Consider the following 72089-nt stretch of genomic DNA (forward strand, 5'->3'; position numbering starts at 1 on the left):
TCCATGAATGCACCAAACACATTGACATAGACTGTCATTTCACACGTGACAAGGTCCTAGAAGGTCTCCTTCAACTCTCCTACTTGCCCACTACTTCTCAACTGACAGATGTTTTCACCAAGTCCCTTTCTTCTCCACAATTCAGGTTGTTACTGTCCAAGTTGGGTTTGGTTGATCATTCTTCTCCACCTCCTCCCAACTTGAGGGGGAGGGGGTATTGGAGTATACACTCTTCCAGCTCAGCTATCCAGCTCAACATCTAAATAACTAATTCTGTTAGTTTGTTATACAGATAGTTTTGAGTAACCCTCGCTTACAACACACTGTATATATACTTCTCTTCCCTCAACCATGTAAATTAATTGATTCTACTGAAATAATAAACTGAAATTCCATGAGTTCTTTCTCTCTTTCTCTCTCTATATTTCAATCAAATGTGATCTGAAGTTCACAAATTATCAAGAACTGGCTATTATATAACCAAAACTGTCCATATAGAAATTCTAAGATGTGTTACTTTTCATTGGTCTCTTTATCGTTGATGAGACCATGAATACATTTACCTATTAGAATTACCATTAGTCCCCTTAAATAATCACGTATAAGCTATTTAAAACATAACCATTATGTGGAAATTGGAATGCAATTCATATGCGAGGTTGGATGAATAGGAGCTGAGTAACAAATGTAATATACCATAAAAATGGAAGAGAGAGAAAGAGCGAGAAAGGGAGGGGGAAACTCCTCCACCTGCTGGCTTTGTGCAAGCCAATGGATTAATCTCTATACCAGCGACCTCCCATTAACCACCTCACCCTTCTCCTTCATCTTTTGCAAAAATAGTGAAGCTTTCCTCTGAACCCTCACAAATCTCCACAGCCGTCCTCCCACCATTAACAACCCCCTTCGCCTCTGAACCACCCCAAAATCCATCTCCCTCCACCCCTTTCATCCCTATTTCGAAAGAAGAATATGATGCAGTATGTGGCCCTTGGAAACTGTGTATTATCATCAAGGTAATTGGCAAATCTTTTGCGAGGGAATTTCTAGACAAAGAACTTGCAAAAATCTGGGGTTGGAAGCATCAAGCCAACCTCATCGCCCTGGGTAAGGGCTTTTACTCCATAAAATGCAGCTCCATTGATGAGAAGGCTTCCATTCTAGCAAATGGACCTTGGTGCATCCAAATCACCATGTATGGGTTCAAGCGTGGGAACCGGGTTTCAAACCATCAAAAGCTAAGTGTAACATGGGAGCTGTGTGGGTAAAGCTCCCGGAACTCCCGGTGGAGCTTTTTGATCGTAACATTCTACTATAGGTTGGGAGAATATTGGGAAAACTGGTAAAAATCGACAACAACACCTTAAAAGGGGAGGGCAAAAGGTATGCCAACTTATGCGTATTAATTGATGCTGAAAGTCAACCTCTGACTGGAATATGGTTAGGTAATGTTCTCCAGGACATTGAATACTTGGAAGGATCATGGTACTGTCCCACCTGCAATAAATTCGGCCATGGAAGTAGAAATTGTGGAACCAAACAGATGGATCTAAACGCTGAGCACACGCGTCTCCAAGGACTGGGAAGAAATAGGGCCGCCGCCAAAGATCTGGAAATTCAGCCTTCCCAAAGTCAGCGGTGGACCCCGGTAAAGTCCAAAAATCCCTCCTGCACAAAAGACAGCCATGCCCCCCATTCCCAACCTGTCACATCCCCCTTAAAAAAAGCCCCTATTTCCAGCGCCCAGAACCTTGTAACAAACAATCCAAGTCAAATCCTAGTTGAATCTACTCCTCTCAAAAACTCCTTCCTCCTGCTACAAGACCTGACAACGGACATGGCTGAAGCTCAACCCACCAATGTAACCAACAAGAATGCGAAACGTGGCCTTTCATGTCAAGGATCCTCTTCAAATACATCCCAGGCACAATTACAAAAATCTAACCAAAATATTCCCGCCCAAGATCTCTCTAAAAAAAAAATTGGACATCCCCTCCCCTCCTCGCTCCACATCACCATCAACCCCCTCATCCCCGAAACACCACCATCCCCAACCCCTCCACCCCTCATTCTGAAGGAGTGGAGGTACCCATGTGTCTTCAACAAACCACCCCTCCCTAAAAACCCGAGGTCAACCAAGCCCATGCCTTTTATCTATGGCCTTCGGGGGAAAACCTCATCGAAATCTCTCTCCAGGAAACCAAGAACTTAACTCTGAACCCAATGTTTGTGCAACATTACATGCTCAATCTTCTAATGTACAACGACGAAGGAGCCATAGTGCCGGCGCACCTTCCTCAAGCCAAAGACATGCTTCACCTTCCAGCCCCCCTCCAAGCTTTCATAATGTGGTTACTCAAGAAGCCAGTGGGTAACGAGGACGAAGAAAGGGTTCTCCTCTATCGGCTAGGCCCGTGGATAGACCCTGCCATAGTACTTCCATTTATAAGGGAGATCTACCGGTTGAAAACCATGTCGATGGAGTGGACATTTCTGAGTCACTCGAATGCTATGGTAGAAATGCGAATCATGCCGATGCTCCAACAACTGACACTCCAGACCTCCTGGGAAGAGGGAAGAGGACCAAAAAACCCAAACAAGACACACTTGAGGGAAGCACCTCAACGAAAACTGTGGATAGACCCGGAGTCAAAAGAACAGGTCGATCCGTGGGCAAAGAAAAAATCCCAAAAAGTTCAGGCTTTGATGGAGAAACCAAGCCTACCGTATAACATGTCTGTTATATTCTGGAATGCCCGGGGTATCGCACGAACCTCGTTTAAACCAAATCTGCTCCATATTGTTCAAGAACACCACCCTGATATTGTGGTGCTTGCGGAAACCCATTCTACTCGTCGCACAACCGCGCGCATAGCCCAAACTCTTCCTTTTGATAGCTGGTATTTAGTCGATCCATTTGGCTTCGCGGGAAGGATCCTAATGCTATGGGACTCCTCCAGAGTCAAACTCACAATCATCAGTGAGAACTCTCAAAGCATATTGGCATTGGTGGAGGTAAGCTCTTTCCCTCTTTTATTTTATCTGCTGTGTATGCTAGTCCAAAGTTTAGTAAAAGAAAACTTTTATGGGATAACTTGTTGGATATTGCTGCTTGTATGGATTTTCCGTGGGTTGCCTTAGGGGATTTCAATGAGATGACAAGCCAAACTGAAAAATGGGAGGGAAGACCAATTTCTAAAACTAGAACGGACCTTTTTAACAAAACATTGAGTGACTGCAATTTGATCGACCTCGGTTTCCATGGCCCTAAGTTTACTTGGTCAAATAATCGCAAGCATGCTCCTATTCATGAGAGACTAGATAGAGGTTGCGCAAACGACTTGTGGTTTAATAAATTCCCCAACACTGCCATTCATCATCTCCCAAAAATCACTTCCGACCATTGTCCCCTCCTTCTAAATCTTGACCACCCTAATACCTTCCATGGCATTAAGCCTTTCCGATTCGAGCCAATGTGGGTCCTTGAAAGTTCATTTACAGAAGTAGTGTATCAAGCATGGTTTTCGCGCTTCCTTCTAGATGAGAAGTTGGACCAAACTAGGAATGACCTGTCTGTGTGGAACAAAGAAAAATTTGGTAATGTTTACCACCACAAAAAAAGAGCACTCAATAGACTTAGGGGTATTGAAAAATTCTTGCAAGATCATCCGGACTCGCTCCTTCACTTAAAACTTCAAGAAGAAATTCAAAGTGAATTAGTGTTATCCTTGACCAAGAGGAGGTGCTATGGCTCACCAAGAGTAGAATGGAGTGGGTCACTAAAGGTGAGCGGAACACTTCTTTCTTCCATAAGAGTGTGCAAATCAAAAGACAGAAAAGTAGAATCCTCGCTCAGATAATAATGTGGGAGAGACTATCACGGACCCAAAACTCGTTAGAGAACACATTCGGGACTTTTTTTTGTAACCTGTTTACTTCCGAGTCTATCGTGTGTACTAACAACATCAACTCGTTGGCCCATCTCCACCAAAGATTCTCTTGCTGCCACCCCCCGTCTATGGAAGAGGTCAAGGATGCACTTTTTTCCATGCAGCCCCTTAAAGCACCGGGCCCGGATGGGTTCCACCCTCTCTTCTTCCAAAATACATGGAATTTCACCCATGTTGATCTTTACCAAAATATCCAAAAACTGGTTCACCTCCGCTGAAAATTCGAATGATCTTTGTAATGCCCTTATTTGTCTCATTCCGAAAGTGGAGAACCCTTCGTCAGTTAAGCAGCTTAGACTTATTAGCCTTTGCAACACAATTTGCTGTATTGGTGAATTCGAAACTTTGTTTATGGGCCGCTATTGGACAGAGAATTTGAGCAGAAACTTTGTGACCTGTGGGTAAATAATGAATGGACTCTCGAAAAAATCTCTCTCCTATTGCCCGACTTCATTCACTTTCGAATCTTGGAAGTCAAAATTCCAAATGCAACCGCCACTGACCCTGACTATCCAATCTCCTCTTTCGAAGCCAATAACAAGTTCTCTCTTGTCTTCGCATATTCTGCCCTCACATCCAAGCGAAAACCTCAACAAAGCCTCGACTGGTTATGGAAGGGAACTTGTACTCCAAAAATAAAATTCTTTCTTTGGTTGGCATGGTGGAACCGCCTACCAACAAATCAACTCCTTCAATGTAGAAACATAATCCCCTCCCCCCTTTGCCCTCTGTGTTCCCTCCACGTAGAATCGTCCATACACACACTGCGCGACTGTAGAGTAGCCAGTGAAGTTTGGGCCCTTGCGAAGATAACTCTTTCTACTTCACCTTTAATGACTAGTGAGGAGTGGCTTAGACACCATCTAAGTTCTTCAATCCTGGTTCACAACGTCCTGCAAAATTTACTCTTCTCGTCCCTTTGTTGGGAGTTGTGGACCCAAAGGAACAAGTTCATCTTTGAGGCTTCGCCCATCCCTACTCCAAATAACACGCTGCAAAATGCCAAAAGGATGGCTACACACATACACTCCTCCCTTCCTAATCCTATACTCTCTAGCAACCATATTATACCACAAGTCGTTTCACTTAGCCCTCACCCCTGGTTACATTTGTTTGTGGATGCCTCCTATATTAGTCTCTCTTCCTATACTTGCATTGCGGGTGTTTTAATTGATTGTGCAGGCCAATGGGTAACTGGTTTCCAGAGGTTGCTATTTGCAAACTCACCACTACAAGCTGAGTTATTAAGTATTCAGTGGTGTCTGGTCATCGCTCAAGAATTCAACGTCGGCCACTTAAAAATTTTCACCGATTGCGCGAGAGCAGCCTATCTGCTCAACAGAACCGATCAAGTTGAGCCACTTATTGAAAAAAATGTTGCGTTGTGCAGGGATCTAAGTCGTGCTTTCCAAAGGATGAAGGTCCAATTGTGCCCAAGGAAGCTCAATCAAGCCGCGGATAAATTAGCAAAAGATGGGAGAAAGAACTCTAGAGAATTAAATGTAACTAAGATGATACCCACTCCCCCTAGTTACATACTAAACATTTGGGATGATTTTGTACTAAGGCTTAGCGCCAATACTGCTTAATTTATTAATGCATCCATATTTCACCAAAAAAAAAAAAAAACAAATGTACTATACTTCATTGACTTTCATTGTGGCAAGATTTGTTAAGAGGCATCAAATTTCGTACTCATTGGTCTTACTCTGTTAGTATAGCTTAAAAGCTTTGTAGACCAGAGTGAAAATAAGAGAGGAGAATTATGGGTTTCAATTGAAGGTGAGAGAGAAAAAGGCAGTTTTTTAAAGCTTCAATGTACGATGATCAGTTGAATGATGAAGGAACCGGCGTTTGAATGTGGAAGATGACGATTAAAAAAGGAGATGAATAAAGAGGAGTACGTAAACCATATTTAGGGAGTTATAAGTCTTTTTAATGTCAAACACTAATTATTAATGAAAAAATTATCACTAATATTACATTTAAGCAATGTAACAATAACTAAGGCCTAGCAATAAGAAAAAAAAAATGAATCTATCATTTAGAATTCTTAAGAGTAAGATCCTATCAATGGGAATTTCCCTTTATTATTATTATTTTTTTGCTAAGTAAGAAACTTGATTAATTAAACCTCAATTTACAACCGAAACAAACCCTAAGGAGAAGAACCAACTAGGTTGAACCCCCAACCAAAGGAAGGTAAACTGCCAGTAGAAACTAAAACATTTCCCTTTATTATTATATGCGTGTGTTGGATTATATGATGACAAAGAAGTTATAAGAAGATTATCAATTTAATATAATAAGTGGTACTGCATGAATTATCGTAAGATTAGGAGTTCTAGAATTATCATGAATTATTGTAAGATTAGGAGTTCTAGAATTATTAAGAGAAAATAAAGTTTGATTTTGAAATAAATTATCTAAAAAATCAATAATAAAATTGAGTATTATAATTTTGCTACAAGCTAAAAAAATACAATTTCGTTATAAGCGAATAGAGCTTGAGATTTGCATTAAAATTATGATCATTTGTTATGAATATGATTATATTACCATAATATAATCGTGATTAATTGAATTCCTGCATATAATATTAACTACATATAAGTATATTATATAGTTCTTAAAAATAAAGTTCTATAGCGATGAAATTACATTTTAGATAAACAACCTTAGAATCATATGTGTCAGTTGAGTATAACTTATTAAATAATCTAAAATATTTCTCCTTGTTAACAAGTTCAAAAAGCACATAATGTGGCTAAGAGATGTGCTCAAACTTGTTCATGATTTACTTCTTGATTTGTTTCTTCCTTTATTTGTCAAAAAAATAAAATAAAAATAAAATATTGCTCCCTCTATCCATAATAGTTTGAAGAATTTAATTTTTGTTTGTCTCAAATTAGTTTGAACACTTTCATTTTTGACATGAATCCACTATTATTATATTAATATTCTAAAATCCTTTTGGCCCACACTTAATCTTTATCAATATTCAACTTTCTATCTTCTTCAATCAAATAAAATAACCTACCAATCCTATCACACCAACATTTTGACAAAATATCATGTGATAAACACACAACTTATCACCATAAACAACATGGAGGAATAATAAACCTCTTTTTGCTAGATGTTTGCAAACATCTAGCATCTATGTGGCAACATATAAGTGGCCCACATGTCACAATATTGTTTATCCAAAACAATTTACTTTTTTACAGTTTTTAAACTGTTATATCTCAAAAAATATTTATTATAAAAAAATAAAAAATATACCAATATTCATATATATTTATTCTCTACAAATAGACATCCATCTTGATATAATTTCATCTTATTTTTATTTTACTCTTCTCTCTCTTATTTAGATATTAACAGTTTTACCCCTGCTAGATGTTTGCAAACATCTAGCAAAAAGAGGTTTATCATTCATCAAACAACGTGTCCTAATAATCTAAGTGTTTAGATTGATCTGTGACAGTCGAAGTATTTTTTTTCAAGCATACTACTGGAGATTCCTTGAAATATGGTTTAAAATAATATATTTTTCTCATATAGCTGTACAACCTAATATAATACAAATTATTAGATGTTTCATAGTTAATATATTAATACAATCTATAAATGTGAAATATGAATTACAACAAGAGTAGGACTATAAAATTTATGACCCATAGCATGAATAAAAGGGCATTACATCCATTATACCATTAAAGCCAACAATAACAAAACATTATAACAATAGTAGGACCACAATATAACTTATAAGAGGAGATCTAAAAGAGTATGTGAGTGACATATTTGATCCTCAAATAAATTTTGAAGTTAATACAAAATTCAAAAATAAAATAAATATATTTATAATAGTTTAGATGAAATAAGTTCGGATTTACTACATTATCTAAAAATTTGATAATCGTGGCTGGAATAATTTTGTTATTTTCAATGTCAATCATTAATATTTTATGTCAAAAATCATCTCAAACATGTCAGAAAAGAAAGGTGTATATAAGTATATAAAAAAGTAGAGTAAAAATATATATTTAATCTTATTTATTATCACACCGCATGATTATGAATATAAATGAAACACACAAAAAAAAACAGATACATTGCACGAGTTTGAAAAACTAGTTAGTATGATATTGAGTGATGTCATTAAGATATCCATTTTTGGAAAAATTTGTTATTTTCTCAAAAAAAAAAAAAAAACAAGAGATTAATTATGAGTGATGAAGCTTCTTCAAAGAGAGATCCAACAAAATAGTAGAAATTGTCTATGTAGAATTTTTAGAGGAAGGAGAGAAACTTGGAGAGGATTTAAAAGAAACTTGGAGATGATTTAAAAGACTATATTTTAAACTACGGTATTGCCATGTATGGTTGCAAATATTTGCACACCTAAAATTAGCTTCATTTTTTTCCTTTTTGAGAAGACACCTAAAATTAGCTTAGTGGAACAAAAACCATATATGTATATTCCTCTTATTTATGAGGTGAGAACTGAGAAGTGAGCTAGTATAATTCTAAGTTGATTATCTTGGAGAAACCATTAAGAGAAAAAAAAACTTCAAAGATAAAGAGATTGAACTGGAATGGGGAAATCGATCATTTTAATACATGGTCTCTTATCAATTCTTCTTCTCTGGCTACTGCAAGAACCTGTGGTTGCTATTCGTAAGGCAAGTTTCAACCCACCATGTCGTCGCTCTTTTTTTTTTTCTTGTTTCGTTTTGAAATAATTTGATTGTCCCCATTTTAATATAAAAAAATATTTTGAAAACTTTGCAGCTAATAATATTTGAATCTAAAAACGTATGTAATGTTATCAACTTATCAAACAAAACATGTGTGAGTTATTGAAACAATTTGTGAACTAGCTTTGAAGATTGGAAAAACTAAGGAAGAAGAATTGTATTAATTTAGGCGAGTTCTAGAGAAATAAAGAGATACATCTTGAATTACTGAAAATACAATGAATTGAAATTACAGAAGAAGTAAGGGGCCAAGCTTATATACAAAGAAATAAATAACTAACTCTAACAACCCTTAACAGAATTAGTTAGACAGAAAACTAACTATACCACTAACTATTAAGAGGACATCTGCTAGTTCGCTAGTTGTAGGCAAATAGATAAGTTGAATCAAGCCTTCTAGTATCTTGTCTTGAGTAAAGTGGTCGTTAAGTTCAATGTGTTTGGTACGTTCATGGAAGACTAGGTTTTTGCCTATGTATATGGCACGCACTCTGATTGTCACAATGCAAGGTCACTGGAGTGATGTTATACACTTTTAATTCTTGAAGTAAACGCACAATCCAAGTGACCTCACTTGCTGCTAAGGCCATAGCCCTATACTCAGCTTCACTAGAAGATTTAGACATTGTCCCTTGCTTCTTTGACTTCCAACCTATAGGTGAATTTTCCAGCTTTATTAGGAAGACTGTACATGTGATGGACTTCCTGCTATCTAGACATGCACCCTAGTCTGAGTCAGAATAAGCTTGTAAGACTGGCTCAGGAGACCCATTTAAGAGTATGCCTTGTCTTGCTGTTCCTCGGACATATCTGAGTGTGTGGTGTAAAGCTTGCACATGTTGTTCCCTTGGTGAGTGAAGAATTTGACTTAAATGTTGCACAGTAAAAGCTAGATCAGGTCTAGTGTGAGTTAAAAAAAAATAACTTCCCCACTAATTTTCTATAATACTTAGGATCACTATAGATAACTCCTTCATTGGCTTATAGCTTGAGGTTGAGAGGCAAAGGAGTCATTGATGCTCTTATGTCACTAAGCTTAGAGCAAGCCAAAAGTTCAGAAATTAACTTATTCTGTGTCATACAAATCCCAGATGGCAGATAAGCAATCTCAATACCTAGGAAATAGTGCATTTTTCCTAAATCCTTGATGCTGAAAGTTTGATGAAGATGAAGTTTGAGATTGTTGATGCTTGAGATATCATTGCCTTTCTATATAATGTCATCAACATAAACAGCTGCAAGTGTGATGTGATGAGGTTGTTGTTTAATGAATAGCCTATAATTATTCTTGGATTGTACAAATCATTGTAACAAAAGCTCTTGAACAAGCTTGGCAAACCATTGCTTAGAGGTTTGTTTAAGCCCCTCAAGAGATTTCTTCAATAAGCAAACTTGTTGATTTGGATTAGGAACCCCTTCAGGAAATTTCATGTACACTTCTTCTATTAAATCCCCAAGCAGGAAAGCGTTGTTGACATCCAATTGGAAGATTTCCCAACCCTTAGATGCTGCCAAGGTGAGAATACACCTCACAGTAGCCATTTTAATGACTGGGGAAAAAGTTTCTTGGTAGTCGATCCCCCCTTTTTGGTTGTAACATTTGGCTACTAATCTGACCTTAAACCTTTCCAAAGTACCATCTAACTTGAGCTTGACCTTGTAAAACCATTTACAATCAATGTGCTTTTTACCTTGGGGAAGAGGAACAAGTTCCCAGATTTTGTTTGCTTCTAAAGGTTGGAGCTCTTTGTTCATTGCAATAATCCAGTTAGGATCTTGTGCAGCTTGAGTATAAGAATTAGGTTCAACATATTGAGATATGTGAGACAAAAACGCCTGATGAGAAGATGAAAGAGAAGCATATTGTACCATATTACACCAATGATATTAGGATGCAGAACTGTTACAGCTGCGCAAACAAAGTCTTGAAACTGTTTGTTAGGAATACTAGGCCTACTAGACCTTTTGAGAACAGGTGGTGCAAGAACAGTTGAAGAAATATCATGTAAAGTTGAGCTAGGATGAGATATAAGATCATGTATCGTACGACTATGATGAGAAGGAGGTGAATAAATTAAATCTTATGATGAAGTGGTGTTATTAGAAGGTGGAGTAGAAATAGAAGATGAATGATGTGGTTGTGTACGGTTGGTTGTAGTATGAAAAATGTTAGGAGCTTCAACATCATAGAAATAAGTTGTAGGTGTAGAGAGAGGAAGAAATATAGGATTGGTATGTAAAGTGGAAGTAGAAGATGAAGAGTGAAATGGAAGATGTTTCTCATAAAAGATTACATCTCTAGAAACTGTAATCTTATTAGTTTTCAAATTTACAGACTTTCTAACCTTTTTGAGTAATTGAGTACCCGACGAAAACACATGGATCAGACCTGGGATCAAAGTTAGATCTGCCTTGCTTGAGTGTAGATGTGAAGCAAAGACAACCAAACACCTTTAGATGAGATACATTAGGTTTGAAGCCAAAAAGCTTCTCAAATGGACTCAAGAAATGTAGACTTTAGAGAGGCATTTTGTTGATTAGATATGCTGCACATAGGATGCATTCACCCCAATATCTTGTAGGGATTCAAGACTGAAGAAAAAGAGCTCTAGCAGTCTCAAGTAAATGGCGATGCTTCATCTCAACTACTCCATTCTGTTGTGGAGTTTCAGCACATCTTGCCTAATGTAACACACCATGTTCTGCTAGAAATTTCTTCATGGTCCCTCACAGATTTCCTTTGCATTATCAGAGCTCACATTCATGATAGAAGTATGAAAATATGCATTAATATAAGCAAAGAAATCAGATAAGACTTGCACAATATCAGACTTATGTTTCATAAGAAAAACCCAAGTAAGTCTAGTGAAATCATCTACTATATTGAGGAAAATATTACAATCATTAATTATATGTGGAAATCTTATAAGGACCCCATATGTCTGAGTGAATAAGCTAAAAATCTTTAGAGGTTTTCATAAAGCTATGAGGGAAGGGTAGTCTTGTTTGTCTAGCATAGTGATAAACCGGACAAGTACATTCATTGAGGTAATCATGCAAAGTCACAGAAGGAAAAACTTTATTGATATGTACAAATGGAAGAAGCCCTAGTCTTAAGTGCCACAACTTGGCTTGTTCAATTGCAGAAAAACAAGTGAAAATGGATGATGAAGGACTAACAGAAAGGTTGCTATGATATATAAAAACATTGCTGACAGAAGTAAGCAAGTGTGATCCATCCAAGCAATATAATCCATTCTTGAAATTACCTAGAAGCAGGGGTTCAGTGAAGGGACCTGAAAGATGGCAGGCATAATTAGTGAAAGAAATGGAACAATTCTTGTCCTTGCAAAGCATTCGAACTGATATTAGATTAAATTTAAAGTGTGCAACATGAAGCACATTGTTAAGTTTTATGTGTGACCCAAAGTGAACTGTGCCTTTATGTTGAACTTGTAAACCATTACCATCACGTATGGTAATGGTGCTATGTTGAGATGTAATGTTAACAACATCAGCAAACAAGTTTAGATCACAACATATGTGGTCTGTGGCACCACTGTCAATGATCCAAGTTGTCATGTATTATTGAGATAGGAAGCAAAATGTACTTGCTAAAAGAGCAGTATGGTTGTTTGAAGCAACTTGCTCATCAAATTTTTGTCTCCCAATGAGTGCCATTATCTCATTGTATTGAGCAATTGTGATGGTGAATTGAGATCATGAGAGTCATTGACTGGAGCTTCTTCATCAATATGCACAACTGCTGCTACTTTCTTGTTTTTCCAACCATCCTTTGGTGGAAATCCATGAAGTTTATAACACTTGTCTATTGTGTGACCTGCTCTGTTAGTGAGTATAGTGAGGCATCTTGCCTTGATAGAAGTTTCTGGACTAATTGTATCTATCACTAGAACCACCATTGTATCCACGAGAACCACTATGATATCCAGAACTAGAACTTGTTCAATTGAAACTTGAGTAGTTTATATGAGGATCACTAGGTTGTTTACAGACTCCCTTATTACTATTGTTATTAGTAGCAAATGTCATGAGCTCATCATGATTATGGACAACAACACATACCTTTTTATGGCGTTCTTCTTACATTAATAGTTTGTAAGCATGAGAGAGCATAGGAAGTGGTTGTTGCATGAGGATAATACCTTTAACTTGTCTGAAGTCTTCTATAAGTTTCATTAGGAATAGTGTCAACCTCTGATCTTCTTGCTTCTTGAGAAGCTTCCTTGTCACATTACATGTACAATTATTACATGTACATATTGGCAAGGGATTATGAGCATCAAGCTCATCCCATAATATTTTGAGCTGAGTATAAAAGTTGGACAAGCTATCTATGCCTTGTTCAAGATCAACAATCTGTTGTTGAATGCTGTAGATTTGTGTGCCTGAGGTTTAACCAAATCTCTCCTCCAAAATTTGCCAAATCTTTTATGTAGAATCGAATATAAAATGCTTTTGGCTATATTTACATCAAGCACTTGTATAAACCAGGCTATCAAGGTACTATTACATCTACTCCAGACCTTAAACAATGGCGGATAATTTCTAGGTTTAGTTATGATTCCATCTATGAACCCTAACTTATTCTTAGCAGACAAGCTTATGATAACAAAATATTTCCAATCATTGTAGCCACTTCCATTGAACTGATTAAGTAATATTTTGTATTGAGAATCACTAGGATGAATATAATATGGTAATGAAGGATCTTGTGTTGGATCAATGTTATTTCTAGTCACATTGTTGTCATCATTTATAATTTCAGGCATTTTGAAGAGTTTTTTTGTGTAGAGAATTTTAGGAATGAAATCATGAAAGAATTCAATCAAAGAATCTTGAAGAAGAAGGAATTAAGTGGTATTCCTTTCAACAAATAACAATCAATCAGGAAACAACAGATTTTTAAACTCATAAAATGATAATTTGTATAGGAGTGATTCTATCTTGACAAATTACAGATGAATTAAGAATTGGAGCTAAGAAACTCCAGAATATGAATGATTCGAGCTAAAACTTCATAATATAAGTAACAAGATGTTGCTTGAACAACATAAGGTGGATTGAGATTCAATTTGGACAGGAGAGAGAATGAAATTAAAATCGAAGTAAATTGAAGCAAAAATAATTGCAATTTGAAGCACAAATTCACTCTAATTCGTGAACTGATATGAATCAATGAATGATTGAAATGATTCAGAAAACTTATAGACAAATTTCAATGAGAAATTCAGTAGAAAATTTTTCAGTAGAAAAAGAGAATCGAAATCGATCTCAATCACGAAATCCAGAGATAAACCGATTGAATTAGATGGAATGAATTTTGCGGAAGAATAATCTTGATGCAGGATCAATTGCTTGACCTTTACTACCATGAAACAATTTGTGAACTAGCTTTGAAGATTGGAAAAACTAAGGAAGAAGAATTGTATTGATTTAGGTAAGTTCTAAGAGAGAAGGAAAGACATCTTGAATTACTGAAAATGTAATGAATTTAAATTACAAAAAAAGTAAGGGACCTAGGCTTATATACAAAGAAGTAAATAACTAACTCTAACAACCCTTGACAGAACTAGTTAGAGACAAAACTAACTATACCACTAACTATCAATAAGAGGAGGTGTACTCTTAATAATTATTCTTGACTACACATACAATATATATTAGACAATCATTTGAACCATGCATATATTTTATATATATTATAGTCTTAACTAATTCCATGATAAAATGTATAGTTGAAAGCTTTTTTCGTGCATAAACACAATGTTATTTTACATACTTCTATTTGCAAGTAGATGTTCCACTTTTCTAATTATATGTTCATTAACTAAATATCATATGATTTTTTCATGTAGCATTATATCGTATATTTAGGATCTTATGATAGGGAATACAATCTATTGGATGATCCTGAGAATGTAACAAGGTCGCATCAAGATATGATTTCGTCCGTGTCAAATAGGTACTTTTATAGAGATAACATTTAATATTCTCATTCGTTCTAATTACTAGCCTAATTTATGAATATTATATATATATGTGTGTGTATGTATGTAGGAATGGCAATGAACATGATTCTTCAAAATTCTTAATTTACTCCTACACAAAAGTATTTAACGGTTTTGCTGCGACTCTTAATGAGAAGGATGCTATGGAGATCGCAAGTAAGAGATGATTTGTTCAAGCTTCTATTTGTATATATTAGGTCTTTATTGGTTAAAAATTTAATTTTCATTAATCTTTACCCTTTTATTTTCATGGAAGAGCATCCCAATGTTATATCGATCTTTGAAAATCGCTTTGTGAAACAACATACAATTCGTTCGTGGGATTTCTTAGACTCGTATCAACAACAATTCGCCCCTTCTAGTGAATCTATTTGGAAAAAAGCAAGCTCGGGTGAAGACACAATCATAGCAAATATTGATACTGGCAAGTGTTGTGTGTTCTTTTTGTTCTTTCATTTTTCTACTTTGATTATGATAAGTGTTCTCTACCCATAAAACAATGCTCGCGATAAATTAAAAATTATAACTTTTAGTCTGATATATATTATTATTGTAAACATGAAACTATAACTTTAATAAATAAGGTGACAACTATATATCAATGGAGGTAGTATAAGGGCATGTTCTCTTCGGCATAAAACAACTGAACTGAACTGAACTGAACTTATTGGAGCTGAACTAATCTGAACTGAACTTATAAGAGCTGAACTTATCAGAGCTGAACTTAACTGAACTGAATTGAATTGAATTAAAATAAATTAAATTGAAATAAACTGAATGTAATAAATATATTAATAATATTTTAAACAATAATAATATGAATATTAAATAATAATTATAATTATAATGATAAGTAATAATAATAGTATTTTGGATATTTTAAATGATGGTTATAAATAAATAATATTAATAATCATAAATTAATAATGATAATAATTAATGATAATAATGATAATTAATAATAATTATTTTATATTATTTGTATTAATATATTAATACTTGATGATGATATATAATAACAATAATATATAAGAAGTAAATTAATATTACTATTTTAATAATTAGATTTAATAATATAAAAATATTTAGTAATAAAAATAATGATTGGGTTGGACCGCAAAAATTACATCATAAACCGTCTTGACGCGATTTGATTGGTTTATGGGCTAAAAAAAGTGGGTTTATTTGTGCTTTGACCTAAACCATATTCCTCCTAATAATAATAGTAATAATAATGAGTAAAGCTATAATAAACAAAATAATATATAGAAACAACAACAACAACAACAACGACAACAACAACAACAACAACAACAACAACAACAACAACAACAACAACAACAACAACAACAACAACAACAACAACAACAACAACAACAACAACAACAACAACAACAACAACAACACAAAACAACAACAAAACATAATAATAATAATAATAATAATAATAATAATAATAATAATACTTAATAGTAATGATATATATTTAACATAATAATAATATTTAACAAAATGGTTATAAAAGAATAGAGTTGAACTGAACTGAACTGATTGGAGCTGAACTGAACTGAACTGAACTGAAGAGAGTTGAACTGAACTGAACTGAAGAGAGCTGAACTGAACTGAAAATAAGCTGGGGAGAACAGGCCCTAAAACTTCTACCTTCCAATTATTTAATTATTCATTTTACAATCCTTTATAAAACAAACAAAGAAACTATGTACCTTCATTATAGTGAGTGATTATATATAGAAATTGCAATCGTAATGTAACTGTAAGTAAATGAAAAACAATAGTAGGACATAAGTAAATCATACAAGATGTTTTAATTTACCAGATAAAATTTTCTTTCACTACAAGGACGGAGTTGCTCTATATATGTACAACATGGTAGTATTTCATTAGCCAATTCAATCAAAAGAAGACAGACTAATTATTTGATTCTACTTATTTACTTCATATGTCATGTCAAAGTATATATATAGAAGTGTGGTGCACATGTTTAAAGTACTCATGGACTTGTATAGTTACTGAACTTGCATTGTGACAGGTGTTTGGCCTGAATCAAAGAGCTTTTCGGATGATAGTTTTGGTCCTACTCCTAAAAAATTTAAAGGGCAATGTGCCAATGAAAATGATCCAACATTCAAATGCAACAGGTCAGTTGGTACTTGGTAACATTAGCATTGTTGTTGTGGTTGTTTGTGGTTGTGATTGTTGTGTTTGTGGTTGTGTTTGCATTGTTGTTGTTGTTGTTGTGGTTGTGGTTGTTGTCGTTGTTGTTGTCGTTGTTGTTGTTGTTGTTGGTTTTTTATCATCGATCTTGTTGTTGTGGTGAATGGATATTAGGAAGCTTATTGGAGCGAGATATTTTTTCAAAGGTTTGGCGGAAATGCTTGCATCAAATAATGTAACCACAGACATGAAGCCAAGCCCTCGAGACATGGCAGGGCATGGGTCCCATACATTATCGACCGCAGGTGGGAATATTGTCCCTGTGTCAAGAAATGATGCATTGTGTTTTCAAATGTTGGATATAAACAACGCAGTTGTAAGAGGCGGGTCTCCAAGATCACGGGTGGTTTCTTATAAAGCAATGTGGCCAGAAATGAAAACTCATATTATTTCTGGAAATATTTCTAGTTTAGCCATAGATGGATCTTCCATGGATTCATTGGCAGCTATGGAAGCTGCAATAGCGGACGGAGTTGACGTTATTAATTTATCAGCATCAGCAGCATACAACTCCGACGACTTCAAGGTACCAGGGGATTACTATTTCCAGGATGCTACTTCAATTGCTACCTTCCACGCTATGGCCAACGGAATCGTTGTTGTTACTTCCGCCGGAAATGAAGGACCAAAGCCATCTACTATCGCTAATCTACATCCTTGGGTGCTTACTGTTGCCGCCGGTACCATGGATAGAGAGTTTACATGCTATATCTTTTTAGGCAACCACCAAAAGATTAAGGTATGTACTATTTCATAACATTTTTTTGAAATGTATTATGTATATAGTCACATATAATAGTGCATTCTTCTTCTCCCTTAATTTATTAATAAAAATATGGCATAACTTATTCCTAAATATCATTACGCGTCGTTAAAGATATCATAAGTTATAATGTGGTCTTCTCTTACGTACATGAGATGATATGTTATTTGTATGTTAACTCAATCAACGACTAAGGTATCTACTACTCTACTAGCTTAGGATAAACAAATTTATTTGAAATTAACTTATGCAGGCAGCTCGATATATGGATCCAGGAAGCAACAACACATTTTATCCTTTAATTACTGGTGCTGACGCTCGCAATATTCATGCTGATGTGACTAATGCGTGAGTAATAAATTAAATTCTCATAGGTCATCTCATTGTGTCTTTCTGGTTTCTACTTTCCATATTAAATTAAACTCACATTATTATAACAAATTTTTACATACATTATTCACTTTATTAATAATTAATTCGTCTTTACATAGGTTTATTTGGAAAAATAATTAATATTGTGGAGCTTAATTGTACTTCATCTGTAATTATTGTAAATTGTTGATTAATATTAATTAATTATACGATGGATCACATTAATTAACTTTTTTTTTTGTATTTATATACTATTTAGATCATATTGTTTGCCTGGAACTCTTGATCCAGTGAAGGTAAACGGGAAGATTTTAGTTTGTCTCGTGGAACCTGGGGAGTTATCCACTCCTATTTTGAGCATAGAGCCAGAAAAAACTGGAGCCATCGGCATAATTGCAGCAAATAACCAAGTTCTTGAATCTAAATTGCTTCCTGACACTATGCAGCAGCTCCCCACAGCGCACATTACTTATAAAGATGCTCAAACTCTTTTTTCTTATATCAACTCTACAAGGCAAGTCTAAATTCCTTCAATGATTGACAAATCAATCTATTACTGTGGGTAGTATTGTTTTTTGAAAGCTACTAATATGCTAGTTGAGTAGTTGGTAAGTGACATTTTAGGTAGTTTATTTATTGGTTTTTTAATTTTTATATTTCCTCAGAAAACGTTATTCAAGGTACAATTTTCATCAAAATTCTAAGTTGTAAATCACAATGTACATTATTAAAAAAATCACAGGACTCCAACAGCATTATTTTCCAACGCAAGGACTGAGCTGCAGATGATGCCAGCTCCTGTTGTTGCTGATTTCTCGTCTAAAGGTCCTAACACAATCACTCCCGAGATTTTGAAGGTTTGTTTTGCTTGTTTACCTTCATTTAATTGGTATTATTCAATTAATAATAATTTACAGTGTTAAGAGTAAAATAGAAAAATATGAGAGTGAAATCATTCGATAATAGAATGATTTTAATATCATTAATAACCTTGTGTTCCCGCATAATACATTGAATAATCCTATGTCCTTTTTTAATGTCAATGGTTCCCCTTTGCACATGTTAACATAACCACAATGATTCTTTATGATATTTTTTCTACGGAAATTCTAGATGGTGACCCTGTATTTTTCAATATAATATTCTAGATGGTGGAAATTTTATTTCTTCATTCTAGATGGTGAACCTTCACTTTGTATATATTGACTTCCATGACCTTAATTTCGAAAATATGTCAACAAACTGTTATCTATATATATATATATAAGAAAAAGGGTTATTCTTTTTTCTAAAAAAATATATTTACCGTATTCTCCATGTAATATCAATATGGCGAGGGTGTCTTCACTAGCTCCGATCTTCATAGCTAGCCTGTACTTTATCAAAGCTGCCAACTTTTTATGTGCATCTTAAAAGATGTTCAACGACTATTTATGAAGATTAGAGTTAGAGATTCGACCACCTGATAATGTTTTAGATTAATTTTCTGAAATCACTCACCTAAATAATATGATTCTATTCCTCGAAGGCTCGAAGTTGGCATATATGTTTATTCAATAGTACACTAAGAAAGCATCTTCGGTATTGTTTCTAAAAATCATTTAAAACATCAACTTGAAAACTGTCAAGTTAATAGATTTAACAATCTAATTCTTTGAACTAGTAGTTCATAGTCATAGTCATAGCATAAATACCAATCTAGAAATTTCACATAAGTTATCATGCACACAATATTAGAGGAATATTAATTAAGATCTTCAGTCTTCATTATTATATCTTCATGTAATATATCACTTGTCTATATTATTCTTTAAACACAAATTATAGATAAAGGTCAAAATAAAATATATGAATTGTGTAAACAATTGATATGGTACAACTAAAACAAAGGAGGAAGTATAGTAGTAGCAGAAAAACAACAACAACAATTACTTTTTATAAAAATAATATATAAAAATTAATTTAGGATCAAATAAGAAGATTTTTCAAATAAAAATTTTTTTTTAGGATAACTTTTGTACTTATGCTATTATTGTATTACATGTGCAACTTTTTATGATGTGCGGAAGCGTTTAATTAAACTAACAAGAATTCACAACAACCAAGCACATACACAAGAAAAACAAGAAAGCGAATAAATGACACACAGATTTAACGAGGTTCACTATCAATGTGATAGCTACGTCCTCAAGGCAGGGAAAAAGATCGTTTCACTATGAACGAGACGATTACAAATACAATAGGCAAGATTCAATTGAATTCAATCTCAAAGACTCTCTCTAATCTCCTCTATTGTGCTTTCTCTAATCTCTCTCTAGTATTTTGTGGTTAAAAGCCCTAAATATGACAAAACATATTTATATGAAGTCTAAGAATACAAGCCCTAAGTCGTAAAATAAACCGAGTGAAGAAATCGCCCTCGCGCGTCGCGGAAACAGAGCCCAAATCGCGACCAGCGACAAGCGTCGCGACTCGCGACCCCCTTTCGACGGCCTCGCGATACTCGTCGCGACTAGCGACGAGGCTCCTGCCTTGCTGCTGCTCGCTGCTCCAATACCTTCCTGGTCGCGACTCGCGAAGCACGTCGCGACTCGCGACGGTGCTTCTGCTTCCTTTCGCAAGTCACACTTCACAAATCTCCACCTTGACTTGCATTTACCACACGACTCCACCTCGAAACCATCAACACAACATGTACCTCTGTAACAGTACGCGAGATATCTTTTCCCCTCCTGCTCATGCATCTTTCACCCGATGCCAGGCTTGCCCTCATATGAGTCTCACCCAATCTCACCAAGATCACTGACCACTCATCATGAACGACCCGGTCTCACAGCCTATGAGATCCATGTTGCGCATTCACCTGAAACCCAATTTATTACCCGTCGGAAATCAAATCGCCTTCACTGAACCGCAAACACACTAGCTCCACCTTAATCAAGACGAGCCAGTACCCTGCCAGTTGCTCCAACTAGAGCCATTTGCACTTACGTCTAAGTACCCAAAACAAATCACCGTTGGCGCAGGGGAAATTCCGTCGAAGTTCTTCTATGCTCGCGCCGGAGCACTCCCCACTGGAACGCAGGCAACTCTTCCTGGAGTTCCAATCTAGCTACCTCTTGGTGACTTCTCCCTGAATCACCTCTCAACCCAACACTCCCTGGCAAAGACATGTCGCTCGAGATCCCATAGCTATAAGCTGGCACACAAGTATCGATAGAACTGAACCTTATCATACCAATCTGCTATTGAGAGACCCTTGGGTGTTCTTCTTGATGACCCCTTAGTTTCAACCAGCTGTGTAGACGTTCCTACAAACTCTACCTCATTGTTGACACTTTCATCCTCAACCCAAGTAGTACTCTCAAACCCGATTGTTGAACTCATTCCCGTTGACTCTAACCTCTCAACCTGTGAAGAAGCCCCCATAAGCTCCACCTCACACTCAAGACCATCACTTGTAAACTCAGAATGCAGCTTCAACTTAGAATCATCTCTAGCCAGTGCGGTACCCTGCAAATCATACAAGTTACCCAACCTGACTTCACGCCACAAAGTAACTCACAAGAACCCTTCACCACACGCAAAATTCCATCCCCTCCTTGGAATCGAAAACCCTTACGGTCTAACATCCCAAGAGATATAAGATTTCTCTTAAGTTGTGGAACATGCCTCACGCCTCTAAGATCCTTAACTCTCCCATCATGCATTCTAAATCTCACAGAGCCTACTCCAACCACCTCACACACCGTATTGTCACCCAAAGTAACACTACTCCTGCATAAGCTATAGGTCGAAAACATCTCCTTGTCAAAACACATATGTGAAGAACATCCACTATCAATAATCCACTTATATTCTAAGCGTTTCTCCTCATGGACAATTAGAGCTAAATCATCCTCAGAATCGTAGTCAACCTTATTTTGTTTTGCAAAAGAAGCCGAACTATCCTTCTTAGGACATTCACTCTTCCAATGACCTGGTTCTTTACAATAATGGCAAAGATCACTACTTTTAGGGCCCTTCGACCTAGGTTTTCTCTTTTCCCTACTCGAATCTCCCTTATTTTTCTCATTTGCTACCAAACCTGCTAAATAATCACGATCATCTACCATATCACCAGTTGCTTTATGACGCAATTCCCTAGTGTAAAGTGTCGACTTTACCTCCTCTAGGGACACAGTGTCTTTTCCAACCACAAAAGACTCTACAAAATGTTCATATATAGCTACTTGACAATGAAACCAACAATATCAACGCAACATCCTCATCCTCAATCTTAACATCTAAATTACGCAAGTCTAGTAAAATAGAATTCAAACAATCGAGATGATCTTTTAGGGACATATATACCTTCTCTCATGCGTAGGCCAAACAACCTTTGCTTCAATAGCAATTTGTTTGTGAGCGACTTTGTCATGTACAAACTCTCCAGTTTCAACCACAAACCTGCAGCCGTGATTTCATCTGCAACCTCTGTGATGACATCGTCCGCCAAGCATAGCAAGATAGTGGAGTGTGCTCTTTCCTCCATAGATTCCAACTCAGCCTCAGTTAGACCAGTCAGATTTCCCTCTTTTGATGTCGTTGTGAAACCCTTAATCAATGGTTTCCAGATACCTTGTTGTTTCAATAAAGCTCTCATCTTTATCTGCCATAGCCCAAAACTATTCCTTCCCGTAAACTTGTCGATCTTTAAGGTTGTTGTTGCCATGTCCCAAAAGCGATTAACCCCCGTGTTAACCTGTAGCTCTGATACCACTTGTTGTGCGGAAGCGTTTAATTAAACTAACAAGAAAAACAAGAAAGCGAATAAATGACACACAGATTTAACGAGGTTCACTATCAATGTGATAGCTACGTCCTCAAGGCAGGGAAAAAGATCGTTTCACTATGAACGAGACGATTACAAATACAATAGGCAAGATTCAATTGAATTGAATCTCAAAGACTCTCTCTAATCTCCTCTATTGTGCTTTCTCTAATATCTCTCTCTAGTATTTTGTGGTTAAAAGCCCTAAATATGACAAAACATATTTATATAAAGTCTAAGAATACAAGCCCTAAGTCGTAAAATAAACCGAGTGAAGAAATCGCCCTCGCGCGTCGCGGAAACAGAGCCCAGATTGCGACCCGTGACAAGCGTCGCGACTCGCGACCCCCTCGCGATACTCGTCGCGACTTGCGACGAGGCTCCTGCCTTGCTGCTGCTCGCTGCTCCAAAACCTTCCTGGTCGCGACTCGCGAAGCACGTCGCGACTCGCAACGGTGCTTCTGCTTCCTTTCGCAAGTCACACTTCACAATGTAATATATCACTTGTCTATATTGTTCTTTAAACACAAATAATAGATAAAGGTCAAAATAAAATATATGAATTGTGTAAACAATTGATATGGTACAACTAAAACAAAGGAGGAAGTAGTAGTAGTAGCAGAAAAACAACAACAACAATTACTTTTTATAAAAATAATATATATAAATTAATTTAGGATCAAATAAGAAGATTTTTCAAATAAAAATAATTTTTTAGGATAACTTTTGTACTTATGCTATTATTGTATTACATGTGCAACTTTTTATGATGTGCATTTTTTTCTAACAAAATGTGCATCTTATCATTGAAGAACAAGTATTTGTAATTAGAAAACAGTAATATGCGTATATAGTTCAAAAAATATGCACATTGATCCTTTTGATTCTTCTCCTATGCTCCCTATGTTCCATAAAGTTATATCCACTTCTTATTCAAGGGCGCGCCATAAAAATCTTGCCATTTCTACTTTATTTAATTTTGGGCAAACAAATTTAATATTCTATTTCTAAACAAATTTCTACCACTACTACTACTTTTATTTTTTATTTTTTAATTATTATTAATAATAATAATTACAATTTAAGTAAGTTATGCTGAACTGAACTTGTCATAACTAAACTGAACTAGACTGAACTAAATTGAGCTTAACTAAACTTTTTCTGATCATAAATAAACTAAACTGAATTTTCATTTGTTCAATCCTAAAAAATATTAATCAAAATGTACATTGATATAAAACTGATAACACATTATATATTGACATGCAATTTTATATATTACTTATGTGAATTGTTTAAAAGTCAAAGTGTTGGGGGACGGAGGGACTAATTTTTTTTCCTCACATTATAAGAGTTATTAGTGGTGAAAAAAGCTCTTAAAAAACGTATGTGTACCTTTTATAAAGAAACAAAATTTAGGAAAAAACTATACAACATCCAATTTTTATTGGCTGAATGTACTGATTTTTGCACTATTTATATACTAGCATTGGACATAAAGTATTCACTAATCTCTAGCCCAAGTTTCCTCTCGATTTCTTTTTGCTCTTCTTTTTTTGGAATTTGGCATTATTCAAAAGCTAATATAATCTTCTAAATTTGTTGAAAAGAAAAGTAATCATGTGGAGTCTTACGTTTTTCGTCTGAGTGAGCACATTATCAATCTTTATAATTTAGGGTATTCACTAATGTTGTAAAGAAAAGTAATAATGTCAAGATTCTAAGTAAACAAGATATAAAAAAAACTTAGGGTATTCACTAATGTTGTATAATCCAAAATATTAATTAGTTGTCAAAACTATATGTTTGCAAGCGTGAAAACTAGAGTGTTGCAACTATTATTTAAAAAATAATGATACAAGATCCTGAATTTCAATATTTAAGGTTGCAAGTATTTATCAAAATCCATTTACATGTATTATTTCTAATGATAATATTCATATAACAATCTACAACAGCCTGACGTAATAGCTCCTGGGGTAAGTATTATCGCTGCTTATTCACAAGATCCACATGTTGTTATGGCCGACACTTATCTTCCATTTAGCGGAACATCAATGTCAGCTCCTCATGTTGCCGGTATTGCTGCACTTCTTAGAAAACTATATCCTCAATGGACCACAAGCGCCATCAAATCGGCTCTCATGACTACAGGTATTCATGTATGTTTTGTATGGGGTAATAATACTTGATTGTGCATGTACTAAATTAAAATTTTCTCTCTAGGGTTTGTCTTAAAGTTTTAAATTTGATATGATCCAGTTCAACCTAATCGATCCGTTCTTTTCTTAGAATAATTTTTTGGAAAAGTTCACAAGAGATAGCTCAACTATTACCCATTTTCTTTTATAAGCCCCGGCTATTCATTATTCCCTACATGTCTCAAGTTTAATATGTTGTGATTTTCATAGGTTTTGAGTTACTTATAACCAATTTAAAAGGTAAGATTTTTAAATGTTTACCATCTTCGAACACTTTCAATAAGTGACAAAGACCTATAAAGTGAGGCCAACATTAAAAAATCTTACTTTTTAAACCGTTTATAAGTAATTCAGGACTTATAAAAATCACAAGACGGTAAACTTGAGACCTGCAGGGAATAATCCATAGTTGAGACCTATAAAATAAAATGGGTAATAGTTGACCCCCTCTTGTGAATTTGTCCTAATTTTTTTGTAATTATCTTTCATCTTTGTAGCAAACCCACTGGACAACAGTGAGATGACAATGCTTGAAGATGATATGGTGCACGAGGCTACACCATTTGGTTTCGGCGCAGGCCTGGTACAACCAAACCGAGCAATGGACCCTGGGCTTGTTTATGACCTGACCCTAAATGATTACATTGACTTCCTGTGTGCACACCATATTAATAGTACCATGATAAAAATTCACCAAACAACACGCTTACAAGTGTCCAGAGTCCTATAATCTCTTGGACTTCAACTATCCTTCTATTGCTATTCCTAAGTTCTCAGGTACCGCAAGTGTTACTCGAAAGTTGAAAAATGTTGCACAACCGGCCACTTATACGGCGCGCATAGAAGCACCACCTGGGATTTCAATTGTAGTGGAGCCTAAGACGTTGGTATTCTCTAAAAAGGATCAAGAGATAAATTTCAAACTTGTGTTTTCTGGAGATGTCAATCATCTTCCTATTGATTACCAATTCGGAAGTTTGGTGTGGTCAGATGGTAAGCATGTTGTAAGAAGCCCTATTGTGATCAAGGCCAAAGAGAGAACGACTCTTCTTAAGCATTAGTTTGGTGATACGACATCATTTTTTTTTAGTACAGAATATTGTTTTACAAGGTGACATATATTTCTCTTTGGAAACCAATACCATGTCTAAATTTTGGTCACTGAATTTGTGGCTACTCATTCTCTTATCAATGCAAAACATATTTATACGATTTCACAATGTTGTTCTCTAAAGATTTTCCTAATCTTAGACTCCTATGTTTGGTTATATCTCCGGATAATATATATCATATTAACCTTAGCTTAATACTAGACTCCTACTATGACATACTATATTATACTCTCCCTCAAATTAGAGGGTTAAATATTAACTTGGGCAATAGAATGAAACTTGAGGTGCCCAATCACATTATTGTCAACAATTATGTCGAGCCAAGTCGCAAAAAAAATAATGCAATATTAACAAATATAATACAATCATCAATATATTATCTCACTTCCTAGCTACTAATAAATTTTTTTCTTCTAAATAATCATCTTTTGCTTGGTATCGTCATATTCATATCATATCAATTACGCTCTTCAATCATATATAATATTAAAGCAAGAAAAAATCATCCAACGTGGCAAGACCTCAACCTTCCTCTGTTCTCCTTCACTCTCAACTTTTCAACCTAATGCTTGCTTATGCCACGTGGCATTGCTCTTCTCACCTTGATTAGTGATTAAAAATGAAGGTTAAGATAATCACCTCAATTAGTGATTAAACTTAAGAGGAAAGATGATCACCTTCATTAGTGATTAAAAAATGGTTTTAAGATAACTATCCTAATTAGTTGTTAAATAGGAAAGATTAAAGTAATCACTCTAATTAGTAATTAACTAAAATTTAAGATAAAATACCCTAATTAGTGATTAAATGAAGTGTTTGAGCTAATCACCCTAATTAGCGATTAACCAATGATTGGAGATAATCACCCTAATTAGTGATTAAATAAAAAGTTTGAGTTAATAGCCTTAATAAGTGATTAATCAAGGATTGAAATAACCATGCACCTTAACTTGTGATCACGTTTATTGATATGTGTCACTTACCGTATAAAATTAAAAAGCTATTCTTAGACCTCAAAAAATATAAACAAGTAGAAAGGGTAGAAAGGGTCAATCCCACAGAGAGACTATTAAATTCCTTAATTCAAAGTTTAACTAAGAAAAACACTATTCAAACAAATAAGCGAGATTACACAACTGTTACCTATTTAAATAGATTGGGGGATTAAGATTGCAATAGCTAATATAACTAAGTAAAATAAAAACTAATCTATAATCTACAAGTGATGACAAGCAAGTCCGAAAATAACCACCGCAATAAAATTACACAACTAGCCCTGATTCCCTATATAACTAATAAACTCAAAATTGGTGTGATCGATTGATCGTAGAGATTAAGATAGCAAAATCTCCCTATCCTTCATATTAATAATCAGTATTGAACTAGGCGGATACTAACTCTAACCTAGACTCTACATCGTAAGTATGATCACAACCTACAATGGCAAGAAGCATTTGGAGTAGGACTTCATTAATCATAGTCACATTAATCCCATAGAAGTTTAACATGAATATAATTGAATCATACTCTAACCTTAATTCATACCATTCACAGTAATAAATTAAGATTAGTACTACTGATATTAATATATAATTTAATTAAACTAGGCCAAATTACACACTTAGCATCAATCGTAAACCGAAACACAAAAAGATAGCAAATCATGCTTAAAATACGATAGTAAATTAAAATTCAATGTAATTCGAAAATTAAACCAAACCTTGAATTCATATAATTTATCTAAAATCATATGACTAATACAAAAATTAACCAAACTACAAACATGGACTGATCAAAGTGTGCGCTCATGGATCAACCCTTACTAAAGAGGAGGGTGGGATGTACTTCATATCCCTTGAATTCTATTGCTTATTTTGCGATAAAAACATCAGATTAATACTCTACTCGTTGTTCCCAATATTTGATACTAATTTTGATCAATTTTCTTTCCCTCAAAAAATTAGGGTTCTTCTGATTTGGGGATTTTTTCTTCGTTTTACTCATTGCGGGATAATTTTAACTCTTCTTTAGTACTAATCGAATTTGTACTGGTGTACTGTTCGGGCCTGTTCTCCCCAGCTTATTTTCAGTTCAGTTCAGAACAGTTCAGTTCATTTCAACTCTTGACAATGCTTTTACTCTCACATATCACTATTCATTTCATTTTAGTTCAGTTCAGTTCAATTCAATTCAATTCAATTCAATTCAGTTCAGTTCAGTTCAGTTCAGTTCAGTTCAGTTCAGTTCAGTTCAGTTCAGTTCAATTAAGTTCAGTTTAGCTATTTTATACCGAAGAGAATAGGCTCTTCGTTTCAACATAAGATGGGAGAAGGAAAGTATTGAACAAATATTATCCTCCAGATTTTGATCCGACCAAAATACCCAGGCGAAAGAATCCCAAAAATCAGCAAAGTTCGCATGATGCTTTCTATGAGTAATCGTTGTATTACTTGTGGAAATTACATTTAACAGAGGCACCAAATTCAATATTTTTTAATATGCTTAAAGCTAAGAGATTTTCCAATTTGACAGGGAATTTCTGGGAAATTTCAGTCACAAGGGTTAGTAATTTTTTAATATATAGTTTAATTTCGTTTTTCTTTTTGCTGTTTTGCTAGATTTTTTTGGGCTTTGCTATACACCGCCCTAGAATTTCCTAGTAACGCCCTAAATACGGTATTTTTATACCGTATTTATATACTTGTATTTTTTCTCTCTCCTCCCCTTGACTGACTTTCTAATTTTTTCAGATTTTTTACCCTTCTTCCTCCACTTTCTCTCCCATCTTCTTCCACTCACCATTAGACATTGGTGCCACCACACAACCACCGCGGGAACACCACTGCACCACCACCGCCAGAACACCTACCCCGACATACCACCACCGCCGGAACACCTACCCCGACATACCACCACCGCCGGAACACCTACCCCGACATACCACCACCGCATACCCCCACCATCACCCCTTTGTTTTTTTTTTTTTCAATTTACAGTGAAATTTTTAAAAAAAAAAATTAAGGGGGCGTCCACCATGGACGCCCCACCACCGGTGGAGGCGCCCATGGCAGGCGCTCCACCACATGGTGAGGCGCCTGCCAAGGACGCCTCCTCTTCTTATTTTTTAAAAAAAATTTCAAAAATAAGGGGCGCCCACCAAGGACGCCCCACCACCGGTGGAGGCGTCCTTGGCAGGCGCCTCACCATGTGGTGGAGCGCCTGCCAAGGACGCCTCCACCGGTGGTGGGGCGTCCTTGGTGGGCGCCCTTTTTTCTGAAATTTTTTTAAAAAAAATGGGTAGGCGTCCACCATGGACGCCCCACCACCGGTGGAGGCGTCCATGGCAGGCGCCTCACTAGGTGGTGAGGCGTCCATGGTGGACGCCTACCCATTTTTTTTAAAAAAATTTCACTGTAAAAGAAAAAAAAACAGAGGAGATACGGTCGCCGGTTTCTTTTCACAACTAACTGTCATTGTTTGCGGGAAAGAAGATTATCTATTATTGAGGATGTCATTCTTGATGCTTTATACAAAAAGTTTGGTGCACAGATGATGAAATGAGGCCGCGATAATTGCTTCTCTCTTTCTTTACCATCTCAGTCCACGTTGCAAGTGTTTATCTCCAATGTCTCCGACTCTCCGTCAACATTATGGGAGTTTGAGAATTGAGAGAAGTGTATTTATGTCTATAGAAGTATATATATTTTCCCCTTTTTTCAAAAAAAAAAAAACATTATGGGAGGTGGTGGTGGTGGTGGTGGTGGTGGTGGTGGTGGAGGGGGCGTGAAGGTGATGGTGGTGTGGAAGAAGAAGGGGAAGTGAGGAAATAGGAGAAAATGAAAAAAAATGAAAAATACAGTATTTTATATAAATACAGGGGGTTACCGGGAAATTCTAGGGCGTGATTTAGTAAATGAGTTTTTTTTTGGCTTATTCTTGTTATTTTCGTGAGTTGATAGATTCATGGTTTCTTTTCAAGCTTCAATCAATATCATAACAATTGCAAAGGTGCGTGAATCTTCCAATTTTACGAAAATTCTTGTTATTCTTGCCAATGGCCGGTTCTTTTGGTATGTTTTTATCTTCGTGCGTCGTGAGTGGAAAAATATTCAGTGGTGGCTATGCTCTTCCTTTTTCCTACTATTATGCTCTTCCTTTACATATAACTTGTGGCTATGCGGAATAATAACTTGTGGTCTTGTTTTTCCTACTGTCGGTCTCTTCTTATATAGCAGCAGTTCTCCTACTATTGTTATTGCTTACTCTGATGCAGATTGGGCCGGATGCCCTGACACGAGACGTTCTACTACTGGCTATGCTATTTTTCTTGGTAAGAATCTCATTTCCTAGTGTTCGAAAAAGCAACCTACTGTCTCTAAGTCCTCGATCCACTGAAGCTGAATACAGAGTCGTTGCCTACACAGCTGCAGAAACTATTTGGCCAAAACAACTTCTTGCTGGCATTGGCTATTTTCTTCGTTGTCCTGTGTTGTCTATTGTGACAATGTCTCTATAACTTATCTAACTGCTAATACAGTCCATCATGATCGTAGCAAACATATTGACGTCGATTATCATTTTGTTCGCGAAATGGTTGCCAAGGGAGGTCTTATCGTTCGACATGTTCCTACTCAGTCTCAGGTTGCTGACATTTTTACTAAGGGCCTATGTACTGACTTGTTTACTAAACATCATACCAATCTATTCGTTGTTTCACCCCGTAAAGATTGAGGGGTTGTATTAGAGTAACATTATATGTAAAGGGTAGAATGGTCTTTTACTAGTCATAAGTCTGTATTGTAAACGCGATATATAATGAATGTCAAGGTTAACCTACTCAGGTTAACACAATTATTGTCCACACTTGTACAACTAGATAAGGGCAAAAAAGTAATTGTGAGTCTTGTTCTCAGTTCTCACTATATACCCAGACTTTGAAATTAAGGTAGAGACTTTTGACTTTTGACATTCAATATAAAGCTTCGACCCTATTATTCAAGTATTGAAGATAGAGATGTATCTATTAATTTGCTACCTCGCATTGTTTTCTATTATCAAATACTCCCCCTGTTTCATAATATATTGCCTATTTCATTTTTGGTGTGTCAAACTTTAAAATCTTTGACCGAATATTTTCATTTGTATATATAAAAAATCATATTCATGTGGGATCTTGTTAGATTCGTCTTAATATGTAGTTTCATAATTTCAACTTTTATATTTTTTCTTAATATAGAATTGAAAATATTAAAGGTAAAAGGTACATCTTCGAGCCGTGTAAAAAAAAAAAAGCACTATATTATGGGACGGATGGAGTATTGTATAACGATTTGTTCTTTTTATGCTAACACAGTTACAAAATAAAATTAGGCATCATTCGGACTCAAAAACGAGTTTGCTATTTGTCGAGATATAAAAAATTACCCTGATCATCTTATCTGCGTTGTTAATTGGGTGCTGGAAGTATAGATTATTAAAAAGATAGTACTCCCTCTGTTTTTTTTTTTTTTTATCTTTCTCACTTTCCTGTCCACATCTCCTAGTGCACATCTTTGAACTTAAATATCTTTTATTATATAATAGTAAAAATCATAACGATTGAATATTAATAACGTACTAATTGAGACGAATCAAACAAGACCCCACATCACTATATTTTTTCTTATAAATTGAAAAAGATTGAGAAGATTCTCTCTAATTAAATAGTGCCAAGATTCTAAGTGAGAACAATTAAAAAAAAACAGAAGGAGGACACCTTACTTCTAATAATTTGATTTGAATTGATTAGATATGACATGAAGTATTCCCGATTTGATGGGTTTTCCATTTCTAATTTGGAAAAAACAAAAATCTCAAAATAATATTACATATTGTACGAAAAACCAAACAATATGTCAAAATCTCGATTAATCCTTATACAAAGATCGTTGGTCATGAAAATAAAATTTACTCTAAAACTTTTGTAAAACTTTTGGTGATTTAAAATATTTGTTGTTTTGAAAATATTGTGATTGTTAACAAAATAGATTAACCAAAATAACTTTTGCAGAAATCAAAATCCTAGCTACAAATGTGAAATATTAGGAAGGAGAAGATAAGTATAATATTATAAAATATATAACGTTGCCTCATTCATTTTTATTCCCGACAAGTAATATGAAAAGGAGGGGTACTTGTTAAGGTCAATATGGAACGTCATCTAACTAAGGACATTGCTACATCTTACCCGGTGGGTAATCTACCCACTACTAATTGAAGAGAATGTCATGAGACATAAATCTAGAATCCAATGGCTAAAGCTTGGAGATTCAAATACTAAGGTTTTCTATGCAGCTATGAAGGAGAGACAAGTCAGAAATTCCATTGATGTTTTATATAGTGCTGATGGTAGGAAGCTCACAAATCCTGATGACATCCAAGAGGAATTCAAGCTTTTCTATAGTAAATTAATGGGGAGTTGTGTTGATCAACCTCTTGGGGTTGAACTATCAGTTATCAGAAGGGGGCCTACACTGAGTACACATGCTAGAAGGTCTCTTATCACTCCCATCACTCTAAGTGAGATTGATTATGCCATGTCAAGCATTGATGGAGACAAAGCTCCTGGTTTAGATGGCTTCAATGCTGTGTTCTTCAAAACATGTGGCCTGTCATCAAATCAGATATATATGTTGCTATCTAGGACTTCTTCCAAACTGGTAACCTCAGATCTCAAGTTAATATAGCTTCTATCACTTTGATTCCCAAAATTCCTAATCCAACTTATGCTAGTGATTTTAGACCTATAGCTTGTTGCACTATAGTGTATAAAATCATAGCTAAAATTCTTACTCATAGAATGCAAGATGTAATTGGGGAAGTTGTTAATACATCTCAAGCTGGTTTTATTCCTAAAAGACATATAACTGACAATATATTGTTAGCCACTAATCTTATTAAGGGGTACACCAGGAAAAACATTTTTCCTAGATGCACTATTAGAATAGATCTCAAAAAAGCCTATGATTCAATTGAGTGGCCTTTTCTACAGACTGTTCTATTTGAGCTAGGGTTTCCTGATATCTTTATAACATGGATTATGGCTTGTGTGACTACAGTGTCTTATTCATTGTTGATTAATGGGAAACCTAGCTTGTAATCCATTCTTTGCTAAGAAAGGTCTTAGGCAAGGAGATCCTATTTCTCCTTTCTTATTTGCAATTGGGATGGAGTATCTCTCCAGATGCCTTGGTAATCTTCATTTGAACCCTAGATTCAAATATCATCCTAGGTGTGCTAAATTTCAACTCACTCACGTGATGCTTGCAGATGATCTTCTAATGTTCTATAGAGCTGATGTTGCTTCTATTCAGTTACTAGTTGATGCTTTTCATTCATTGTCTAAAGCTTCTGGTTTGGAAGCTAATCTTCAGATCTGGGAGGGGTTACTTCTCATATTAGTCATGACATTCATTTGGCTACTTAGATTCGTTTTGGTGAATTTCCATTCAGATACCTAGGTGTCCCTCTTTCCACCAAAAAAAATCTCCTATAATACCTGTAAACCTCTGATTGAAAAGATCATGGCTAGAACCAAGAATTAGAGTGCAAAATTGCTTTCATATGCAGGTAGAGCCCAATTGGTTAAAACTGTTCTCCTTAGTATGCAAGTCTTTTGGTGTCAGATATTCACTCTATCCAAAAAGATTGTTAAGGAGATTCAAAGTCTTTGCAGGGTTTATCTCTGGACTGGTAAGGATTTACCCTCTAGAAAAGCTCTAGTTTCTTGGGAACAACTTTGCTTACCCAAAACTGGAGGAGGCCTGAATTTTATTAACCTGGAATATTGGAATAAAGCTGCTATTTCCAAGCATTTATGTGCCATTGCAATGAAACAGGACAAGCTTTGGATAAAATGGGTGCATTCATATTATATCAAGCAGGCCAACATTTGGACAATGCCTATACCACAGAACATGGCATGGGCATTGAAGAAGATACTGAGCACCAGAGATATCTTTGAGAAGGAAAATAGACTGCAAGAGTTTGTTGTGGGTGAAAAATTCTCTATCATGCGGTGTTATATTCATCTGAATGGTGATATAAATTCAGTTAGCTGGAAAAGGCTTGTTTGTAACAACAAAGCTTCACCCAAGGGCATATTTATCACATGGCTTGCTATTCTCAACAGGCTGGCTACTAAGGTCAGATTAGTCTCCTCGCAATTACTCAATGACTCTAATTACCCTATTTGCCAACAGAGGATGAAGATGTCTTCTTCAAGCAAGTGTAATTATTCTGCAATAATCTGGCATAAGTGTCTTCAGATTCTTAAAACTCCTCGGCCTATTGCTTCCTTTATGGATGAAGTTAACATTGCTGCTGAGCAATGTAGAAGAAGACACAAGGCAAGCAAAGTCTATAGCATGGTCTTTACTGAAGCTATTTATCAACTGTGGATTCAAAGAAATCAGATTGTCTTTGAGAACAAGCTGCTTAGTACAGATCAAGTAGTTGATAATATCATTTTTAATGTAGCTTGTATATTAGCTGAGAATCAAAGAAATCTTTTGTATATTAGCTGAGAATCAAAGAAATCTTTTGTATAGATAGCATAATCTATGGCTAACTTGTTGTTTAGCACAAATGTTAGTGGCTTTGTTCTTGGTGGTTTTGGTGTTGCTTTAGGAAAGCACATGAAGAGTCTATTTTTTCAACCCTTCCTAGAAGGTGGGTTAAAATAAATACTGATGCTTATTTTCCTATTGCTTGATGCTTTGATATTGTAATCTTTTTTCTGGTCATCAATAATAATTTTGAATTTCCAAAAAAAATAAAAATAGAAGCATTAAAATATTATTAATCATGTGAATTGGACTCCACTATCATCACTTATCATTACTCTCTATTAGTGGTGGGTATATTACCCGGTGGGTAGACTTATTATTTTTCTATTTTTTGATAGTTTTATTTAATTTCATATTACTCAAAGTGAGTGAAACCACTTACATAAGTCAATACCGCTAGTACATGCCTTCTTCTCAATGACATACAAAGCTAATTAATCCATACTCCGAGTTTCTAAAGAGACCCAACTTTGCTATGGTCTCAGTGGCAGAGTAAGATGTTTGATTCTTGAATTTTATTGAGCATTTAAGTCCTCTTCTGGCCACATCTGTTATGAAGTTGAGAATGAATTGCAAGTTCCAAGGATCATCCGATCGATAGGTTGGCGCACCATTTTACTGCCTCTTGAGACTTTGATTCAATTTCAATGTGATATTTTTTGAATTGATTGTTGTTGAGGGAGATCTTGATAGATCTGTGCAACGCTAATATCTCTGCTGAAGTATCATCCATGAGAGAAAATTGGACACGAGAAGGCACAGAGAGTTACCTCATTTTTATCATGGAGGGGACCCCCAATCACCAAAGTGCTTTGAGCTGAACTTTTTGGCACATCCACAACCCATTTTAGGTTGTTATGCTTCAAAGAGTTAGTTTGCAGACCCTTACTTGAGATGGAATTCAGAGATGGGCGCCAAAAGAGACATGTTGGGTTGCGCAATACCTCATTGGGGGAGTATAGAAAGGGCTCCTTCCAGCTTTTGACCCACCAACAGAGTCGGAGCAACACCATGTTCTGAACTTCTTGAATCGAGCTACTCAAATTGTTGAAAGTTCTTGCATTTCGCTCTTTCCATTAGGACCACATAATCACTTGAAATGCTGCAATCCAGACTCTTTTGAAAAATTTATTTTTTCAAGGGAAATTCCATTGAATAAGAGTTGGTTCAAGAGAAGAGGGTCAGACCTAAGAGAGATCCCATAATTTACACCACCAGTCCCATATAGATTGTGCAAAGGAACAGTGAAGGAAAAGATGAGAAAAAATACATAACATTCTTAATTAGCTAAAAATGATTAGATGGGAGTTAAATCTTCAATGTCACCATGAGAGAGCTCAAATGTTTTCCATTTCTTGATTTGAGTAATCAGAATAAGCGAACAAGATTGAGCGAAGAGGCCACATATTAAACCCATCCAAAGACCCTAAATCACAAATTTGTGGCAAAAGTTAAAGCAAAGAGGAATTGTGCGTACAAAACCGACTAAAAATGTGTAACTTAAACATACGCAAATGAAAAGACAGTATTGAGTTCATCTATACAAATATATTAAAAACTGTTCTTAAGCAAGTCTACACGTTAGTCGTCATGTGACACTATCCTTTTAGTTGTTTCATTCCATATCACACTTCAGCAGATTTGAACACATGACCTCAAGTTAATATAGTAAAGTTCTAACCAATAAACTATAGGACATTAAATGCCACTTTTTTAACATGAAAATGTTAATCACCCGGGACATCACGCGACACGGCCCTAATAACTAGTTTGATTTGTAAAAGGTGGAAGTTAGTTTTTCAAATGGAAAACAATTTCATTATATTCTTTATCTCCCTCTTTCCCTTCTCCATATGCTCTTTTCCCTCTATTTTAGACTTTCTTTCATTTTAACTTATAAAAAACTAAATAATGAAAACTAATCTATTATTTTATTTTTCTTGAAAAATGTTTTTGCTAAAATATCATTTTGAGATTGAAAATATATTTGGTCAAACGAGAGAAAGCCCAAATTGCAAAAAAATAGTGTAAACATGATAAAATTACCTTGACAAGCCAATGAGCCTTGAAGGCAAGTAAGCATGCAATAGGCATACCAATGAGGTAGAATGTTCCTAAGTTTATGAACACGACCAAGTGCTGCCAACCACATCCCCTGCATACCCCTTTTTATGCCCAAATACAACATAATAGATCATTAACCATGGTTAAATAAAAGACTATGTGCAATCGAGAGTTATTTTATGTAAATTGATCTGGTACTTGTGTCATATAAGCATACATATTTATGTATCCAACTAGGCTATTTTATGAACAAGTTTCATGTTTTTTCCCCAAAGCGAAGTGTTGGAATGTCCATACTCATATTGGAAAGTCGAGGATGCGATACAAATTCTTGAGGTAAAAAAAAAGTCTGCTGAGTAACATATAAATTGAGATATGCACAGATTATGTTGATATTGGACCTGATAATATGCCTTGAATGAAGTCCAAGAATATTGATATGCAAAGGAGAGGAGTCATGGAAGCATATGCTTTATTTACAGTGGAATCGCCACTAAAAAAGCCTGCCCAAATGTTATGTCCGAAGCCTATGAAAACAAAACAGGAGCAATAAAGGCAATTGACAACTTTTATGTTACGCCCATTGCATGCTTTGCTTCAATCACTTTCCCAGCTCCAAGCTCATTTGAAACTCTCGTGCTTTCATACAAAGGTTTAATCAAATTAGATTGAATTTCAACGAAGAAAATAAGTACTTCATAATTTAAGAAGATGTAGTCTAACATTAATTATTACCTTGCTGCAGCACTCAAGCCGTAAGTAACCATAAACAGTTGGTCTTGTAAGAGACCGTCTACTTTTAATTTAAAAGTAGGCGCGGCCCAAGCCCAATATTAAGAAGAGAATAGATCATATTTCTTAATATAGTGACTACTTTAATCTATTTAGTGACCATTTTAATCTATTTAGTGATCAGTTTAATCTATTCATTAATAACATTCTTTAATCATTTAGTGACTGATTTAATCCATTTAGTGACTAGCTTAATCCATTTTGTAAGACTGACGAACTATTTTTGAAAAATGTTTGTTCTAATTCGAAATTCAAAGGGAAATAAAAGAGGAGAAGAGAATGGACGACTAGGATGGTGCAAGATACCTAAAAATAGTGTTAGGTTAGAGAGAAATTGAATGGGCTTCTTAAGAGAACGTAGGTTTGCATTGTCTAATTTTATATTAAAATTAGACCGTCTATTATAATAATTTGTGAACCACAAAAGCCATTGTTTCTGTAATAACGCTACGAAGAAGATATTTCAAAATTAATAAATGAATCAATTTTAACGAAGACATTTATTTCATGAACTGGTCTCCTATGAAATTGTTTGACACATGTAGACCACGAGATTTCTAATGTTTTAACTTTCAAATACCTTTTGTATAACTTCTTCAATTTTTAGTAAAGATTCTTGTAAATCAAGTTTCCTTTGTATTTCACAACTTTTATGATTTTGTTGTAGTAACAGCAGGCTAATAGGCTAACCATCTTATGCAAGAATTTGCATCCTTTCACATACTTTCATGGCCCGTTTGGTAGTCGTTAATAAATTGCGGTTATGGAAATGAATTTTAAGTGTAATTTTATTAGGGAAGCACCCTTAAAATCTCCATGGGGAGGCATTTTTTCTCAATGGGCAAGCAATCTCACCCCTAAACTTGTGTTTTGTCTCCAAAGGGAAACACATTTTCATTACCACTCATTACCACCCTACAAGGTGTATTGGATGGGAATGAAAATTCAAGAAGGAAAGTGGACACTATATGATAAGTTAGCATTACCATGGGAATGGACAATGATATTTTTCTCAAATTTACACACAAATTCATTACCATTACCACCATTTATGACCAACTACCAAACGACAAGGTTTTTTTTACATGTTACACTATAACATTTTATACTATTCACAAATTTCACTTTGGCCGTCTGTGATTATACGTGAGTAAAAATATAGTTATGTAGGATCTTGTTAGATTTGTCTTAATATTTTTTTTTAATATGTACTTTTTATAATTTTAAAAAATAAATTAGCTTTCTACATATAATATATGATACTCAACTTTATTTTCTTATTCTTCATCTTTTTTTCTTTCTTTTGCTTCTACTAATTCAAGAAAATAGAAGATTTATAACCTCAAAATTTTACATTGACATACATGGAAAGTGAAAGTTTAATGTAACGTATAAAACAAATGGAGGAATTAAGTAGAATTAAAAAACAAAGAAAAGATACGTTCTTACCAGAGTGCAGTGAGAGGAGTAGTTGCTTCAGCATTCGGCATGATTCCAGCCAAAAACACCAGTATTTCAAACGCCCAAGATTCTAAACTGAGACAAACAATGTTAAAAAAGATCAATGAAAAAAAACCCTATTAACCATCATTGCTATAGATAAGTTGGCCTATAAAAAAAAACGCCTTCCTTATTATTTGAAATAAAGGGATCACTTATAAAGTAGCATAAACAAAAAGTAATTTTTTAATATAAATAGTGAGACGGTCTTATGATATGTAGGACATTGGTGGATCTAGAGGGCGTACAAGTGTACAACGGGTACAACTGTGCCCCCATTATTTCTGGAAAATAATGAAAACAAAATAAATAGGATATTCAAAGAATATATATGTGAGCAATGAACATCTGATGAGGCTTGTCTTGCTGGTAGGGGAAGCGAAAAGAAAGATCAATGAATCCATGGAAAGGTCTTGTATTCGGAACCCAACGCACTTATGTTTTGCTTTTAAATACTCCCCTTTAACGCAACTATAAATTCATAAGCTTACTTAGATCAAAGCTCCAAAATGATTTTTTTGCCTCTCTTTTAATCCCTCAATTTTTTCTCATTTACATACTTAAATAACTATTTTCAAATAAATTTTCAACTTCAAATTAATTATTAATTTTTCTGAATTTGTAGCATTCAATCATTATATATACTTCCTCCGTTTTTTTATTAGATGTTACACATTCCTTAAATCGCATGTTTCAAAATAGATGTTACACTTTTTTTATTTCTTAAATTGGAAAGTTTTATACTGCAAAATTACTTACTTACCCTTACTTATAACAATTAACCAAAATTAAACTAACTTAATTTAACCTTATTCACATACTAATCTAAATTAATTAAACCTCCTCCCTCTCTTCCACCACCCCTCCCCCACCACCTCAGCTGCCCAATCCCTTCCCCCACATCGCAGCCCCCTTCTCCACCATCACAGCAGCCCCACCCATGCAAAACCTCCCCCGCCACCCCCACCCACCGAAAACCACACCATCTTCTTCGCGCAAAACCACAAGTCCTCCATTTTCGACGGTAGAGGTGGGATTTTCGAGGCTGGGGTGGAGTTTTTGGCGGTAGAGGTGGGGTTTTGCGAGGGTGGGGTGGGGTTTTCAGCGCATGGTTGGGGTTTTCGGGTGGGTGTGTGGGAATTTCGGCGGGTGGGGTGGGGTTTTCGGGTGGGTGGGGATTTCGGGTGGCTGGTGGGGTGGTGGTGGGAGTTCACATGGGCGGGGGTGGGGAAGGAGACTGGGCTACTAGGGTGATGGTGGCGGAACCAAGTTGGGGTCGCTCTTTTCTCTCTCCTCCCTTCCTTTAAACCCCATGTGCAATGGTCCCCACACGTTTAATCCCCTACCCTTATTCTTTCCTAATCACTCTTTCAATTTTTGCCTAGGGAACCCAAATTTTCAAAAGTGTAACATCTAATTAGAAACAAAGGAAGTATAAAAATTCATCACTTGATGTTATTTTGAATTTTTTTATTACATATAATTAACATCTAGAAAAAAGAATAGCCTAACTTAAGAAACAATTAATCGGTTATAAGAAGAGTATGATTTAAAATAGGATGTTAATTGAACAACTTATCTTTAAAAATATGGTTATTTAAATTGAAAAATTGAACAACTAAACCGTTAGCAATTATATCTAAGTTCTTACTCAAACTTAGGGAGACAAAAATGTAAATAAAGCTTTATTTTGAATTTTTTTTTTTTGACGATTCTAACTACTTATATATACGTATTCCCTGAGTAAATTTCTAGATACGCCGCCACTGATGTAAGATCATTTTGTTGAGAATTTATAGCTATCAATATGTTATTGAAAGAGAAGAATCGTACTAACCAAACCATAGCAGCAGAAGGTAATGACAATTTTAAGTTGGCGAAGACATAAGAAAATGATTCCATTGATAATCCTCTCCAAGTATGCTCAAATTTCTTAGCGAATCTCACATAAACAATTAGAATAATAACCGATAACCAAAATGTCAAGGAGGTAGATAATGCCGCGCCCTTATAACCAAGGGTGGTGCAATGAACCAAGAGATAGTTAAGGCCACAATGCAAGAGCAACGGCAGGAGAGAGAATATAACTAAGGGAACAACCACAGATTGAGTCTGGAGGAACCTTAAAAGTTTTGTAAAATGCCATAGGCGAAAATTCCTGGTATAAGAAATCTGATATAGAGTGCTGCTTCTTTTGAAATTTCAGGATTTTGATGGAACAATTTTAGAATATGTTCTGTAAACCACCATATTATAGATATAATCATGGAGAAAACCAATGAGACTATGCATGATGCTTGGAGATAAACGCCTTGCAATTTGTATAATCTTGCACCAAATCCTTGCCCACAAGAAGTCTCAAGTGCACCACTTAAGCCAACCTAAAATCACATAAAATGACATATGAGAGGGAAAGTTTAAATCAGAGAAGTACACAATCAGCAATATCAAATTACTTCTTCAACACTTTGAGCATTGAAAATAAAGTTAAACATCTCTAGTTTCAAGAGATTAGGTAGGTTCGATAGGTATTGTAGGAGGATTTTCAAATTCTTCTATATACACCAATACTACTAATAGCCCGCCACTCTTCTCTTCTTCGATCAAATTGATAACTAAGGTGTACCCCTCGAGAGGTCAACCTCCTAATTCTATACAATATTTTTTGCACGCTATGCGTGCTTGAATTTTTTCCAAAACAGAAACTCGATTTTTTTCGACATAAGAGTCAAAATTTGAACATTAGACATGAAATATAATTGTTTTTAGTTGCAAAAATTGTTTGGTTTAGTTTCTGTCACTTAACTCTCTCACCATTATTTTTGTCTTTTTTTTTTCTTTTCAAAGTTAAATTCTATGAACAAAATATAAAATTTATTAAATTTATTTATGATTTCTAATATTATATTTTTTTAGTTGATTTTTGAATTAAGTACAGTACTAACTTCTAAATTTTAAACACTATAAAAAAGTAAATAATTTTTTGCCTCGTCTAACTTCTAAATTCTGATTTCACTACAAATACACCTCTATTTTTATCATGACCGACCATTAATTATGAATGGTTCTTGAGAACAGTGATTTGTAAGTAAATTTTTGTAAATTTTTTTGTATGTATTGACGTTCTAGGCTATATGTTTTAGTTTGTTTGTTAATTTTAAGTTTTAATACATTTTCCCGATTATTTGAGTGATTTGTAACGTAATTTTCTCAATTGTACGAGTGATCTGTAAAGCTTAATCTTTTAAGTGATTTGTGAGTGAGTGTTGTAAATTAATTTTCGGTTGTATTTTTGAGTGCCGATTTTGATTTTGACTCTCCTTTTGTAATGTAGAAAGGGAAGGGGGCAAAATAGGCATTTCAAAAGAGGACACCGTTGCTCCCCCCTTCCCTTATGTAATAGAGATTGTTGGAAGTTTGTAGTTCAAATAAAGACTAAAATAGGTCTATGTTGTGACTCTAAGTCAATGTTATTTTAATGATGATAAACACTTTGTGCTATAACATGTATGTGTGTCACAATGATCTAAGAAAGCTATCAAGATTGGATGTTCATGAAAGTTCAAGAACTCGAAGATATGAAAACCTGGGTCTAGTTATATTCTTAGATTACGTGATGTAATTAACTTATTAGAATTTTGTTCTAAACTAGAAATATGAAATTAGGATGATTAACTATTTTCTTGAGTTAAGAAAACAGGTAATTATATTAATTTCATGTTTCTATATACAAAGGGAGTTTCTAATTTCGAAAATTAGTTTTAGAAGGAAAATATTTTTATAAAGCTTTTCGGATAAAGAGTTTTGTAAAAACTGATTTTAAAGAAAATATTTCTTAAAAAAAATTTTCGGAAAAAAGAGTTTTAAAAAAATCTGATTTTTAAGAGAAAAAAAATACTTTGATGAAGATTTTAGAAAAAAGAAAAAGAAGAGTTTTAAGAAAAACTGATTTTTAAAGATAAAGATTTTGATAAAGATTTTTCGATAAAATTGATTTAAGATCTGATTAATAATGGCATAAGATATGGAGGAATCTTATAAGGAAAGAAAAATAATCAGTTTTTATCAAAGATAAAATTTGATTTTGGAAAGGAAAAGATTTTATCCGTTAATTTAAGAAATAAAAATTACTCAAAAGAATAATCATATCTTGGAGAATAATTTTATTCAATTGATAAGTTATATAAAGGAAAGAAATCAAAAGAACAACTCATGTTTTCGGATTTAGTTTCAGAAAATTTTGAGAGCTGAAAACGGGATCCCATAGCACAGTGTACGTCACAGGCTTCTAGTAAGTTAAGGTTTCTAAGCAACAATTGTAACGATCCTCTATTTGTTTGAATAAGAAGCACACTTTTGAGGAATTATTCTTTCTGTAATTTCCATCATTATAAAGAGTAGCAACACTTAGCGTTAAGTGTTGGGGAGCACTACTAGAATTAGTAGTGCGGGAATCATATTGTATCAAGAGTTTGGTATTTTAAGATTCAAACAATAAAAGTGTAGTTTGTGTGGACGCAGATCTCAGAAGTGAGATTAAACCACGTTAAATTCCCAAGTTTTATTATTTGTTTTTATTATTTATATTTTGATACAATTTAGTTCGAGCAAAAACATCTATCGGAGAGTTTACGAGTGAATAACACAGTGTAAGGCACTGTGCCATAAGAGTGTTTTTGCGAAAATCGATTAGATTTTGTCCTTCAATTCAACCCGCCCTTTCTTGAGTGTCACCTTGTATTCTAACAGTCTAAACTCCAAAGTAATTGTAAAAGATTGGACTATTAAAAGATTAAATTTTTATTTTGACTCAAATTTCAAAATTAATTTTCTATTTTTATTGTTGGTGTGTGGTAACCGAGGAGGCCTAGTGGACCAAAATTCTGTATGATTCAATCTGAACCGATATACAAATTTTATCACTACACCAAATAATATACTTCCTTTATTTTTCTTAGTAGACTCCTCTCTTTTGGCACACGTAAGGAGATGAATTATGTGTGTGTAAGCACTGATTAAATAATTGTATAAAAAGTCATGTCATTTTTTTTAAAAGGAAAGAAAATTAGGGGCTTTATCTAAGAGGACGTCCACCCTAAAAGATTCTTACGGATCAGATGATTACAGAAAAAGAAACATCGGGAGATTCATATAAAAATTCATGTCATTGAAAAAATAAATAAATAATTTTTGAGCCAATTAAAATGAAACACCTTTGAAAGAAATACTTGTCAAACTAAAAATATTCAGAAGTAATTTTACCAAAACATTTGGTTCATTGTGTTCAGATCATTTGTTGTTGCACTCAGTTCATTTCAGTTAATATAATACTGGTATTAGTTTCCTGTACTTCTAGCTCTTTTCGGTGTATATATGTTACAATTGATTAGGGTTGTTCCATTAACTTGTCAGAACTCATAACAAAAAAAGTTAAGGATTGTTTTGGTTGACATATAAATTTATGAAAAAATAGAATTTTCTAAGCACTAAGATATTTTTTTTTGAAAGACTCTAAGAAATAAGATAAGGTGAAGTTGTTTGGTTGACAAATTTCAGAAGTACGTTGTACTTTCTGAAAAAATCTGCCTCCTATAAGATGGAGGAAGTTTCTACATAAGTCCCATAAATATGTAGAACTTCCCATGATCAATCAAACAACTTTTACGAGAAATTACTAATTCCTATATGCAATCAAACAAGTGCTAATAATAAGAAGGAAAGAAACAAAATTTAATGTGTTTCTTAACAGAGAAACCAAAGTATAAAAAAAAAGAAGAAAGCTGACCATGAAACAAAAACCGGTAACGGTAGCCCAAGAATTGGCAAGAGTAGAGCCAGCTAGCTGTAGTGGACCGAGATGACCAGCAAACATAACCGAAACCAATGGAATTAGATTATAGAACAAGTTGGTAATTGTCATTGGCACTGAAAATAATATTTGCTCCTTGGCTTCCTTTACATCCACCACCTTTTCCCACATTTTCTTCCCCTTTTTTCCTGGCAGAATAAAACTAGTGTAAAAATATATGTAAACCCTCAAATATAACTTCTTGTCTTCTAAAACTTTATATCTCCAATGTTATCACTCAAGATCTACAATACAACATATTTTGGAATTCCTTTTACCTTTTTCTTATAGAGATACAAGGGGAAAATTTGAATATATCTCTCTGAAGCTAGTTATATGGAATTCTTAAGTACTATGAGAAGAACATATATAGGCAGGATTAATATAATTTTATGTGTATAAAAAAATGAGCTTTTTGACATTGGCTACAGTTTAAAATTCAGACGTGAGTAGTAAATAGATTAACGCTACTCGACATGTGGTGGCGAGAATAACATGGGATACTGAACATAAGCTCTATCAACCTTGTGAACATTACACCGAAGTAAAGAAGAGCCAATTGTACGAATATAGGTAGATTAGAGATAATTGTTGTCCTCCTCACTATGATAAAGGAGGTTATAATGTTGAATCTAATACCTAAATATGATACTCTGGTTTGCGTCGTCTATGCAGTATCCATACACGTTTGGCCAAGGGGTAGATGAGGTTGTGTAAGGGAGTCAACCGCACAGGAGCCCAAAATTTAAGGGCCCAAAAAACATATTAGTTTTAATTTTTACTTCATAATGGAGGAAATCACTCTTGTTTTCCACCCATAATAAATTTCTCAATGATCAATCTTTAAATTTTCATCTTTCGATCTTTTATGCCCAACCTTCCATTTATATATCTCATAAACTTGGGGCCTAATTTTTTGTTAGAACCAGAGCCTCAAAATCTTCAAAACGACCCCGACTCCCCGAGTCTTTTGGCTATGTTACGAAATTAAAATTGACGTTGTGCAGATTTACCAATGTGATCTCAAAGACGGCATAGGTCTTGAAGAAGGATGCCTACATTTTGGAAGTTAAAGAAGAGCTAAACTAATATGCCAAAAGACTTTAGATTAAAAATTTCCACTTAAATTGTAGAGTAGAACCCAAATATTTTGTAAATATCGTGGGTGAATGTAAAGAAGTTGGTCATGTTGCTTTCATCACATGTCTAGCTAGTGCACATGATATACTGATATATTATATCTGTTAGGCAATATTATGTTAAAGGGAAAGTTTATTCTCATTAGAGTCCTTTGTATATATAGTTCCTTATGCACATTATATATATATATATATATATATATATATAATATATTATATGTATATTAATATATTATATATAGAGGCAAGATCACATGAGAATGCTCCTTACATGAGAAATGAGAATGAATCTCAACCACACGATTGATTTAGAGTTACAACACTTATATATATATTTGTGCAATCTCAATGAAATACAACACACAAGATTTACCTTAGTTCTAGTCTTGTCATGGTATTGGAGCCAAACTTTTGAAATTTTCTTCTCACCATCTTTTATCACCAAGGCCGGCGACGAACCGCCGCCGCAGCCTCCTTTTACAAAAACCAATATCACGCACCCTTTCTTTCTTGGTACTGGCGACAGACCTCGAGATTTTATCACTCCCACGCGACTCCATTCCAACAACTACGATGACTGGGCCGAAGATATTCAACTCGCGCTTGATGCGCGCCGCAAGTTCGGTTTCTTAGATGGGACGATCACTCTCCACAACCTCCCTACACTGCCGCGGATTGGTTGACTGTGAATGCAATGCTCGTCTCGTGGATCATGAACACCATCGTCCCTGATGTTAAGGGTACGCTTACTAAATTCCGGAGCCACAAATTTGGGATCACCTTAAAACATAGTTTGCAACCGTTAATGGCCCGCGAATTCATCAGTTAAAATCTACCATTTATAAATGTGAACAGACGAAGACGATGAGTGTTTCTAGCTATTATGGTAAACTAAATGTTCTATGGGAGGAATTGAAAAGGCATGAACCTATTTTTTCTTGTTCGTGTTGTTTTAAATGTGTGGCTGGTGATTTACATGATGCACGTAATGAAACTCAATGTCTGCATGATTTTCTTATGGGACTTTATACCGATTACTATGGTCGGTTGCGCTCTCAGATTCTCTCTACTGATCTGTTGTCGTCTTTAGACCGCGCGTATCACTTTGTTATTCAGGAGGAACATGTTCGGTCCTCTAAATCTGTCGTGGATGATAAACCGGCTGAGGTTCCTAGGTTCGCGGTATGTACAGCTACTGGCTGTGGCTGTGGCTGTGGTACATCAGAGCGTCCAACTTGTACTCACTGTCACAAGGTTGGCCATGATGTATCTCGATGTTATTCTTTGTTGACTTGCTCTCATTACAAGAAGCATGAGCATGAGGTTGCCAATTGTTATGAGTTAGTCGGTTATCCGGAAGGGTGGGAGCCGAAGGGCTCCGTTCGTGGCTCTCAGCCACCGGTTCCTACTACTACTTCGGGTCGGGGTCGTGGTGGTGTTAAGGCTCATGCCACGGCTGCTGCAGGAGTGTCTCCCTCTCCAGCCTCCTCTACTTTATTTCCTCACGATCAGTGGAAGGCTCTTGCGGGCTTGTTTGTTCTACCAAAATTTATGAGGATCGTTTGAGTGGTAAGTTTGATTCCACTTCTTGGATTATTGACAGTGGTGCCACTAATCATGTTACTAGTGAGGTCTCTTGGCTATTTGATCTGATTTCTATTTCTCCTTGCCATGTTAGTCTTCCTAATGGGGAGTCTGTTGTTGCAACTCAAAAGGGGCCAGTGCGTTTATCTGTTCATATTACTCTCACTGATGTTCTCTTGGTGCCTCGATTCAGTTGTAGTTTGATTTCTGTTACTCAACTGACTCATGATTTAAACTGCATTGTACAATTTAACTCTTCTGTGATGATTTAGTCCGTGAGGACTTTAGGGATGATTTTGATGCCCTTCCTCAGCCATTACCCACGCCTTCTATGCCCACAAACAATGAGCCCACACCTACGGAGCCCACAAATACCGAGCCCTCTCCTCTCCCAAATTCGGCCTCCACAATACCGAGCCATTTCCTCTCCCAAATTCGGCCTCCACAAATACCGAGCCCATAATTGTGCCCCCACCGTACCTGCTCAGTCCACACAACAACCGGCCCATCAGCCCCCTTTCCTTGATCCTCTTTCACACGTGTCCATCTCACCTAGCCCAAATGTCCGTTCCCCACTTGCTAGCCCATCTCCCTCTCCTACTGCTATGCCACGCGCCGCTTCACCTGATCCCAGTTTGTTGGGCTCCTCATTGGGCCCGCCTCGACCGTCTCCTCACTCGGTCTCTACTTCCTCTTCTGATGTTATGGGTCGGGGCTTGCGAGCCAAGCTTCCCTCAGTGTTGTTGAAGGATTATATTACTCACACCGTTGTTGCAGAAAGTCACATCTACTTCCGCTTCTCCTCCATCTTCTTCCTTAAGTACTCCTTATCCTATATCTCACTATATAAATTGTACAATTTTTTCTTCGCATTATCAGAAATTTCATGCAGCTGTTGTTTCTACTACTGAACCAAAGTCCTTCAAAGAGGCAATGCGATATGATGGTTGGAAAACGTCTATGCAGGCTGAGATTCAGGCTTTGGAGGATAATGGTACATGGGCTTTGGAGGAATTGCCTTCGGGGAAACGTGATTTAGGTAGTCAATGGGTGCATCACACCAAGTTCTTGTCCAATGGAGATGTTGAATGATTCAAATCTCGATTGGTGGTTTTCGGCAATCATCAGGAGGCAGGTATTGATTATACGGAGACATTTGCTCCTGTTGCTAAGATGACTATTGTGCGTGCCTTTCTTGCTATTGCTGCTTCCAAAAATTGAGAAGTTCATCAGATGGATGTCCATAATGCCTTTCTTCTTGGTGATTTGGACGAGGAAGTTTACATGAAGCTTCCTCCTGGGTTCGAGTGTGCCAATCCTAATCTTGTTTGTCGCCTGCGAAAATCTCTTTATGGATTGAAACAGGCTCCTCAATGTTGTTTGCCAAGCTCGTTACAGCTTTGAAAGATTATGGTTTTCTTCAATCTTACTCTGATTATTCTCTTTTCACGTTCACTCATGGCAGTCTTCAGGTTAGTGTTTTGGTGTATGTTGACGATATTATTATTTCGGGTAATGATTCCGCTGCTCTTTCCTCTTTCAAAGCTTATTTAAGTGATCGCTTTAAGATGAAGGATTTGGGTTCTCTCAAGTACTTTCTTGGTATTGAAGTTGCCGCAGTTCTGCTAGTCTTTTCCTTTGTCAAAGGAAATATACTCTTGATATGATTTCTGAGGTAGGCTTGTTGGGTGCTAAACCTTGTGGTTTTCCTATTGAACAGAATCATCGTCTTGCCCATGCTTCTGGTTCCTTATTGTCTGATGCTGCTGCCTACCGTCGTCTTGTTGGCCTTCTTATTTATTTGGTTGTCACTTGCCCCTACTTGGCTTATTCAGTGCATGTTTTATCTCAGTTTATGCAGTAGCCTCACGTTGAGCACTGGGATGCTGCTTTGCGCGTGGTTCGATATTTGAAGGGCACTCCTGGCCAAGGTATTTTATTACGGGCGGACAGTGATCTCTCTTTGGAAGGTTGGTGTGATTCAGAGTGGGCTGCTTATCCTATCACTCGGCGTTCGTTATCTGGTTGGATTGTTTTATTGGGTCATTCTCCCATCTCTTGGAAGACCAAGAAACAACACACTGTATCTCGTTCGTCTGCCGAGGCAGAATATCGCTATATGACTTCTATCACTTGTGAGTTGAAGTGGTTGAAGGCCTTACTCTTGAGCTTGGGAGTTCATCATCCCAAAAGCTATTCCTTTGTTTTGTGATAGACAGTCCTCATAGTGATTGAAAACGTTCTATGATAGTTACATTATCTGCCAAAAATAAGCTAAAATTTGTTGATGGAAGTTTAGAGATTCTTGAAATTGGTACAGTTGAATATTCTGCTTGGGAACATTGTAATAACCTGGTCATTTCTTGGTTATTAGCTAATCTAGCTAATACTGTAAAGAAGAGTGTCTTATTTCTTGAAATAGCTAGAGAAATATGCCAAGATCTAGAAGAAAGATATGGTTTCTCTTCTATGGCTCAACTTTATTCTCTAGAACAGAAACTAGCTGAGACAACTCAAGGAACCTCTAGTATAGCTGAGTTTTACACTCAACTCAAGACTATTTGGGATGAAATGCACGATGCTAATCCATTGCCTTACTGTACCTGTCATAAATGTACATGTAATTTGACATAGATAATTATCTACAAACACTGAATCCCTTGCTTTTGTTGCTGATGGAAACCACAGATACAAACCCTATAGTAATCCTCCTTCAAGATTCAATAGCACTCGTAGCAGTTATGTTGGATACAACAAAGAATCAGAATATTAGTGGTCAAAAAAGGACAGGTTCCTACTACTGTTGTACACACTGTAAAGCGCAGGGCACTACATGCACTAGTAGAATAAATGTTGTTTGCTGCGGTGATATTGCTCGCGTTTTAACCTATACGCAGCAATATAACACACAGAAGAAAAGAAAAACTAGAAATTGACAACATTGCTGCGGTTCCCGCCCAAAACCGCAGCAATATTGTCTAACTGACATTTTTAAAAATAATGTGGGACCCTGAACAGCAAATATTGCTGCGATTTCCACGTAGGATCGCAGCAATATATTAAAAAAATATTTTTTAATCATATTTAAACCTATTGCTGCGGTTCCTTAAAAAACCGCATCAATAGCCTCTTTTAATTATATAAAAGGATGACACGCCCCCCATTAGGGTTCTTTACATCTCTCAAGTCTCAGTCGTCTACTTCCTCTCTCTCCTCCTAACCTCTCACACGACATTTCCTACCTCTCACTCTGCACTTCCTCTCTTGCTCCTATCTCTCACTCTCCTCTTCCTCTCTCATCATCCACTGACGACTCTCACTCTCCTCTTCCTCTGTCATCCTCCACCGGGGAATCCACTTGCAACTCTCACTCCGACGAGCAACCACTGGCGACGACACTGTCAATCGAACGAATCTTTCCATTTTTGGAAGGATTGCGTCACCAACTATCCAGGTCGTCGCTCGTGGTCTACAAATCTCGACCGTCGCTCCACCAGTAAACCGCAACTGCCGACACACGAAGCCCACCAAACACACACGCAACTGGCGACAGGCGAAGCCAAACAAGCCTGATCGATGTCGAAACTGGCGACAGGGGAAGCAGATCTGGGCGCTAGTTCTTTTTTTTTTCTTAAATTTTATTTTTCGATTTTAGTTTTTTTTTTAGATTTGATTTTCGGATTTTCTTCTTGTATTGTTATAATTTTTTTAGATTTAGTTCTTCCATTTAGATACTGTTATAATGTTCATCATCTTACTGTTATAATTTAATGTTAGGAGTTTCGATTTTTTTGATTTATTGATTTTCATTTTTGTGATGAATGTGGTGTTATCTTTCTTTTAAAGATCTGATGCTCATTTGTTATGTGAATTGGTGGATTGTACATGTGTTATTTTCTTGGTTCTAATTTTTCAAATTTAATATAAAAATTTTTTTTTTTTTTTACCAATACCCTGACATATTGCTGCAGTTTTTAGGCCAAAACCGCAGCAATATACTTAAGTAAATACTAAAAAAAGGAATATTGCTGCGGTTTCTAGGCCAAAATCGCAGCAATATTCTCTTATAAACTGATAACACATAATTATATTGCTGCGGTTTGGCCTAAAAACCGCAGCAATATCTGACATATATTGCTGCGGTTTAAAACCGCAGCAATATAATTAATACCTATTGTTGCGCCCTTAATTGCTGCGCGCCCCAAACCGCAGCAATAGGGCACTTTTTGACCACAGCAAGTAGCATTTATTCTACTAGTGATGGAAAGATGCTTCAAGGTGAATGGTTTTCCCCCAGGATTCAAAGGATTCGGGGATAAAAGAGTTGTTGCTCTAGCTCCTTTATCAGATGGCCTCACTTCTTTTGATTCCATCACACCACACTCATTTTAGTGGACCAGTTCAATCAACTTATTTCCTTACTCCAGCAACAACCTTCATCATTTTCTACTTCCAAGGAGAACTCTGAGACACTAAATCATGCTTTACTATCAGGTACTCATTGTCTCTTTACAACCTTTAATACTGAATGGTTGCTAGATAGTGGCGCCACAGATCATATTTGTTCTAATTTGAATCTTTTTCACACATATCACCCTTTATAAACCTTCATCACACCATAACCATCCTTGATCAAGAACATTGGTTCTGTATATCTCAATAAGGACATTATCTTACATAATGTCCTTCAACATTCCAGATTTTCATTTTAACCTGATTTCTATTCATAAGCTATGCAAAGATTTACATTATACAATCATTTTCACTCATGATCAGTGTTTTCTTCAGGACCACAACTCTCAGATAGGTCACTCAATGCTTCTTGGTAAATTGACAGCTGGTCTTTACAATGTTGAAGCTCCTTCAGTACAGTCTCCTGTTACTTCTTCTTGTTATTTTGTTGTAGATACTGCTAAATTGTGGCATCTACGACTAGGACATTTTCCGTTTTCTCAAATAAAACATATACTACCTAATTATAATGTCCAAGAACGTCTCCATGATGTAGTCTGTCAAGTCTGTCCTGCTACTAAACATACTAAGAAACCCTTTCCTCTCAGTAGTATCAAAACTACTAAACCCTTTGAAATGATCCATATTGATGTTTAGGGTCCTTACAAAACAAAAACTTATTCAGGCAGTAATCAGTTTTTTACTATAGTTGATGATTTTACTCGTTTTACTTGGGTTCATTTTGTCAAATACAAATCTGATTGTGTGTATGTTCTGGATACATTCTTTACTTATGTTCCAACTCAATTTAATAGCAAAGATGTTTGTGTAATATCCGACAACGCTAAAGAATTGGGAGAGGGAGACATGAAACAATTATATGAACACAGAGGTATTGTTCACCAAACAAGCTATTCAAACACTCCTCAGCAAAATGGTATTGTAGAACGAAAGCACATGCACCTTTTAGAGACTGCTCGAGCTCTTTTCTTCCATTCCAAAGTGCCTGATAAGTTCTGGGGAGATAGTGTGCTTTGTGCAGCCTACTTGATCAACAAGATGCCTCTTCAAAGCCTTCAAAATGTCACTCCTTATGCTAAAATGTTTCAGAAAAACTCCTCCATTCAGCCATCTCAAGGCGTTTGGTTGTCTCTGCAACCTTTCACCACTAAAGTCAAGAGATCCAAACTCCAACCCAGGCACATTCTGGTGTGTTTTGGGCCAGCACTCAAAAGGGTAGAAGGTCCAGATTTGACAAGCAATACAGTGGTTGTTTCCAAGGATGTCACTTTCTATGAAAGACATTTTCCCTTTCATTTGTCTTCCCCCTCACACACCCTCATCCGATCCTATCTTGTCCCTCATTCTACTTATGATTTCTTTGATGATGATTATCCTACCACTAATACTTCTATACCTACCTCTCCTACTCTTTCTCCACCTCTCCTGTGTCCTCTGCTTCCCCACTTCTAGCCCTTCTCTATCTTTTGTTTCTGACCCTTCTCCTCTCATTGATCTCGGTGTTATCTTACCTGCACCTGCTCCCCCTAGATCTTCTAGCAGGCCTCATAAACCCCCCTTCTTATTTATATGATTATCACTGTCAAATGACCACATATTCTACTTCCCTATCTCCACATTAGTGTAACTTGGTTGATTATCCTCATATCCTCTCACCACAAAGCCTTTCTTTCAATTCCTTCCTTTGACATTAAAGAACCGCTTTGCTACAAAGAAGCCTCTTCTTAAACCTGAGTGGGTCTCTGCACAATGGACAAGGGAATAAAGGCTTTTACTGACAATCACACATGGGATTTAGTCTCCTCTTCCTGTTGGCAAGAAACCCATTGGCAACAAGTAGGTTTATAAGGTTAAGCTCAATGCAGATGGTAGTCTTGAGAGATGCAAAGCTACTAGTAGCTAAAGGTTACAACCAAAGATATGATGTTGACTATGAGAGACTTTCTCTCCTGTGGTTAAAATGGCTACCATTAGATGTCTTCTTGCTTTAGCTGCTCATAAACATTGGCACATCTACCAACTTGATGTTAACAATGCATTTCTCCATGGAGATTTACATGAGGAGGTGTACATGAGAGTGCCAGATGGTTTCCCTAATGCTCTAAATCATGTTTGCAAACTTAACAAGTCTCTTTAGAGAATTAAGCAAGCTTACAGGCAATGGTTTGCAAAGCTTGTGGAAGAATTAACTGCTCAAGGATTTGTCCAATCCAAGAATGACTACAACCTTTTCATCAAGAAGCAAGATCATCTTATAGCCATAACAACTATTTATGTAGATGACATCTTGCTCACTGGGACTGATTCTGCTTCTATCACAGCCTTGAAACATCAACTTCATACTACCTTCAGCATCAAAGATCTAGGGATCCTACATTATTTTATAGGTATTAAGGTGGGCTATGTTCCTGAAGGTATCATTCTAAGCCAAAAGAAGTTCACTAGGGAACTCTTAGCTTCATGTGACCTCGATTTGGCCAAGAAGGCTCTTACTCCCCTGCTTACTACTCAGAAACTTCAAGCCACTGATGGCACTCTCCTCTATAATCCTGAGCATTATAGGTCCCTTGTTGGCAAGCTGAACTTTCTCACCAACACTCGACCTGATTTAGCTTTTACTGTTCAAACATTAAGCTAATATATGCAAGCTCCTAGATCTTCTCACATGGCTGCTTTGCTCCACACATTGAGATATGTTAATTGTACACAAGGGAAAGGTATCCTTCTGGCTGGCAGTGACACATTAACTATTCAAGCCTTCTCAGACTCTGATTGGGCAGCCTGCCTTGATTCAAGAAAGTCCATCACTGGATATCTTGTTTGGTAAATCTCCTATTTCATGGAAGTATAAGAAGCAAAGTACCATTAGTAAATCATCTTCTGAGGCTGAATATCGAGTCATGGCTTCAGCTGCTGCTGAAGTACTTGGGTGGTTAGACTCTTTGGAAGAATTGGGCCGTTTCAAAGCTTTCCTCTCTCCTTGACTGTGACAACCAAAGTGCTCTTCACATTGCACACAATCCTGTTTTCCATGAATGCACCAAACACATTGACATAGACTGTCATTTCACACGTGACAAGGTCCTAGAAGGTCTCCTTCAACTCTCTCCTACTTGCCCACTACTCTTCTCAACTGACAGATGTTTTCACCAAGTCCCTTTCTTCTCCACAATTCAGGTTGTTACTGTCCAAGTTGGGTTTGGTTGATCATTCTTCTTCCACCTCCTCCCAACTTGAGGAGGGGGGGGTATTGGAGTATACACTCTTCCCAGCATCAGCTATCACTCAACATCTAAATAACAATTCTGTTAGTTTGTTTATACAGATAGTTTTGAGTAACCCTCGCTTACAACACACTGTATATATACTTCTCTTCCCTCAACCATGTAAATTAATTGATTCTACTGAAATAATAAACTGAAATTCCATGAGTTCTTTCTCTCTTTCTCTCTCTATATTTCAATCAAATGTGATCTGAAGTTCACAAATTATCAAGAACTGGCTATTATATAACCAAAACTGTCCATATAGAAATTCTAAGATGTGTTACTTTTCATTGGTCTCTTTATCGTTGATGAGACCATGAATACTTTACCTATTAGAATTACCATTAGTCCCCTTAAATAATCACGTATAAGCTATTTAAAACATAACCATTATGTGGAAATTGGAATGCAATTCATATGCGAGGTTGATGAATAGGAGCTGAGTAACAAATGTAATATACCATAAAAATGGAAGAGAGAGAAAGAGCGAGAAAGGGAGGGGGAAACTCCTCCACCTGCTGGCTTTGTGCAAGCCAATGGATTAATCTCTATACCAGCGACCTCCCATTAACCACCTCACCCTTCTCCTTCATCTTTTGCAAAAATAGTGAAGCTTTCCTCTGAACCCTCACAAATCTCCACAGCCGTCCTCCCACCATTAACAACCCCCTTCGCCTCTGAACCACCCCAAAATCCATCTCCCTCCACCCCTTTCATCCCTATTTCGAAAGAAGAATATGATGCAGTATGTGGCCCTTGGAAACTGTGTATTATCATCAAGGTAATTGGCAAATCTTTTGCGAGGGAATTTCTAGACAAAGAACTTGCAAAAATCTGGGGTTGGAAGCATCAGGCCAACCTCATCGCCCTGGGTAAGGGCTTTTACTCCATAAAATGCAGCTCCATTGATGAGATGGCTTCCATTCTAGCAAATGGACCTTGGTGCATCCAAATCACCATGTATGGGTTCAAGCGTGGGAACCGGGTTTCAAACCATCAAAAGCTAAGTGTAACATGGGAGCTGTGTGGGTAAAGCTCCCGGAACTCCCGGTGGAGCTTTTTGATCGTAACATTCTACTACAGGTTGGGAGAATATTGGGAAAACTGGTAAAAATCGACAACAACACCTTAAAAGGGGAGGGCAAAAGGTATGCCAACTTATGCGTATTAATTGATGCTGAAAGTCAACCTCTGACTGGAATATGGTTAGGTAATGTTCTCCAGGACATTGAATACTTGGAAGGATCATGGTACTGTCCACCTGCAATAAATTCGGCCATGGAAGTAGAAATTGTGGAACCAAACAGATGGATCTAAACGCTGAGCACACGCGTCTCCAAGGACTGGGAAGAAATAGGGCCGCCGCCAAAGATCTGGAAATTCAGCCTTCCCAAAGTCAGCGGTGGACCCCGGTAAAGTCCAAAAATCCCTCCTGCACAAAAGACAGCCATGCCCCCCATTCCCAACCTGTCACATCCCCCTTAAAAAAAGCCCCTATTTCCAGCGCCCAGAACCTTGTAACAAACAATCCAAGTCAAATCCTAGTTGAATCTACTCCTCTCAAAAACTCCTTCCTCCTGCTACAAGACCTGACAACGGACATGGCTGAAGCTCAACCCACCAATGTAACCAACAAGAATGCGAAACGTGGCCTTTCATGTCAAGGATCCTCTTCAAATACATCCCAGGCACAATTACAAAAATCTAACCAAAATATTCCCGCCCAAGATCTCTCTAAAAAAAAAATTGGACATCCCCTCCCCTCCTCGCTCCACATCACCTCCAACCCCCTCATCCCCGAAAACACCACCATCCCCAACCCCTCCACCCCTCATTCTGAAGGAGTGGAGGTACCCATGTGTCTTCAACAAACCACCCCTCCCTACAAAACCCGAGGTCAACCAAGCCCATGCCTTTTATCTATGGCCTTCGGGGGAAAACCTCATCGAAATCTCTCTCCAGGAAACCAAGAACTTAACTCTGAACCCAATGTTTGTGCAACATTACATGCTCAATCTTCTAATGTACAACGACGAAGGAGCCATAGTGCCGGCGCACCTTCCTCAAGCCAAAGACATGCTTCACCTTCCAGCCCCCCTCCAAGCTTTCATAATGTGGTTACTCAAGAAGCCAGTGGGTAACGAGGACGAAGAAAGGGTTCTCCTCTATCGGCTAGGCCCGTGGATAGACCCTCCATAGTACTTCCATTTATAAGGGAGATCTACCGGTTGAAAACCATGTCGATGGAGTGGACATTTCTGAGTCACTCGAATGCTATGGTAGAAATGCGAATCATGCCGATGCTCCAACAACTGACACTCCAGACCTCCTGGGAAGAGGGAAGAGGACCAAAAAACCCAAACAAGACACACTTGAGGGAAGCACCTCAACGAAAACTGTGGATAGACCCGGAGTCAAAAGAACAGGTCGATCCGTGGGCAAAGAAAAAATCCCAAAAAGTTCAGGCTTTGATGGAGAAACCAAGCCTACCGTATAACATGTCTGTTATATTCTGGAATGCCCGGGGTATCGCACGAACCTCGTTTAAACCAAATCTGCTCCATATTGTTCAAGAACACCACCCTGATATTGTGGTGCTTGCGGAAACCCATTCTACTCGTCGCACAACCGCGCGCATAGCCCAAACTCTTCCTTTTGATAGCTGGTATTTAGTCGATCTATTTGGCTTCGCGGGAAGGATCCTAATGCTATGGGACTCCTCCAGAGTCAAACTCACAATCATCAGTGAGAACTCTCAAAGCATATTGGCATTGGTGGAGGTAAGCTCTTTCCCTCTTTTATTTTATCTGCTGTGTATGCTAGTCCAAAGTTTAGTAAAAGAAAACTTTTATGGGATAACTTGTTGGATATTGCTGCTTGTATGGATTTTCCGTGGGTTGCCTTAGGGGATTTCAATGAGATGACAAGCCAAACTGAAAAATGGGAGGGAAGACCAATTTCTAAAACTAGAACGGACCTTTTTAACAAAACATTGAGTGACTGCAATTTGATCGACCTCGGTTTCCATGGCCCTAAGTTTACTTGGTCAAATAATCGCAAGCATGCTCCTATTCATGAGAGACTAGATAGAGGTTGCGCAAACGACTTGTGGTTTAATAAATTCCCCAACACTGCCATTCATCATCTCCCAAAAATCACTTCCGACCATTGTCCCCTCCTTCTAAATCTTGACCACCCTAATACCTTCCATGGCATTAAGCCTTTCCGATTCGAGCCAATGTGGGTCCTTGAAAGTTCATTTACAGAAGTAGTGTATCAAGCATGGTTTTCGCGCTTCCTTCTAGATGAGAAGTTGGACCAAACTAGGAATGACCTGTCTGTGTGGAACAAAGAAAAATTTGGTAATGTTTACCACCACAAAAAAAGAGCACTCAATAGACTTAGGGGTATTGAAAAATTCTTGCAAGATCATCCGGACTCGCTCCTTCACTTAAAACTTCAAGAAGAAATTCAAAGTGAATTAGTGTTTATCCTTGACCAAGAGGAGGTGCTATGGCTCACCAAGAGTAGAATGGAGTGGGTCACTAAAGGTGAGCGGAACACTTCTTTCTTCCATAAGAGTGTGCAAATCAAAAGACAGAAAAGTAGAATCCTCGCTCTAGATAATAATGTGGGAGAGACTATCACGGACCCAAAACTCGTTAGAGAACACATTCGGGACTTTTTTTTGTAACCTGTTTACTTCCGAGTCTATCGTGTGTACTAACAACATCAACTCGTTGGCCCATCTCCACCAAAGATTCTCTTGCTGCCACCCCCCGTCTATGGAAGAGGTCAAGGATGCACTTTTTTCCATGCAGCCCCTTAAAGCACCGGGCCCGGATGGGTTCCACCCTCTCTTCTTCCAAAATACATGGAATTTCACCCATGTTGATCTTTACCAAAATATCCAAAACTGGTTCACCTCCGCTGAAATTCCGAATGATCTTTGTAATGCCCTTATTTGTCTCATTCCGAAAGTGGAGAACCCTTCGTCAGTTAAGCAGCTTAGACTTATTAGCCTTTGCAACACAATTTGCTGGGTATTGGTGCAATTCGAAACTTTGTTTATGGGCCGCTATTGGACAGATAATTTGAGCAGAAACTTTGTGACCTGTGGGTAAATAATGAATGGACTCTCGAAAAAATCTCTCTCCTATTGCCCGACTTCATTCACTTTCGAATCTTGGAAGTCAAAATTCCAAATGCAACCGCCACTGACCCTGACTATCCAATCTCCTCTTTCGAAGCCAATAACAAGTTCTCTCTTGTCTTCGCATATTCTGCCCTCACATCCAAGCGAAAACCTCAACAAAGCCTCGACTGGTTATGGAAGGGAACTTGTACTCCAAAAATAAAATTCTTTCTTTGGTTGGCATGGTGGAACCGCCTACCAACAAATCAACTCCTTCAATGTAGAAACATAATCCCCTCCCCCTTTGCCCTCTGTGTTCCCTCCACGTAGAATCGTCCATACACACACTGCGCGACTGTAGAGTAGCCAGTGAAGTTTGGGCCCTTGCGAAGATAACTCTTTCTACTTCACCTTTAATGACTAGTGAGGAGTGGCTTAGACACCATCTAAGTTCTTCAATCCTGGTTCACAACGTCCTGCAAAATTTACTCTTCTCGTCCCTTTGTTGGGAGTTGTGGACCCAAAGGAACAAGTTCATCTTTGAGGCTTCGCCCATCCCTACTCCAAATAACACGCTGCAAAATGCCAAAAGGATGGCTACACACATACACTCCTCCCTTCCTAATCCTATACTCTCTAGCAACCATATTATACCACAAGTCGTTTCACTTAGCCCTCACCCCTGGTTACATTTGTTTGTGGATGCCTCCTATATTAGTCTCTCTTCCTATACTTGCATTGCGGGTGTTTTAATTGATTGTGCAGGCCAATGGGTAACTGGTTTCCAGAGGTTGCTATTTGCAAACTCTTCACTACAAGCTGAGTTATTAAGTATTCAGTGGTGTCTGGTCATCGCTCAAGAATTCAACGTCGGCCACTTAAAAATTTTCACCGATTGCGCGAGAGCAGCCTATCTGCTCAACAGAACCGATCAAGTTGAGCCACTTATTGAAAAAAATGTTGCGTTGTGCAGGGATCTAAGCCGTGCTTTCCAAAGGATGAAGGTCCAATTGTGCCCAAGGAAGCTCAATCAAGCCGCGGATAAATTAGCAAAAGATGGGAGAAAGAACTCTAGAGAATTAAATGTAACTAAGATGATACCCACTCCCCCTAGTTACATACTAAACATTTGGGATGATTTTGTACTAAGGCTTAGCGCCAATACTGCTTAATTTATTAATGCATCCATATTTCACCAAAAAAAAAAAAAAACAAATGTACTATACTTCATTGACTTTCATTGTGGCAAGATTTGTTAAGAGGCATCAAATTTCGTACTCATTGGTCTTACTCTGTTAGTATAGCTTAAAAGCTTTGTAGACCAGAGTGAAAATAAGAGAGGAGAATTATGGGTTTCAATTGAAGGTGAGAGAGAAAAAGGCAGTTTTTTAAAGCTTCAATGTACGATGATCAGTTGAATGATGAAGGAACGGGCGTTTGAATGTGGAAGATGACGATTAAAAAAGGAGATGAATAAAGAGGAGTACGTAAACCATATTTAGGGAGTTATAAGTCTTTTTAATGTCAAACACTAATTATTAATGAAAAAATTATCACTAATATTACATTTAAGCAATGTAACAATAACTAAGGCCTAGCAATAAGAAAAAAAAAATGAATCTATCATTTAGAATTCTTAAGAGTAAGATCCTATCAATGGGAATTTCCCTTTATTATTATTATTTTTTTGCTAAGTAAGAAACTTGATTAATTAAACCTCAATTTACAACCGAAACAAACCCTAAGGAGAAGAACCAACTAGGTTGAACCCCCAACCAAAGGAAGGTAAACTGCCAGTAGAAACTAAAACATTTCCCTTTATTATTATATGCGTGTGTTGGATTATATGATGACAAAGAAGTTATAAGAAGATTATCAATTTAATATAATAAGTGGTACTGCATGAATTATCGTAAGATTAGGAGTTCTAGAATTATCATGAATTATTGTAAGATTAGGAGTTCTAGAATTATTAAGAGAAAATAAAGTTTGATTTTGAAATAAATTATCTAAAAAATCAATAATAAAATTGAGTATTATAATTTTGCTACAAGCTAAAAAAATACAATTTCGTTATAAGCGAATAGAGCTTGAGATTTGCATTAAAATTATGATCATTTGTTATGAATATGATTATATTACCATAATTATAATCTGATTAATTGAATTCCTGCATATAATATTAACTACATATAAGTATATTATATAGTTCTTAAAAATAAAGTTCTATAGCGATGAAATTACATTTTAGATAAACAACCTTAGAATCATATGTGTCAGTTGAGTATAACTTATTAAATAATCTAAAATATTGCTCCTTGTTAACAAGTTCAAAAAGCACATAATGTGGCTAAGAGATGTGCTCAAACTTGTTCATGATTTACTTCTTGATTTGTTTCTTCCTTTGTCAAAAAAATAAAATAAAAATAAAATATTGCTCCCTCTATCCATAATAGTTTGAAGAATTTAATTTTTGTTTGTCTCAAATTAGTTTGAACACTTTCATTTTTGACATGAATCCACTATTATTATATTAATATTCTAAAATCCTTTTGGCCCACACTTAATCTTTATCAATATTCAACTTTCTATCTTCTTCAATCAAATAAAATAACCTACCAATCCTATCACACCAACATTTTGACAAAATATCATGTGATAAACACACAACTTATCACCATAAACAACATGGAGGAATAATAAACCTCTTTTTGCTAGATGTTTGCAAATCTAGCATCTATGTGGCAACATATAAGTGGCCCACATGTCACAATATTGTTTATCCAAAACAATTTACTTTTTTACAGTTTTTAAACTGTTATATCTCAAAAAAATTTATTATAAAAAATAAAAATAAAAATATACCAATATTCATATATATTTATTCTCTACAAATAGACATCCATCTTGATATAATTTCATCTTATTTTTATTTTACTCTTCTCTCTCTTATTTAGATATTAACAGTTTTACCCCTGCTAGATGTTTGCAAACATCTAGCAAAAAGAGGTTTATCATTCATCAAACAACGTGTCCTAATAATCTAAGTGTTTAGATTGATCTGTGACAGTCGAAGTATTTTTTTTCAAGCATACTACTGGAGATTCCTTGAAATATGGTTTAAAATAATATATTTTTCTCATATAGCTGTACAACCTAATATAATACAAATTATTAGATGTTTCATAGTTAATATATTAATACAATCTATAAATGTGAAATATGAATTACAACAAGAGTAGGACTATAAAATTTATGACCCATAGCATGAATAAAAGGGCATTACATCCATTATATACCATTAAAGCCAACAATAACAAAACTTATAACAATAGTAGGACCACAATATAACTTATAAGAGGAGATCTAAAAGAGTATGTGAGTGACATATTTGATCCTCAAATAAATTTTGAAGTTAATACAAAATTCAAAAATAAAATAAATATATTTATAATAGTTTAGATGAAATAAGTTCGGATTTACTACATTATCTAAAAATTTGATAATCGTGGCTGGAATAATTTTGTTATTTTCAATGTCAATCATTAATATTTTATGTCAAAAATCATCTCAAACATGTCAGAAAAGAAAGGTGTATATAAGTATATAAAAAGTAGAGTAAAAATATATATTTAATCTTATTTATTATCACACCGCATGATTATGAATATAAATGAAACACACAAAAAAAAAAGATACATTGCACGAGTTTGAAAAACTAGTTAGTATGATATTGAGTGATGTCATTAAGATATCCATTTTTGGAAAAATTTGTTATTTTCTCAAAAAAAAAAAAAAAACAAGAGATTAATTATGAGTGATGAAGCTTCTTCAAAGAGAGATCCAACAAAATAGTAGAAATTGTCTATGTAGAATTTTTAGAGGAAGGAGAGAAACTTGGAGAGGATTTAAAAGAAACTTGGAGATGATTTAAAAGACTATATTTTAAACTACGGTATTGCCATGTATGGTTGCAAATATTTGCACACCTAAAATTAGCTTCATTTTTTTCCTTTTTGAGAAGACACCTAAAATTAGCTTAGTGGAACAAAAACCATATATGTATATTCCTCTTATTTATGAGGTGAGAACTGAGAAGTGAGCTAGTATAATTCTAAGTTGATTATCTTGGAGAAACCATTAAGAGAAAAAAAAAACTTCAAAGATAAAGAGATTGAACTGGAATGGGGAAATCGATCATTTTAATACATGGTCTCTTATCAATTCTTCTTCTCTGGCTACTGCAAGAACCTGTGGTTGCTATTCGTAAGGCAAGTTTCAACCCACCATGTCGTCGCTCTTCTTTTTTTTTTCTTGTTTCGTTTTGAAATAATTTGATTGTCCCCATTTTAATATAAAAAAATATTTTGAAAACTTTGCAGCTAATAATATTTGAATCTAAAAACGTATGTAATGTTATCAACTTATCAAACAAAACATGTGTGAGTTATTGAAACAATTTGTGAACTAGCTTTGAAGATTGGAAAAACTAAGGAAGAAGAATTGTATTAATTTAGGCGAGTTCTAGAGAAATAAAGAGATACATCTTGAATTACTGAAAATACAATGAATTGAAATTACAGAAGAAGTAAGGGGCCAAGCTTATATACAAAGAAATAAATACTAACTCTAACAACCCTTAACAGAATTAGTTAGACAGAAAACTAACTATACCACTAACTATTAAGAGGACATCTGCTAGTTGTAGGCAAATAGATAAGTTGAATCAAGCCTTCTAGTATCTTGTCTTGAGTAAAGTGGTCGTTAAGTTCAATGTGTTTGGTACGTTCATGGAAGACTAGGTTTTTGCCTATGTATATGGCACGCACTCTGATTGTCACAATGCAAGGTCACTGGAGTGATGTTATACACTTTTAATTCTTGAAGTAAACGCACAATCCAAGTGACCTCACTTGCTGCTAAGGCCATAGCCCTATACTCAGCTTCACTAGAAGATTTAGACATTGTCCCTTGCTTCTTTGACTTCCAACTTATAGGTGAATTTTCCAGCTTTATTAGGAAGACTGTACATGTGATGGACTTCCTGCTATCTAGACATGCACCCTAGTCTAAGTCAGAATAAGCTTGTAAGACTGGCTCAGGAGACCCATTTAAGAGTATGCCTTGTCTTGCTGTTCCTCGGACATATCTGAGTGTGTGGTGTAAAGCTTGCACATGTTGTTCCCTTGGTGAGTGAAGAATTTGACTTAAATGTTGCACAGTAAAAGCTAGATCAGGTCTAGTGTGAGTTAAAAAAAATAACTTCCCCACTAATTTTCTATAATACTTAGGATCACTATATGTAACTCCTTCATTGGCTTATAGCTTGAGGTTGAGAGGCAAAGGAGTCATTGATGCTCTTATGTCACTAAGCTTAGAGCAAGCCAAAAGTTCAGAAATTAACTTATTCTGTGTCATACAAATCCCAGATGGCAGATAAGCAATCTCAATACCTAGGAAATAGTGCATTTTTCCTAAATCCTTGATGCTGAAAGTTTGATGAAGATGAAGTTTGAGATTGTTGATGCTTGAGATATCATTGCCTTTCTATATAATGTCATCAACATAAACAGCTGCAAGTGTGATGTGATGAGGTTGTTGTTTAATGAATAGCCTATAATTATTCTTGGATTGTACAAATCATTGTAACAAAAGCTCTTGAACAAGCTTGGCAAACCATTGCTTAGAGGTTTGTTTAAGCCCCTCAAGAGATTTCTTCAATAAGCAAACTTGTTGATTTGGATTAGGAACCCTTCAGGAAATTTCATGTACATTCTTCTATTAAATCCCCAAGCAGGAAAGCGTTGTTGACATCCAATTGGAAGATTTCCCAACCCTTAGATGCTGCCAAGGTGAGAATACACCTCACAGTAGCCATTTTAATGACTGGGGAAAAAGTTTCTTGGTAGTCGATCCCCCTTTTTGGTTGTAACATTTGGCTACTAATCTGACCTTAAACCTTTCCAAAGTACCATCTAACTTGAGCTTGACCTTGTAAAACCATTTACAATCAATGTGCTTTTTACCTTGGGGAAGAGGAACAAGTTCCCAGATTTTGTTTGCTTCTAAAGGTTGGAGCTCTTTGTTCATTGCAATAATCCAGTTAGGATCTTGTGCAGCTTGAGTATAAGAATTAGGTTCAACATATTGAGATATGTGAGACAAAAAGCCTGATGAGAAGATGAAAGAGAAGCATATTGTACCATATTACACCAATGATATTAGGATGCAGAACTGTTACAGCTGCGCAAACAAAGTCTTGAAACTGTTTGTTGGAATACTAGGCCTACTAGACCTTTTGAGAACAGGTGGTGCAAGAACAGTTGAAGAAATATCATGTAAAGTTGAGCTAGGATGAGATATAAGATCATGTATCGTACGACTATGATGAGAAGGAGGTGAATAAATTAAATCTTATGATGAAGTGGTGTTATTAGAAGGTGGAGTAGAAATAGAAGATGAATGATGTGGTTGTGTACGGTTGGTTGTAGTATGAAAAATGTTAGGAGCTTCAACATCATAGAAATAAGTTGTAGGTGTAGAGAGAGGAAGAAATATAGGATTGGTATGTAAAGTGGAAGTAGAAGATGAAGAGTGAAATGGAAGATGTTTCTCATAAAAGATTACATCTCTAGAAACTGTAATCTTATTAGTTTTCAAATTTACAGACTTTCTAACCTTTTTGAGTAATTGAGTACCCGACGAAAACACATGGATCAGACCTGGGATCAAAGTTAGATCTGCCTTGCTTGAGTGTAGATGTGAAGCAAAGACAACCAAACACCTTTAGATGAGATACATTAGGTTTGAAGCCAAAAAGCTTCTCAAATGGACTCAAGAAATGTAGACTTTAGAGAGGCATTTTGTTGATTAGATATGCTGCACATAGGATGCATTCACCCCAATATCTTGTAGGGATTCAAGACTGAAGAAAAAGAGCTCTAGCAGTCTCAAGTAAATGGCGATGCTTCATCTCAACTACTCCATTCTGTTGTGGAGTTTCAGCACATCTTGCCTAATGTAACACACCATGTTCTGCTAGAAATTTCTTCATGGTCCCTCACAGATTTCCTTTGCATTATCAGAGCTCACATTCATGATAGAGTATGAAAATATGCATTAATATAAGCAAAGAAATCAGATAAGACTTGCACAATATCAGACTTATGTTTCATAAGAAAAACCCAAGTAAGTCTAGTGAAATCATCTACTATATTGAGGAAAATATTACAATCATTAATTATATGTGGAAATCTTATAAGGACCCCATATGTCTGAGTGAATAAGCTAAAAATCTTTAGAGGTTTTCATAAAGCTATGAGGGAAGGGTAGTCTTGTTTGTCTAGCATAGTGATAAACCGGACAAGTACATTCATTGAGGTAATCATGCAAAGTCACAGAAGGAAAAACTTTATTGATATGTACAAATGGAAGAAGCCCTAGTCTTAAGTGCCACAACTTGGCTTGTTCAATTGCAGAAAAACAAGTGAAAATGGATGATGAAGGACTAACAGAAAGGTTGCTATGATATATAAAACATTGCTGACAGAAGTAAGCAAGTGTGATCCATCCAAGCAATATAATCCATTCTTGAAATTACCTAGAAGCAGGGGTTCAGTGAAGGGACCTGAAAGATGGCAGGCATAATTAGTGAAAGAAATGGAACAATTCTTGTCCTTGCAAAGCATTCGAACTGATATTAGATTAAATTTAAAGTGTGCAACATGAAGCACATTGTTAAGTTTTATGTGTGACCCAAAGTGAACTGTGCCTTTATGTTGAACTTGTAAACCATTACCATCACGTATGGTAATGGTGCTATGTTGAGATGTAATGTTAACAACATCAGCAAACAAGTTTAGATCACAACATATGTGGTCTGTGGCACCACTGTCAATGATCCAAGTTGTCATGTATTATTGAGATAGGAAGCAAAATGTACTTGCTAAAAGAGCAGTATGGTTGTTTAAGCAACTTGCTCATCAAATTTTTGTCTCCCAATGAGTGCCATTATCTCATTGTATTGAGCAATTGTGATGGTGAATTGAGATCATGAGAGTCATTGACTGGAGCTTCTTCATCAATATGCACAACTGCTGCTACTTTCTTGTTTTTCCAACCATCCTTTGGTGGAAATCCATGAAGTTTATAACACTTGTCTATTGTGTGACCTGCTCTGTTAGTGAGTATAGTGAGGCATCTTGCCTTGATAGAAGTTTCTGGACTAATTGTATCTATCACTAGAACCACCATTGTATCCACGAGAACCACTATGATATCTAGAACTAGAACTTGTTCAATTGAAACTTGAGTAGTTTATATGAGGATCACTAGGTTGTTTACAGACTCCCTTATTACTATTGTTATTAGTAGCAAATGTCATGAGCTCATCATGATTATGGACAACAACACATACCTTTTTATGGCGTTCTTCTTACATTAATAGTTTGTAAGCATGAGAGAGCATAGGAAGTGGTTGTTGCATGAGGATAATACCTTTAACTTGTCTGAAGTCTTCTATAAGTTTCATTAGGAATAGTGTCAACCTCTGATCTTCTTGCTTCTTGAGAAGCTTCCTTGTCACATTACATGTACAATTATTACATGTACATATTGGCAAGGGTTATGAGCATCAAGCTCATCCCATAATATTTTGAGCTGAGTATAAAAGTTGGATAAGCTATCTATGCCTTGTTCAAGATCAACAATCTGTTGTTGAATGCTGTAGATTTGTGTGCCTGAGGTTTAACCAAATCTCTCCTCCAAAATTTGCCAAATCTTTTATGTAGAATCGAATATAAAATGCTTTTGGCTATATTTACATCAAGCACTTGTATAAACCAGGCTATCAAGGTACTATTACATCTACTCCAGACCTTAAACAATGGCGGATAATTTCTAGGTTTAGTTATGATTCCATCTATGAACCCTAACTTATTCTTAGCAGACAAGCTTATGATAACAAATATTTCCAATCATTGTAGCCACTTCCATTGAACTGATTAAGTAATATTTTGTATTGAGAATCACTAGGATGAATATAATATGGTAATGAAGGATCTTGTGCTGGATCAATGTTATTTCTAGTCACATTGTTGTCATCATTTATAATTTCAGGCATTTTGAAGAGTTTTTTTGTGTAGAGAATTTTAGGAATGAAATCATGAAAGAATTCAATCAAAGAATCTTGAAGAAGAAGGAATTAAGTGGTATTCCTTTCAACAAATAACAATCAATCAGGAAACAACAGATTTTTAAACTCATAAAATGATAATTTGTATAGGAGTGATTCTATCTTGACAAATTACAGATGAATTAAGAATTGGAGCTAAGAAACTCCAGAATATGAATGATTCGAGCTAAAATTCATAATATAAGTAACAAGATGTTGCTTGAACAACATAAGGTGGATTGAGATTCAATTTGGACAGGAGAGAGAATGAAATTAAAATCGAAGTAAATTGAAGCAAAAATAATTGCAATTTGAAGCACAAATTCACTCTAATTCGTGAACTGATATGAATCAATGAATGATTGAAATGATTCAGAAAACTTATAGACAAATTTCAATGAGAAATTCAGTAGAAAAAGAGAATCGAAATCGATCTCAATCACGAAATCCAGAGATAAACCGATTGAATTAGATGGAATGAATTTTGCGGAAGAATAATCTTGATGCAGGATCAATTGCTTGACCTTTACTACCATGAAACAATTTGTGAACTAGCTTTGAAGATTGGAAAAACTAAGGAAGAAGAATTGTATTGATTTAGGTAAGTTCTAGAGAGAGAAGGAAAGACATCTTGAATTACTGAAAATGTAATGAATTTAAATTACAAAAAAAGTAAGGGACCTAGGCTTATATACAAAGAAGTAAATAACTAACTCTAACAACCCTTGACAGAACTAGTTAGAGACAAAACTAACTATACCACTAACTATCAATAAGAGGAGGTGTACTCTTAATAATTATTCTTGACTACACATACAATATATATTAGACAATCATTTGAACCATGCATATATTTTTATATATATTATAGTCTTAACTAATTCCATGATAAAATGTATAGTTGAAAGCTTTTTTCGTGCATAAACACAATGTTATTTTACATACTTCTATTTGCAAGTAGATGTTCCACTTTTCTAATTATATGTTCATTAACTAAATATCATATGATTTTTTCATGTAGCATTATATCGTATATTTAGGATCTTATGATAGGGAATACAATCTATTGGATGATCCTGAGAATGTAACAAGGTCGCATCAAGATATGATTTCGTCCGTGTCAAATAGGTACTTTTATAGAGATAACATTTAATATTCTCATTCGTTCTAATTACTAGCCTAATTTATGAATATTATTATATATGTGTGTGTATGTATGTAGGAATGGCAATGAACATGATTCTTCAAAATTCTTAATTTACTCCTACACAAAAGTATTTAACGGTTTTGCTGCGACTCTTAATGAGAAGGATGCTATGGAGATCGCAAGTAAGAGATGATTTGTTCAAGCTTCTATTTGTATATATTAGGTCTTTATTGGTTAAAAATTTAATTTTCATTAATCTTTACCCTTTTATTTTCATGGAAGAGCATCCCAATGTTATATCGATCTTTGAAAATCGCTTTGTGAAACAACATACAATTCGTTCGTGGGATTTCTTAGACTCGTATCAACAACAATTCGCCCCTTCTAGTGAATCTATTTGGAAAAAAGCAAGCTCGGGTGAAGACACAATCATAGCAAATATTGATACTGGCAAGTGTATGTGTTCTTTTTGTTCTTTCATTTTTCTACTTTGATTATGATAAGTGTTCTCTACCCATAAAACAATGCTCGCGATAAATTAAAAATTATAACTTTTAGTCTGATATATATTATTATTGTAAACATGAAACTATAACTTTAATAAATAAGGTGACAACTATATATCAATGGAGGTAGTATAAGGGCATGTTCTCTTCGGCATAAAACAGCTGAACTGAACTGAACTGAACTGAACTTATTGGAGCTGAACTAATCTGAACTGAACTTATAAGAGCTGAACTTAACTGAACTGAATTGAATTGAATTAAAATAAATTAAATTGAAATAAACTGAATGTAATAAATATATTAATAATATTTTAAACAATAATAATATGAATATTAAATAATAATTATAATGATAAGTAATAATAATAGTATTTTGGATATTTTAAATGATGGTTATAAATAAATAATATTAATAATCATAAATTAATAATAATAATAATTAATGATAATAATGATAATTAATAATAATTATTTTATTTGTATTAATATATTAATACTTGATGATGATATATAATAACAATAATATATAAGAAGTAAATTAATATTACTATTTTAATAATTAGATTTAATAATATAAAAATATTTAGTAATAAAAATAATGATTGGGTTGGACCGCAAAAATTACATCATAAACCGTCTTGACGCGATTTGATTGGTTTATGGGCTAAAAAAAGTGGGTTTATTTGTGCTTTGACCTAAACCATATTCCTCCTAATAATAATAGTAATAATAATGAGTAAAGCTATAATAAACAAAATAATATATAGAAACAACAACAACAACAACAACGACAACAACAACAAACAACAAACAACAACAACAACAACAACAACAACAACAACAACAACAACAACAACAACAACAATAACAATAATAATAATAATAATAATAATAATAATAATAATAATAATACTTAATAGTAATGATATATATTTAACATAATAATAATATTTAACAAAATGGTTATAAAAGAATAGAGTTGAACTGAACTGAACTGATTGGAGCTGAACTGAACTGAACTGAACTGAAGAGAGTTGAACTGAACTGAACTGAAGAGAGCTGAACTGAATTGAAAATAAGCTGGGGAGAACAGGCCCTAAAACTTCTACCTTCCAATTATTTAATTATTCATTTTACAATCCTTTATAAAACAAACAAAGAAACTATGTACCTTCATTATAGTGAGTGATTATATATAGAAATTGCAATCGTAATGTAACTGTAAGTAAATGAAAAACAATAGTAGGACATAAGTAAATCATACAAGATGTTTTAATTTACCAGATAAAATTTTCTTTCACTACAAGGACGGAGTTGCTCTATATATGTACAACATGGTAGTATTTCATTAGCCAATTCAATCAAAAGAAGACAGACTAATTATTTGATTCTACTTATTTACTTCATATGTCATGTCAAAGTATATATATAGAAGTGTGGTGCACATGTTTAAAGTACTCATGGACTTGTATAGTTACTGAACTTGCATTGTGACAGGTGTTTGGCCTGAATCAAAGAGCTTTTCGGATGATAGTTTTGGTCCTACTCCTAAAAAATTTAAAGGGCAATGTGCCAATGAAAATGATCCAACATTCAAATGCAACAGGTCAGTT

General features: G+C 35.7%; 3 pseudogenes; 2 read left to right on the top strand and 1 right to left on the bottom strand.

Annotated features, from left to right (window-relative positions):
- Window positions 1-16987: 16987 nt before the first annotated feature.
- Window positions 16988-26337, top strand: LOC104908617 (subtilisin-like protease SBT5.4; annotated as a pseudogene).
- Window positions 26338-35799: 9462 nt separating this feature from the next.
- Window positions 35800-45938, bottom strand: LOC104891553 (protein DETOXIFICATION 19-like; annotated as a pseudogene).
- Window positions 45939-63835: 17897 nt separating this feature from the next.
- Window positions 63836-72089, top strand: part of LOC104891502 (subtilisin-like protease SBT5.4) — a 17639-nt pseudogene continuing 9385 nt past the window's right edge.

This window comes from Beta vulgaris, chromosome 4, assembly GCF_026745355.1.
Source record: "Beta vulgaris subsp. vulgaris cultivar EL10 chromosome 4, EL10.2, whole genome shotgun sequence".
NCBI classification, from domain to species: domain Eukaryota; kingdom Viridiplantae; phylum Streptophyta; class Magnoliopsida; order Caryophyllales; family Amaranthaceae; genus Beta; species Beta vulgaris.